At 33.3% G+C, this 72089-nt stretch overlaps 1 protein-coding gene across 6 annotated transcripts; it reads right to left on the bottom strand.

The window, feature by feature from the left end:
* Positions 1–27375: 27375 nt before the first annotated feature.
* LOC141453067 (uncharacterized) lies at positions 27376–33256 on the bottom strand. 6 transcript variants are annotated; one of them, XM_074125800.1, is made up of 7 exons: positions 33100–33256; positions 32864–32989; positions 32527–32675; positions 30620–30752; positions 30429–30543; positions 29029–29203; positions 27376–27657 (listed from the first exon to the last, which is right to left on the bottom strand). In XM_074125800.1, exons 5-7 carry the CDS (start codon positions 30515–30517, stop codon positions 27508–27510), a joined length of 414 nt encoding a protein of 137 aa, XP_073981901.1. In that variant the 5' UTR covers positions 30518–30543; positions 30620–30752; positions 32527–32675; positions 32864–32989; positions 33100–33256; the 3' UTR covers positions 27376–27507. The 6 variants fall into 6 exon arrangements, with proteins under 6 accessions (XP_073981901.1, XP_073981900.1, XP_073981905.1 ...); XM_074125799.1 differs by lacking the exon at positions 32527–32675; XM_074125804.1 differs by lacking the exon at positions 32527–32675 and having other exon boundaries at positions 29029–29182.
* Between the last annotated feature and the right edge of the window lie 38833 nt (positions 33257–72089).

The following is a 72089-nucleotide window of genomic DNA, read 5'->3' as shown; positions in this document are numbered from 1 at the left end:
AGTTTTATAAAAATGATGCGTGAAATTTATTCAAATTTTTTAAATTAATTCAACGCCAAAGTTCCACCGCTGGCGGCTTCAGCCCGGTCTCTTCATTACGTCTAATTCAATTACGAAATCTTTTGTGAAGTCCTGAAAGAGTTTATTTTATATTAAAATAAAATTTAAGCCAAGGTAAAAAAAAAAACTTAAATAAATGTGATATTTATTTTGAAAAATGATTTTTTTGGATTCCAAAATCTGATGTATCCACGAACATGAGCTCCTCTATTAACGCAGCTTACCCAATTAATTTCGCTGAAACTTGATCTTGTAAAGAAAAAAATAGCAGACTTTAATATTATACATGTTTAATGGAACGATTTTCAAAAAAAATGCAGAAAACTAATTTTTTTAAAAAATGCTACGCTCGGACAGCCAATTCTCTTCAAATCTTTGATTTTAACCGCCATAACTAACCAGTTCCTGAATTTTATCCTCATCATTAGTTTGGTGTAAAGATTTCGACTTCACTTACGTTACCGTCGCGCACACCGGGAGGCTTGGAGACGTGGACCCCTCCAGTTGTGGGAGACTCGATGTGGTAAACGGATGGCTCCAAGACGGAGGAGGGTGTGGGAGCGGGAGTGTACGGGGTGAAGCCGAAATGTAGCTTTTCGGTTAGCCTAGGAAAACTAGCTACAGTTTTTCAGGCTGAGCTAGCTGCAATTAGGTTCTGCGCTACAGAGATTAAAGGGCGAGGAATTATTGATTCTAAGGTAGTAATTTTCTCGGATAGTCAGGCTGCTCTACGGGCAATTAGTACCTACCAGGTCAACTCAAGGCTGGTTTGGGACCTTGAAGAAAATTAGTGACCAAAATAAGGTCTTTCTGGTTTTGGTACCTGGTAATTCAGGACATAAGGGAAACGAAGTGGGAGATTTATTGGCCCGGGAAGACTCTGCGGGACACTTCGTTGGCCCAGAACCCTGCTTTGGGGTTTTGAATTGTGTTAATGCTGCGGCCATTAACTTATGGGCGCAAAGTAGGGCTCAGGAGTGGTGGCTTGCCACCACTGGGCAGAGACAGGCGAAGAAGTTCATTAAAGGTTATTCGCCGAGGCTCACTGCAGAATTAATCCGTCAAGGCCGTGGGACTATAAAGGTAATTGTAGGCCTATTAACTGGCCACTGCAGGCTCAGAAAACACATGCATCGCATGGGCCTGGCAGATGATAGCCTTTGTAGGTTCTGTCAGGAAGAAGAGGAAACGGCACTGCACGTGTTGTGTCAGTGTGAGGGGCTTCTTTGGCTAAGGATAAGGAAAAACCAAGGCCTGAGAGCTTTACCTAGGAGCCACTCTCCAGAATTAAGAGTTCGATTAGGTGGACGGGTCTGGAGGGGGAGCTTTAAAGTCGGGGAGCCACAATAGAACCATAGGGGTCTCGGTGGCGTAGGCCTTGAGGCCGCCCTAATTTAATCTAATCTAATCTACCGTCGCGCACTGCCTTACTGTCTCCGAAACTCCTACACTACTATACTGATAGATAAACTTTATTTTAAATTATTTACAAATATTTACAAATTGAAGTACCAATGTAAATAAACATTTTAATCTTCATAACAGTTTAGCAGACGCTTAGGATGGGACAAGGATAAAAAAATGCAGGGAAAAAGGATAGAAACCCGCAGCTGGAGGAGAAATTTAGAGCAGGATATGTTTGATTCTTTTGTATCCTGTAGGGAATCAAACCACATTTTTCTCATACACGAAAACACTTTACTACTCTTAACTTCAAATAAAGACAAACCAATAACCGCCTCAGATCTGAGTGCTTCCAGAGCTTGACCTAGTAGACTTCTACCTTCTTCCTGAGCGCAGGAGCTCAGTTATCTGGCTCTTTCGTCTTAGTCATTCTTCTTCAACTTAAACTGCTTGATTTTAATCTTAAACTGGAGAGATCTCCATAAACAGCCGGTACCAGTTTTTGCACGCTTATCTTTACTTAAAGAAGTGCAAGTGCCTTGTAGTTTGGCCCATGATTTTGCGGTCTTCTCCTTTTTAATAATTTTCGTTAAATTAAATAGATAAAACTCAGGCTCCCTGGGAAAAGAAGTCCAGAACCAGGATGCTGACAGACAGAAATAACATATCCTTCCAATGGTTACCTCAACCCCCCTTAGGAGCGAGTCCTCTGTTAGCCTGCCAGTGGATTGCGTAGAGGTAGAGATAAGATAGTGATCTCCAGTACACTTTCTTCAAATTTGAACTGGGTGAATTATGTATAAATCATATGAGTTTTAAAATAAATGAAGCAAGCTGCCATTCTATAACCATAATTTCGTGCATAGAAATTGTGGCGTCTAATATTTTATTATTTTTAAAAAAGAGAAGTAGATGGTAAAAAGAAGAGGCAGTTTTACAAGTTACTAATGATAAATCAACTAACTCGGAATATTAATTTGAAATGACAAGACGAGCAACTTAAATGGCAATGGTTAGACTAAGCAATGAAAATGGAAGCAACCGAGAAAGGTTGGCCAGCGAACTCGTCTCCAAGCCATGGCCAGTCAATTCGAGTATAAAAAATAATTAAAACATGTTCAGACCATGTAGTTGTAAAGTTGAATTCATGTTAAAAACCAAACAACACTTTAATTAATATCTCACTGTAAGAAAAAATAATCTCTATAGAGTGCTCCAGGTTAAGCGCACAGTAGGGAGTGCATCTTTACATTGCTGCCAACCGTTCAACTCTCATCAGGCTGTTGTAGTAGCTTCGGTTTCGGCACAATGTCTACTGTTTGTAAAGCTATTGTAATATCGAATTCTGATTAATCGCTTATTTGTTTTTAAATATACAATCTTTCCCAGTAAGGGAGACAAAAATTTATTTATTTGTTTCCTGTGCTTGTGGTATCTTTAAAGCGGAGATCCCGGGTTCGAATCCACCTTTAGGTAGAACATTGCTGAATCCCTAATATTACTCGAGATATTGCAGATCAAAGTTACAATTTGATCTATTCGTGAACGGTTTTCAATATTAATTTTCCACCAGAAATACACGTTTTGGGAGGTCTTCTGACTGCAAAAAATGTTATTTGTGATGCAAAGAACAAAAATAATAATAATTGAAGATTTTAAAAAATTTAGTGCATTGTAATGGTGGTGGGTGAATCATGATAAACTTGTTTTATCATCAAATAAAAGCAATCATCACATCATTTTAATGCACCCCGTATGCAAGATTTCTTGACCTATGATTACGGTAAGAATATCTTGCCAGGGAGAGGTAAGTTAGGGATATCGAAACGGGGTCAACGTCATTTTTCTCAGCTTTTTATGTAGTGTTCATACTCATTGTCAAAACTTGTGGTCCTTATGAAACCTAGATCAGGTTTTTGGCCATAATTCCTCCAAAAACGAAGGTACAGCATCGGGGCTGGAAAATTTGAAAACTAGACCAAAAAAAAAAAACATATAGTTTACTTCGTGGGTTTTTTCGAAATTCCGCTTTCCTAAAAAGTTATTAGCGATTGGTGCGTTTTAAATGGATCACCCTGTATACAGGGTTTATTTTCAGTGATTGACCCATTTTTTTAAACCCCTGTATCTCGAGATACAGCATCCAACTTTGTTTTTTGAAATGAACGTTATATTTTTTGGGGGCAGATTTTTATAGTATATGACCTCCTAAAAAAACAAAAAAAAATTGTTTGAAATCGGTTAGGTTTTTCAAAAGTTATGGTAATTTAAAATATGAAATATAAATTTCAGATTATTGTCAAAATTACGTTATTTTTTTTAAAGAATCTGTTCAAACTGGCCACAATTAACGGATAGGCAAGCCAAAACTATGGACTCCTACGCTGTGTTTGTAGCAGCACTTATGGTGGCGAAGTCAAGATCTAGGCAGGCTAGAGTTATTCGACGTTTCAGATCATCAACTGAAGCCACTGGATTAAGATTACTGTACACTTTATTTTATAGATATCCCCACAAAAAATAGTCCATTGGGGTTAAGTCCAGAGATCGAGGTGGCCATTGGATGGGACAATGAGTCCCTAAGCACTTTTCATGGAAATTTCTGTCCAGGTAACCTCGAACAACTCTCGCATTATGTGCCGGGCAAGTAATAAATAACTCTAGCCTGCATAGATCCTGACTTCGCCACCATAAGTGCTGCTACAAGCAAAGCGTGGGAGTCCAGAGTTTTGGCTTGCCTATCCGTTATGGTGCCCAGAATTGAACAGATTCTTAAAAAAAAAAAAAAAAATAACGTAATTTTGACAATAAACTGAAATTTGTATTTCATATTTTAAATTACTATAACTTTTTAAAAACCTAACCGATTTAAAATTTTTTTTTTGTTTTTTTAGGAGCTCAAATACTATAAAAATATGCAAAAAAAATATCACGTTCCATTTGAAAAAACAAAGTTGGATGCTGTATCTCGAGATACAGGGGTTTAAAAAAAATGGGTCATCACTGAAAATAAACTAGACTAAAAATGATTAAATACGTGTTTTTTATTTTTTCGAAATTTCCCGCCGTTTAAAAAAAAAGGGGGTGGAGCATGTAACCATGGTCACCCTGTAAACAATTTTGTTCTTGAATTTCTAGCCAAATAGATACACATTCCCTGTAAAGTTGACTAAGAACTAGTTACGAACCTAGTCAGTAGCTACCTTAGGGCAGAATGGAAGCCCTAACTGACAAGTATGATCTAATGTTGTACCTTACTTTTTACACATTAATGAACTGTATTTACAGATATATTTCAAAATGTTTAAGTGAACCTTGTGTTTTAGAGATAGTCGTGTCAGATATTTTTATTTTCTACTTGAAAGCTTTCAGCTTAATAAATAAATGACACAATTTAAACATAAACTACACTTAACCTTAACTAAGCGGGAGAAATTTAATGGAAAATTGCAAACCCATGGGTTCGAATAATTAGTAAGGAATTTAGGTGTTACGGTACATGTTACAGGTACGTAGAAAAAGATACAGACTAGTGGAATGTAAATTTGAAATACTCCTGTACCGCCAGTAGTTCGTTCCTTAGTTAGTTAACATATCTTATATTTGTACAACCTCTAGTAGGAGGATGGTGATCAGTTATCTTCTTTAAACTGGATACTTATACTTTACACAGTAAACCAAGTTAAAGGAATGAAGCGAATCGCATGAAGTCTGTCCATAAATATTGTTGCAACCACTGAACAACCAAATAGACATTGCTTACAGCTAGATGTGAAGCATAATTGCCAACAACTACTCCCGTTTCTTTTAACTATTTTGTATTTTCATACACATTTATTTTCAAGATTATCCATTTCATTTAAGTGCAGTCAGTTAACGTAAATATAAAAATAAATAAATAAGTATACAGTACAGTAGAAATATTAACTTAAGAAGCAGTCTAGGAGCTTCATTAAAAAATACTTCATTATAAACAAATAAAAAAGGTAAAAATATAAATGGTATTATTTACTTTGACTGCCGACAACAAAATTTATGTATTCAACCATTTAATGATGTTATTTTCTTAAACTCAACTAAATAAATAATCATGAACTAAATAAATTTAAACATTTATCCTGTATTTTCCTCGTTTGTTTTTAATTTATGTGTTTTGTACTAATTAAATTTGTTCACTGGGTTCACATTTATTAATTTGTTAGTTGACAAAATCATAAATGTGTATTTTGAGATCATATTTTTAATTCTAGAAATACAGGTATAAGTAAAGTAAGTAAGTAAAGTAATCGCCTATTTTTCAGGCGGGGCTTAACGTCCAACTACCAATTAGGTGTCGTGGACGGAGGCGACTAGCAAACATTCTTTACTGTAAATTTCTTTTATTAACCATTAAATAAAATCCAAGGCCTGAGACCGGGAATCGAACCCAGTACCACAATACATATTAGCTTCGCAGGTCTCGCCTCTAACCGCTCGGCTACCGTGGCGCCTTACAGAAATACAGGTATATCGCTTGTGTATATTGTAAAAAGAATCGGGCCAAGAATACTTATGAACCTAAACACTTCATCTCCATCTTAGACTTCTTGATAAATGGTTTAAGAAGTGGAGAAGTAAAATAAACACAGAAAAATATTGTAACCACATCACCTTCACTCTTCGGAGAGCTACTCGTACTCCAGTGTTTTTAAATGGTAGTATTCTTCCTTCTGTGGATAAAGTTCGCTACTTGGGACTCCATTTTGGACAGAAGACTCACTTGGAATGTACATACTAAACTTAAGAGAGACAGGAACTAAACCGACGTTACAAAACTACTCTCACGATTACTCTACAAACGTTTCCATCTTAGCTCTAGACAACAGAGTGCTCATCTACAACACTATACTGAAACCTTTATGGACTTACGGAATAGAAGTGTGGGGCTCTACCAAGCGCTCTAATTATAACCGACTCTACAAATACTTCAATCCAAAATTCTTTGCAGTATCAATAATGCTCCATTTTACTTTTCTAACCTGACCCTCCACAAAGATCTCAGTGTTCCTTTTGTACGCGACCTCATCACATCTCGGTACAAAAAATTTCATAACTCTCTCTGACTCTCCACTACAATCCGTTAATCCAAGAACTTTCTTCCCATTCCATTCCTGGGAATCCCAACAGAAGACTGAGACGCCGCTAGCCAAGAGATCTATTGATGGAGTAAAATTGATTTATAATTTTTCTTTGTAAATTTGTCTCTTTTCACTCAGTCAAACTCTCAGCGCTATTACCTTGCTAATTACGCGCATCTCGCTCATCTCAAGTTGTTCACCATTCCTTGTCACATTCACAATCTATCGTCGGCATATTTCTCCTTTCTCACAGCTTGACAATACCTCGGAGGGTTGTCAGTGGACAACTGCTCCACTCTTGAACTCATCTTTTCCCTTCATCATATTTACTAGATGCTAATTTTACAGCTGTAAATTTTTCAATAAATAAATTTTCAAAAAAACAAAACTAAAAATAGAAATACAGAAGTATATAACAGTGGAGCCAGCGTGGACCCAGTAATTGTAGCGAGTAACTTTTTCTTACCGCATTCAAATTACCTCTAAACTTCCTAAGTTAGGCTAACACTTTGTCACCAAGCACCTATTTTAAGTTAATTTTTTGGAGTATTAAACGAATTTCTGGTCTCTTTTCTTGCATTTCTTAATTTTTCTTCTTTTATTTAGACATACTTTTGAAGAAAATACTTTTTCCGGTGTATAAAATTATTTGTAATTTCTAATTTTGGAAGAGGTGAATGCTGAAATTTAAAATAAATCTATTTTTAAAATCTAGATTAATTTATTATTATTACTCATTTTGCCCACTAAAGCTTCAGTATTTAATAGTTTCTACACTATTTTTTAATAGCTGAATGCCACATTTTATTTATAACTATAATTAATAAAGAAGCAGGCCTCTATAACAGTTAATTATATTCGTTTAGGACAACAACGGCACCAAACAACAATCAAACTTTAGAGTAGTTACAACTATTCTATTTGATTTAAGGGCTCTAAATCTATTATATGGTGACCACAGAGTCCAGTGTTACCAACTGGGTGGTCCAGAATTAACATTATATAGCTTTACGTCATCCCCCGTTCAGGTTCAAAACATTTTACTACGATATAAACGTACATATTTTCAATTGTTGTTCATTCAAAAGTCTAAATTATCTTTAATAAACATAAAAAACATACTTTATAATTAGATTTACGTCAAAGTGGTAGATTTATGGACTATTTTAAGAAAAATAGTCTAGGACTGGTCTAGGAAAGAGCCTAAATAGAGAAATCAATTCAGTTTTAGGTTATACTCCCTAAGAATTCAGTTCAATTTATTGATCGAAGTGATAAGGTAAAGTAGTAAATGCTAAGAAGTAATTATAGCCTTATTGCCTGACTTAAAAGGCTTAAAGTGAGATCATATTTCTCAGATTTTTCGCCAAATAGCCTGTTTTAAGACTAAGTAGTTTCTTCTGCAGACCAATCTAACCTTGCCGATCTACCTGTATCCAATTAGTCTTTACAACACCTTGAATAACTAGTGTTACCAAAGTATTTTAATTAAATTTAATATCAAGAGTTTTTGTATTAACAGTTTTAAACAATAACAATACAATATAAATGCAAATAAAAAATAAGTATTTAGGTATAGAAATTGTATTGTTTGACAAAAGGCCATGTTTTAAGTTAACTCGTGATTCCCCACTTCCAAAATGAGTAAATTTTAATTCTTGGGTCACGTTGTGGCGGCCATAGTTCACGCCTGAGACAAACATTTAACACAAGTCTCACGAATAGCCAAGGTGGCCGAAGATATATTACCCAGACGGTGTGAACACCATTGTAACCCTTCTGACCACACCCAACCCTAATATTCTTACTCAAATACATACTTTATCTAAACTATAAAAACATATCCTATACGAACAACTAAAACAATTTATTTAAAACGGATCGCTTTGTCACTTCATCTAGATTCTAGATTGTTCCAGTATTTTATAATATTTATATGTGAGTGTCATATTTGTTTTTACGATTCAATGTTAGATAATAAACAATTTTTAATATTTCCAGTTTGTTCTATATGAAATATAAACTCTATTGTGTACCACCAAATCAAACTTAATTTAAATTCAAGGTTAATACGGCTGTTTCGGTACAATTAAAATAGTTCTAATTCTACAATTAGCCTTTATTAAAGTTAATCTGCCTTTGTTAAATCGAGATGTTATAGGCTTTGGTAGAATTCATTAGGATACTTCCCAAGAACAGCGTTTGAATACATTATCGGGAGTTTATTTTTAAACTAGAATTAGATTATTCAATTGAATATAGATTTTCATTCAGTGTTTATAGTTTGTATACAAGACTACAAATATTTAAACTTAGGATTGAAGATTGGCGAGGAATCGGTCAAATAAAACAACTCGTCTCTTTGCCAACGTTTCGACAAATATATTATCCTCTTCAGGGCCTGGACATTACAAATACAAAACAATTTACAGAGTCAGTAACATAGATAATCAGTAAAAATCAGTAATACAAAAATAAACAGTAAAATACAATAAATTCTTTATAATTATTGAAACTTACGTGGCTATGCGGTTTGGTTGAGTTACAGAAACGTTTCAATAAACGAAGACAATATATTTGTCGAAACGTTGGCAAAAAGACGAGTTGTTTTTTATTTGACCGATTCCTCGCCAATCTTCAATTCTAAGTTTAACAATTTACGGTCACGAAACCTATATATTCATACTACAAATATTGTGTATAGAATTTTAAATTTAGATTTAGGAGAAAGACTAACGTGGAACCCGCTTAATAGACTATAATCACTTGTACTTACAAATTGCTACTAACGACTAATAAGGCGGACAATCAAAGCTACCTCTGGAACAAAAACAACTAATATACAAACAGCGTAATCAAACGGATCTGGATTTGAAACTGTGGGGTTCAACCAAACTGACTAATTCACCAAAAAAAATCCAATTCTTTCTATAAGAAAAAATATTCCGTCAGATTGCGGATTCTCCATTTTATGTCTCTATCCTCCATAACGACCACAAAATCTCACACGTAACTGACGAATCTAAATCTTAATATAGACAATTCTTGGGCTCTCTTCCTTCTTGAGTACAACCAATTCTCTCGTTCAAAAATCTTACCTCAACAACGATTCCAAATCGTCCTTCAAGTCGATTGAAACTCTGTTGGCCTCGTGATCATCACCGACAGTAATCCAAGAAACTCCAGCGAAAGTGTTGCTGCCACTGGGCAAATTCTCTTCTTCAGAGTTGATCCAGTCATGAAGACTTCTTACACCAGATTCACTGGTTACATTTTATTTTAGTAAATTATCCTCAGAATTATTCTTTCAAGCAGCTTTTATACATCCACCACCAATCAGAATCATAGACCAACACGCTTCACTTTAAAACTTCATTAATCCACAAAATAAAGTCTAAGACAAAGACCTAGAATTGATCCTAGCACTAATAGATTATAGCTTTGAGCCCGACGCTTCTAACTGCACGGCTAATGTGGTACCTCAATATTATACAAGAGAACTTTGAATAAACCTGCCTTTGTTACTAGTTTTTCTACCAAAAGAATGCATTACAAGCTTCCATTGTCCTAGAAGAAAGAATAAGAAAGATTGGTCTTATAATTTTGCCAGCGTGCACAAATAAAAACAAATTTTCTTGCAAGAAGTTAAATAAGGAATAGATAGGTTGATAATTTACAATTATTTGCATATTTAACATTTGAAGAGCAGGAGTAGAAATGATAAAAGCATTACTCTCTTCAATTCAAAAGATAGATTGCAACAATTTCAATTGATTTTAATTATTAAAAAAAAAAAAAACCGGCACAATAAAATAAATAAATAAATATTTTACAATAAGGAATTTTTTTTTTTTTTTTTGGCATTGGCTTCCGCCACACAGCCAGCATCGTCTAGGTGCTTATCACTAGAATATCACTCACTCTCCATTCTTACCTACAAATACATTCGCTTCACACATTCATCATTCTACTATATACTGCTAATGGATGGAGCAGCACTCTGTGCTCCTGCCATCCTTATAGCTTAAACAAAATTAAATAAATTTTAATCGTAATCCTTCTCTAAGCATTTTCTTCCATTCATTCTAATTCGGCTATAGCTTTGAAATACATTCATATTTCATTGCTAGCTCTGCTATCGACTTAAGCACATAAATGTTGGTGGAGAATATTATGTCTTCGTAGCGAAATGGTGCATCTAAATACTTGTATATGTCGTCAAACATTCGTTTCCTTTCTACCACATAACGTGGACATATCATTATTACATGTTTGAAATCCTCCTCCTCATTGCAATCTACGCAAAGAGGAGAGGACCTTTTGTTGTTCCTGTGTAGATACGATCCGCACACTGCGTGGTTTGCTCTCAGCCTGCTTATTGTCGTAACAACCCATTTATTAGTGATAGTTCCCTTAAACCATGGTTGTCTAGGCAACTGATCTGCCATAGTTTTATAGAATCTCCTTTTATTACCATTACTGTAATCTGTCTGCCATTTTTGTTGTGCTATTTTTGCAATAGTACACTTGATATCGGTGTGTGGTAATTTATAATTAGCCATTTCCCCACTATTGGTGACTTCCATTACAAGTTTATCTACAATTTCATTTTCTTTTATACCACAATGACCCCTTACCCACAAAAAGTTAATGCAGACTCCCTTCTCTTTAAAAATGGCAATAGTTTCTACAATCTCTGCGATAATGTGATTCATTCCTGTAGACTGGTTGTGTATATGTGATAATTTACACAACGCACTCTGGCTGTCACTAATAATGGTATATTTTTTCTCCGACAACGAATAAATATATTTTAAAGCCGTTAAAATAGCAGTTAGCTCCGCTGTATAAGGAAATATAATTGGTCATACGAGGTTTAAGAAGATTCAGTTTCTGTTGTGATGTATCTTAATTTGGCTATAGTCTGGTAACAGGATTCGGGTACCTATCAAAATTTGTCAGCATTTTTAATAGTCTGTTTTTCATGAGTAAATTAATAGAGTGAATAAAGAATAAATGTTATTCGCATTATGAAAAACTTATTTAGATTGTTATTATTTTTCTAGTTTAGTTTATTCCACTGCTTACTTTTGTATGCGTAACACATCAACATCTGACTTCTGCAAAATAACTTCAATCAATTCCTCACCACAGTACTGTTTCTCTAACGGAAAATCGTTTTAATAATCACCAGAGGAAACTTGCATAGCTTTAAACAGAATATATATATAAATATAAAGGGGGATATAAATATTTATTAGTTATTTATTATTCTACGTTAAGGAAGTGTCATGTACGTTTAAAAGGAAGGTAATTCTTCAATTGAAATTATACGTTAGTGCCGGTACTTGGGAACTAATTTTTGTAAAAATTAATTTGTAATTCACATGATGGCTGCATTGTGTTAAGTACAATAATGTAAGCAATATATTCAATACCACACACACACACACATGCACTTATATATTATATAGCGCTATTTGTCCTTCCATCATTCCACTGAGTATTATACATATCTAATGTGGACTGATACGGGTAATAAATAATTGTGCACGTATGTGGAATTGGAAATGAGCAATCACCTCTTTTCAACTTATAAAATCAAATAATTAAATTAATTATAAGATAATATATAATTTTGTTCTTTATTATTAAATATTTATTCCATATGGAGAAATATTTAGATGAATTTCATTTAAATATTTATTTGCAATCTGTAAATCAATGTAACTTCGACTTGAAAAAGGTACCAGAAAAGATGAGAACCTCGGCCTTCGAAGATTACATTTCTTGCAATTATCCTGGCTCATATCGTTTATTTACAGATGGGTCCAAAATCAATAATAAAGTCGGAAGTGCTGTGTATGATCCGGTTCGGAATTATTTTACTATTAATTAAATTAGAAGATAAGGTGTCCATCTATTCAGCGGAGCTAATTGCTATTTTAACGGCTTTAAAATATATTTATTCGTTGTCGGAGAAAAAATATACCATTATTAGTGACAGCCAGAGTGCGTTGTGTAAATTATCACATATACACACCCAGTCTGCAGGAATGAATCACATTATCGCAGAGATTGTAGAAATTATTGCCATTTTTAAAGAGAAGGGAGTCTGCATTAACTTTTTGTGGGTAAGGGGTCATTGTGGTATAAAAGAAAATGAAATTGTAGATAAACTTGTAATGGAAGTCACCAATAGTGGGGAAATGGCTAATTATAAATTACCACACACCGATATCAAGTGTACTATTGCAAAAATAGCACAACAAAAATGGCAGACAGATTACAGTAATGGTAATAAAAGGAGATTCTATAAAACTATGGCAGATCAGTTGCCTAGACAACCATGGTTTAAGGGAACTATCACTAATAAATGGGTTGTTACGACAATAAGCAGGCTGAGAGCAAACCACGCAGTGTGCGGATCGTATCTACACAGGAACAACAAAAGGTCCTCTCCTCTCTGCGTAGATTGCCATGAGGAGGAGGATTTCAAACATATAATAATGATATGTCCACGTTATGTAGTAGAAAGGAAACGAATGTTTGACGACATATACAGGTATTTAGATGCACCATTTCGCTACGAAGACATAATATTCTCCACCAACATCTATGTGCTTAAATCTATAGCAGATCTATCAAAGAAATATGAATGTATTTAAAAGTTATAGCCGACTAGAATGAATGCAAGAAAATGATTAGAGAAGGATTACGTGATTTTTCATCCATTAGTTGTAATTTATGTACGTAAATAGTTGTATATAGTAGAGGGATGAATGTGTGAAGCGAATGTATTTATAAGTAAGAATGGAGAGTGAGTGATATTCTAGTGATAAGCACCTAGACGATCCTGGCTGTATGGCGAAAGCCAATGCCAAAAAAAATCAATGCAATAAGAAAAATTTGTTGAGTTGAACAAATTGTCTTGAAAGGAAGAATCTTCCAATGCCAGCTTCCTGGACAGGTTATTCCTCTAGCAATGACAGGAGATCTCTCCTGTCTCGATGGTTTTTCTAATGTCTGAAAGGATTCTTAAAGATTGTCAGGAAGGCTATGATGGCGATGTATGTGCCGATTTTGCTGTGTAATATTTTGTAAAGTTGTTAGAGTTAGGTCTTTTACGGAAGTAATGTTATTACATCAGTTTGTGAAGCTATGATAGAGTAAAGGTAAAGTAATGCATGTTCTTTCAGGCAGGCTTTACGTCCAACAACCTAATTAGATGTAGCGAACGTAGGCGATTAGCAAACATACTTTACTATTAATTTCTCATATCAACAGAATCAACAGCCGAAGCCAATCATATTATCCTGGCATGCAGCAAGAACAAGAACAGTAGGGATCAGCTGTGGAAGGCCATATTACAGATGAACTGCCCACTTCCGGCAAACTTAAACACTATACTGACTTACCCAAACATTTACCCAGACTTGTATAACTACATAAGGACAAATAAAATTAAAATATAATACGCTTTTACGCAACTAAATGGAAAATGATTTTAAAAATATACATACTAACAGACAAACTACCAGCTGCTAAAAGGCAGACACCGACGAATAATGGTTAATTTGGAATCACCATAAGGCCAAAAAGAAAAGAAAATACCAAAAAAAAATCTTATATTAACCATTTAAATAAAATCCAAAACCTAGACCGGGAATCGAACTCAGTAACCACAACACATATCACCTTTTTCTGGTCTCGCCTCTAACCGCTCGGCTACCGTGGCCACTTCCGGCCTTTGTGATAAAGTAAATGCATGATGAAACTTAAACTTTTGTTCTGTTTTGCAACCATCCTTTGGTAAGGATCGTTTTGGTAGTTTTCCCCAAAGTTGCAGACAAGTAAGTCCAAATTGGACCATATTAAAGGTTTGTGAAGATACGATTTCTCCTTTTCTTGTCTAGTTTGGATCGTTTGTCGAGTAAACGTTAAAAATGGTAAGAACTCGTTTTCAAAGAGTTACAAGTTTCTGTTACATGAGTGGCCCATTATGGGCCATCTAAGTAGAGTCCAAAGGTAGCAAATATCATTGTGATGAGGTAACAAGCTGAGTTGTTGATGATACTTACCACAATTTGACTATTCTTCTTCTTGACTATTTATAATACATCTATGTATTATACAAAATGTATAAAGACTTAAAATAACCAGGCTTTATGTTTAATTTTAAGCGAAAAGTAGAAATAGTGACCAGCATTTTAGGCAATTTATTGATAAAGTAAATAGACATTAGATAAAATGGTGAGATTTTAAATTCTGTCGGTAAAATATGAGCACTGCACAATTTGATTAACTAAAAATGGAGAAATGCGATAAAATAATGAACATTGTCTTGTATAATTCTGTTTATAGTAAAAATTCAAATAAATTTACCATTATCATTCAGCGCCTGCTACTGAATTTGAGGTGAATTAATGCAACGATTTGCATTAGAGCTCTGGAGTTAATCAAAATGGCTTCTGAAATAATTAATAATTATTATTCAATGGCCAAAAAATTATTGCCGTTTAATGGTGTTAATCTTTATTATTTGGGAAATTTACTATAAATACAAAAATCTATAATAGAACCAAGTGCTTTGACTCTTAAATTTAAGATATTTCAAAAACTGGAGTTAATCGATTTGTGAAGCGAACGGCTCATTTATATGTTGAGCCAGACATATGAAACATTCTATCATACAACGGTAGATTTCTCGTCATGTGTATGCCATTTAATATTTGATTAAAACGTAGAAGTAGGTTTGGTACAGCTGTCTAATGAAGCTGTTGCTACCTATGTAAGTTTGTGAATGCATGCTAGTAATACAAGGCAGGTCATCACTCTTTATTGCACTTTAGCTCTAACTTATTGCAACCAGTTAATTTCCATTGACGTTGAATTTAGTTTTCAATCCTCTATAATATGTGGTTAGAAAACGCCCACACAAATCAACCAATCTAATCTACCACAATGGGGAGAAGGTTAATCAATGAAAACAGTTACTTGAACAAACAACAGTATCATTTGTGAATGAATCAAACATTGGTCGGTAATGACCACATCGTGACAAGAGATCTTTCTTTTGGTTTATGGGTTGGTTTTTGCAATATCCGTTGGAATTTGTTCACACAGATGTGGTTTATCGTCATACGTCTAAACAGTTACCAAAGGTTTGAAACAAGGGGATTTAACTGTTTTTATGCTCTTACTCTTGCTGTACTTATTCGATTGTGTCAAATTATTAAAATGGAATGTTTCACAGAAGTTATCCGCTTTAAGGTTTTTGATTTAATGTTGTAGATCCGCGCATATTTAATGAGCACACAAAGTTTAAAAAGATTTGTTTGAGAAAATCTCTAAATACTCAAAATATATTCAGTTAAATAACATTTACGGTTTTTCAAAATGTTTACAGCTAGCTTACTCGGTGGTAACTAGTGGATATGTTATATTTGTCCTTTCAAAGATAATTTGTTTTTTGATTTACGCTCTTTTTCTGGCTCAAGGTGCCTCTAAACTAAAATATTCTCCGCCAAAAACAATAAATATAAATTTAGCGTGATTGCAATAAGTGCACTTAATATAGTATTTTAATTGTTCGGTGCAGCATATTTGCTTTTTGCTAAGATTAAACATTTGCAAAACAGGGCTGAAATGACGCTTTAGAAAAAGTCTATGAACAAATACTTCTATAAGATTCATAATAGAATATTATTAGAAAATATTTCCAATATGTAACCACAAATGTAGTATTTACAAATTTATATATTTTTTTAAATCCTTTTATATTGCAGAAATAAATATGGGTTGTAAACGTTCGTAGCTAGGAAAATATGGATCATTATTACACTGGCAACAAACGTTTCAATACATTTTGTAAGCCTTCTTCAAGGTCTATAAAACAGAACATGCACTTTAACCACTCATTTTAGGGATAAGGTTGATTTTGGGAAGAAGGTTAAAGTTATTTAAAGGAATCACAACAAAAGGGTGGAAACACTTCTAAGTTTTCCTTTCATTGCATTTTCAAATATCGGTTGTCTGACATTAGTTCTGTAGTTCCATGTTTTATAAAAATAGAAGTTAAATAATTCATAACATGAAAATTGTAATCGGAGAACGTCATGTGAATGTTTATACAAAATTTGTTTTCCTTGATTAAAAGACGTACTATGATTATGTTAATCGAATAGTTTGATCGATATTCGAGGAAAATTTTAGATACAGAATGTGGGTTACTGAAGGACACAGTTCTAGAAACATTCAGAGGTTATTTTTTAACTCGAAAAAATTTTTAGACGACAGAATAAATTTTTAGAAGTATACAAAGCTCTTTAAGTCAAAGAAAATATAACAAAAGAAGATGAATGAAATCTTGATAGGTTGTTGATGGAATCTAAACCGAGAATCGAAGGTTTTATTTTTAAAAAACAGAATACTTAAAATAACCTTCCTGTAATATAGCCAGAAATAAAATGGACCATAGTTCATACTAAAGTAACAGTACAAAACTAAATTGCTTTAGCTATATCTCTAATAAGGATTAATAAATCCGGGCTAAGCTCTACAATCGAACTGATGAAGGCGAGGGAAGCTGTGAGAAAGCTATTGTGGCGCTCCTTCAGGCAGTCTAACCATAAAACAATAACTCAAATCCATAACACCAAACCTGTCAGGTAATTATACAGTGCTTTACGCCTAGCACCCAATAATTCTCAACTGTTTTTTCTCTCCTTGTAGTACCCACTTATCCTGTTGTAAAAATATCTCTCACTTTTTAGATGCTAGTTTTACCAAATTTAAAAAGTGTCTTGACACAAATATTTTGGCTGGAAAATAAATAAATAAGCGGCTAGAATAGAAAGCGAGATGCGGATTTAGTAACTAGGCTGGCAGGAACTGGCGGGTGTAAATAAGCTTTGAATTGGCGCCGTCACCTTAATCAGATAGATGCTCATATTTCCGGTATGTTCGTTCCATCCACAGCTTAGTACCGCTGATTCAATCTAAACAGGATGCCGATGTACAGTCGATTAAGTAGCTAAAGGCTGGAGCAAAGCGGCGATGATAGTTACTTCAAATCAGAGAGAGCAACAAGAAAGAGTCGCATGCACATAGTGACGAGTTTAGTCGCGTTTCTCCTTTCGACGAAACATGATGAAGGAATTATTTCTATACGAAAATTCTTCCTTGAAAATTTGGTATTTACAGCAGCTTAGTAGCAGTAGCTAAGATCATGATATAAACATGACTAGACATGAACATGGTGAATTCCATCACTTGCACCAACAACTTCGGGAGCACCCTGGCAAGTTTCATGAGTATTTTCGAATGTCTATTTCAACATACTAACCAGTGTTGAAGGCATGTTAATCAAGAAAAGGACGAATTTCAATGTTAACCCCATTAATCCTGCCCATTTCTTATCCAACACAAATCGGTTGTGATGAAGAGGATCCTTTTGGCCCCACAGAGGTTTCTTTAAAAAAACTACGCCAATAAATGCAGCAATAACACCATTTTAACCTTTAAAAATTGAGCGCGATGAGAGCGAAGAAATCGAACATGTCACAACATGTTGCTCTACTCTCTCTCTTGGTAGCGTTGCTCTATCTTCGCTTTGCTCGCCACTATGCGCGGTCCCATATGTTAACTTGTGTTTGATTTCGCCGCTCCACTATGTTTCCAGCCTAATGCGACAGAATTTTATTCTTCCTTTTTTTGATCACTCGTGGAGTCCTCTTCTCCTCTATCTAATCATCAATTGGCAACCGAGAAATCTAAACGAATATAACCAGAACTATCTATGAACATAAAGTAAGGGCTGTGAGATCGTGTATGAAGAAGTCGGTAGAAGATTGAAGTATCACAGCCAGGTTATAATGCAAAGAGTTGTTAAGCCCCGAAGGACCTTGCAATGTTATTGTGGGCAAGTAAGTATGAAACTGTCCATTATCTGTTTTCTTTCGACAGTTCTTTCTGGTTAACTTGATCAATGCTTGCAAAACAACCGACTGTCGACATTTTGAGGTTGGGACAAGTAACTACCACAACTTCTTTGGAAAACTCTGAATTCCCCACATATAACAAAATATTACAATAAAAAACTTAGTCAAAAATTAAACTATTTAAAAATCATTCTACATCTAATCCTGATATGTATAGAACTTTATCTGTCTTGATATTTCAATTTAAACTGTCTGTTATAGAATCGTTTTTGATCTGGAAATCGGATTATGTAAAAAGTGTGGTTTATGGTGTTAATAACAGAATTCTGGGTAATATTGCCTCAGCAATGCAGTGCCACAGGAATCGCTGAAAGACCATGACTACTCATGACTATACTGTGCACAAAAAAATTAAAATGCAATGAGGCATTTTCATTAGAACGATAAAAGAAATATTGTTAAGGACACCAACTGACTTCGATCTTTCTGCAGCATCAACACCTTGGAACTATTGATATCTCCAAATGTTTTTGAAGGACATTGTATACTCCTGCGAAAAATCTACCTCCCGGTGTACATTGACGGTGTGAATGGAGGCTCCGAAAGAACGAAGAACTCAAGAAACTATACAGAGAACCCGACTATAGTTTCTTGTATCAAAAAAGGCAGGCTAAGGTGGCTCAGCCATGTTGAACGGATGTCCCATCATCGAGTTCCTAGAAAAGTATTATACGGACACCCGGGGGGCGCAAGACGTAGAGGTCGTCCCAAGATAAGATGGTTGGATGACGCAGAAAGAGATCTGCAAAAGGTAGGTGTTAGTAGATGGCGTCTAAAAGCCAAAGACAGGGAAGAGTGGTACTCTCTCTTGAATGAGGTCCAGGTCCTACTATAGGACTGAAGCACCATGGGAAAAGGAAGAAGAAGAAGTATACTCCTGCAAATAAGGATTCCTCAGCAGAAAAGGCCCTGTCTTGGGTCAAAGTGCATGAGTCCCTGCAACACTTGAGAAGTTTCTGTTTCTGAAACAAAACTGTTTCCCCTAAATGTCGCTTTTTGACTTTAATTAAAATAATTTAAGATCTACTTATATAGCAGCGATATACGAGTAGTAGTAATAGTAGTAAAGTAATCGCCTATTTTTTTCAGGCGGGGCTTAACGTCCATCTACCAATTAGGTGTCGTGGACGGAGGTGACTAGCAAACATACTTTACTGTAAATTTCTTTTATTAACCATCAAATAAAATCCAAAGCCTAAGACCGGGAATCGAAGCCAGTACCACAATACATATTAGCTTTACTGGTCTCGCCTCTAACCGCTCGGATAACGTGGCGCCTATAGCAGCGATATATATGATGTATATTTAATAAAAAAGGAATTTAACAAAACTAATTTATAGCTACAATAAATAACTACTTACTAAAATTAGATCAAACGATGAGTGTACGTGACTGTGGGCCAGGTAATTATTTTTAATGCCAGTATGCAATAATTTAGCATTATTATTAATTAGTGGTACGTCTTATTCAAGTATTATACTCTTTTAATGATTTCCCTTGTTAAATTATTGATTAGAAATTAATAGATAGGCAGGTAGATCTTTATGGAGCACATCTTTATAACTTTCTGTTTTATAGCGCACAACTTTTCTGTTACGTGTATTATACTGTCCTATACTTTAACAACCTAATTTTTATTGATTGATATCAACTATAAAAAAAATAAAAACAGTATTAGTTAATAATAAAACAAATAAAAAAAACAAATAAATAAAACTTAAGTATACCAACATTAATTTTGATTTTTTTTACTTGAATGTTTCATTGGTACAATAATTTTTTGTGAAACACTACTTGTGATTGATTGTAAATCAATTTTCAGTTCCTAATATTCTACATTTTTTTATTTTTCGTAGATATTTTTCCAAACATTTTGGACCTACCCATAGGATTTACAGAAGACATTCCATTCTTCTCTATTCTTTAATTAGGGGCGAGTGTTGGTCTAGTGGTCAAGAGCTTGGCTTAGTGTGTAAGAGTTCGGCAGATCGAATCCAGCGTATGACTACTTTTTATTTGTTAAAAAAAATTGTTTACAGTAAAGAATATGATTCTGTACCCGTCCACGACACCTACTTGGTAGTTGGACGCTAAGCCCTACCTGAAAAAATTGGCGGTTACTTTACCATCTTTAATTACGTAATACGCGATGAGAAAAAAACCGTGTTAGTATGGGTAACAGATTTTTTAAATTTAGTATGAACAGAATCCACACAAGTTGTCACAAGTTATTATCAGTTAGGTATTTTTGTCTTGTTTTTTGTACGGACTAAACTACGTACCATTTTTTAAATAATGTTTTGCCAAAATTTTGCTATATGACCAAGTCTTTATAAGCAATAATTATAATACAAATAAATTATCAGCTAAATTACGCATTAAAATGTAAGTAAGTGGTAAAAATTCTGCACATTTTTCTTTAATCTTTTTGTTATTAACTTTGAGTCTGAGTCTGTTTGGTAAATGTGATAAGAAAGCTCATGATGGTTTGTAAACATGGTTAAGATAAGATTGTCGGCCAAAGTGTTCCTTGTGAAAAACAAACTGGTAGGTAATTGACGTGTAATAGCTGTGGCCATTGCTTTACAACCCGCTACAACAAGCATTATCTATTTCAATTAGGATGCCTTTGCGTCATTTCTGCCCCAGCATCAATCATTTCTTACAACGGCCTCCAGCTTACTAACTGGCCAGCCGGTCCGACACGATTTCACCTACCATAGCCACCACCTACAATACCAACACGATTTATAAGCCGCCGACAAGAAGGCTACTTGTATGTTAACTGTTGCTAACCTCAGTTCTTATTTCTACGAACACAATTTATAGATTCCAAAGATTCGTTTGACAACACATTACACACAAGTAAATTACAAAACTTCTTTTTTTCTTTTTTATTTGAACGAACTGAAAATACGTCATATAATCCAAATGACTGCAGGAAGTTTATAAACCATAACATTGCAACAAGAAGACAAGACATTGACATGATTCTGTTTTTTTATTTATTTTATTATTTCTAAAGTTCGAAGTTTTTTTAAAAAGTTATTTTTGCATTACCCTTAAACTTATTTACACTTATTTTTGGAAAGATATATACATGTTGTTATAAAAATTTTATTAAAGGCACTTATTGAAATCCCTTTCCACTAAAATACCCTTTCTTCTAAACGTATTTATGCATTAACTTTAATCGTATTTCCAATTACACGTATTTGTGGAGATATTTATCCAGATGTACATGTTTAAAAAAAAAATTATTAAAAGCACTTCTTAAAATACCTTTACTCTAAACTTAATTTGGACATTCTTACGATATAAATTTTTATTGCATTATTAGATAATTTATCAAATACCTATGGGGAGAAATTAGTAAAAAAATTTAGATCTATTTTTCCTAGAAATAGGTACAAAAAACGATTGGCTAATCTTATTGGCAAACGTGATGAGTGAAGTAGGCGTGCTGTTGCTGATGACGTATGACACCATAGCCACTCCCTCACCAATAAAAGCACAGTGATCCAGTACATAAAATGGAGCTCTTACACTTTCATTCAATGATCTAGATTTTACTTTCTTTTGCTTCAGGAAAATATTTTGTTAACATTTTTTAGTTTGCATTACATTAGAAGTATAAAATCGGAAATATAATGTTCAAAACATGTTTATTTTCAACATTTTTACGATATCAATTTTTATTGCATTATTAGATAATTTATCAAATACCTATGGGGGAAAAATTAGTAAAAAAATTTTAAATCATATTTTTCCTAGAAATAGGTACCAAAAACGATTGGCTGATCTTATTGGCGAACGGGATGAGTGAAGTAGGCGTCCTGTTGCAGATGACGTATGACACCGTAAGCCACTCCATCATCAATAAAAGCACAGTGATCCAGTAGATAAAATGGAGTTCTTACACTTTCATTCAATGATGTAGATTTAACTTTCCCTTACATCAGGAAAATATTTTGTTAACATTTTTGAGTTTGCAATACATTAGAAGTATAAAATCGGAAATATAATGTTCAAAACATGTTTATTTTCGACATTTTTACGATATCAATTTTTATTGCATTATTAGATAATTTATCAAATACCTATGAGGGAAAAATTAGTAAAAAAATTTTAAATCATATTTTTCCTAGAAATAGGTACCAAAAACGATTAGCTGATCTTATTGGCGAACGGGATGAGTGAAGTAGGCGTGCTGTTGCTGATGACGTATGACACCGCAAGCCACTCCCTCACCAATAAAAGCACAGTGATCCAGTACATAAAATGGAGCTCTTACACTTTCATTCAATGATCTAGATTTTACTTTCTTTTGCTTCAGGAAAATATTTTGTTGACATTTTTGAGTATGCATTAAATTAGAAGTATAAAATCGGAAATATAATGTTCAAAACATATTTATTTTCGACATTTTTACGATATCAATTTTTATTGCATTATTAGATAATTTATCAAATACCAATGGGGGAAAAATTAGTAAAAAAAATTTAAATCATATTTTTCCTAGAATTAGGTACCAAAAACGATTGGCTAATCTCATTGGCGAACGTGATGAGTGAAGTAGGCGTGCTGTTGCTGATGACGTATGACACCGTAGCCACTCCCTCACCAATAAAAGCACAGTGATCCAGTACATAAAATGGAGCTCTTACACTTTCATTCAATGATCTAGATTTTACTTTCTTTTGCTTCAGGAAAATATTTTGTTAACATTTTTTAGTTTGCATTACATTAGAAGTATAAAATCGGAAATATAATGTTCAAAACATGTTTATTTTCAACATTTTTACGATATCAATTTTTATTGCATTATTAGATAATTTATCAAATACCTATGGGGGAAAAATTAGTAAAAAAATTTTAAATCATATTTTTCCTAGAAATAGGTACCAAAAACGATTAGCTGATCTTATTGGCGAACGGGATGAGTGAAGTAGGCGTGCTGTTGCTGATGACGTACGACACCGCAAGCCACTCCCTCACCAATAAAAGCACAGTGATCCAGTACATAAAATGGAGCTCTTACACTTTCATTCAATGATCTAGATTTTACTTTCTTTTGCTTCAGGAAAATATTTTGTTGACATTTTTGAGTATGCATTAAATTAGAAGTATAAAATCGGAAATATAATGTTCAAAACATGTTTATTTTCAACATTTTTACGATATCAATTTTTATTGCATTATTAGATAATTTATCAAATACCTATTGGGGGAAAAATTAGTAAAAAAATTTTAAATCATATTTTTCCTAGAAATAGGTACCAAAAACGATTAGCTGATCTTATTGGCGAACGGGATGAGTGAAGTAGGCGTGGTGTTGCTGATGACGTATGACACCGCAAGCCACTCCCTCCCCAATAAAAGCACAGTGATCCAGTACATAAAATGGAGCTCTTACACTTTCATTCAATGATCTAGATTTTACTTTCTTTTGCTTCAGGAAAATATTTTGTTGACATTTTTGAGTATGCATTAAATTAGAAGTATAAAATCGGAAATATAATGTTCAAAACATGTTTATTTTCGACATTTTTACGATATCAATTTTTATTGCATTATTAGATAATTTATCAAATACCTATGGGGGAAAAATTAGTAAAAAAAATTTAAATCATATTTTTCCTAGAATTAGGTACCAAAAACGATTGGCTAATCTCATTGGCGAACGAGATGAGTGAAGTAGGCGTGCTGTTGCTGATGACGTATGACACCGTAAGCCACTCCCTCACCAATAAAAGCACAGTGATCCAGTACATAAATTGGAGCTCTTACACTTTCATTCAATGATCTAGATTTTACTTTCTTTTGCTTCAGGAAAATATTTTGTTAACATTTTTGAGTTTGCATTAAATTAGAAGTATAAAATCGGAAATATAATGTTCAAAACATGTTTATTTTCGACATTTTTACGATATCAATTTTTATTGCATTATTAGATAATTTATCAAATACCTATGGGGGAAAAATTAGTAAAAAAATTTTAAATCATATTTTTCCTAGAAATAGGTACCAAAAACGATTGGCTGATCTTATTGGCGAACGGGATGAGTGATGTAGGCGTCCTGTTGCACATGACGTATGACACCGTAAGCCACTCCCTCACCAATAAAAGCACAGTGATCCAGTAGATAAAATGGAGTTCTTACACTTTCATTCAATGATGTAGATTTAACTTTCCCTTACATCAGGAAAATATTTTGTTAACATTTTTGAGTATGCATTAAATTAGAAGTATAAAATCGGAAATATAATGTTCAAAACATGTTTATTTTCGACATTTTTACGATATCAATTTTTATTGCATTATTAGATAATTTATCAAATACCTATGGGGGAAAAATTAGTAAAAAAAATTTAAATCATATTTTTCCTAGAATTAGGTACCAAAAACGATTGGCTAATCTCATTGGCGAACGGGATGAGTGAAGTAGGCGTGCTGTTCCTGATGACGTATGACACCGTAAGCCACTCCCTCACCAATAAAAGCACAGTGATCCAGTACATAAAATGGAGCTCTTACACTTTCATTCAATGATCTAGATTTTACTTTCTTTTGCTTCAGGAAAATATTTTGTTGACATTTTTGAGTATGCATTAAATTAGAAGTATAAAATCGGAAATATAATGTTCAAAACATGTTTATTTTCGACATTTTTACGATATCAATTTTTATTGCATTATTAGATAATTTATCAAATACCTATAGGGAAAAAATTAGTAAAAAAATTTTAAATCATATTTTTCCTAGAAATAGGTACCAAAAACGATTAGCTGATCTTATTGGCGAACGGGATGAGTGAAGTAGGCGTGCTGTTGCTGATGACGTATGACACCGCAAGCCACTCCCTCACCAATAAAAGCACAGTGATCCAGTAGATAAAATGGAGTTCTTACACTTTCATTCAATGATGTAGATTTAACTTTCCCTTACATCAGGAAAATATTTTGTTAACATTTTTGAGTTTGCAATACATTAGAAGTATAAAATCGGAAATATAATGTTCAAAACATGTTTATTTTCGACATTTTTACGATATCAATTTTTATTGCATTATTAGATAATTTATCAAATACCTATAGGGAAAAAATTAGTAAAAAAATTTTAAATCATATTTTTCCTAGAAATAGGTACCAAAAACGATTGGCTGATCTTATTGGCGAACGGGATGAGTGAAGTAGGCGTGCTGTTGCTGATGACGTATGACACCGCAAGCCACTCCCTCACCAATAAAAGCACAGTGATCCAGTAGATAAAATGGAGTTCTTACACTTTCATTCAATGATGTAGATTTAACTTTCCCTTACATCAGGAAAATATTTTGTTAACATTTTTGAGTTTGCATTAAATTAGAAGTAAAAAATCGGAAATATAATGTTCAAAACATGTTTATTTTCGACATTTTTACGATATCAATTTTTATTGCATTATTAGATAATTTATCAAATACCTATAGGGAAAAAATTAGTAAAAAAATTTTAAATCATATTTTTCCTAGAAATAGGTACCAAAAACGATTGGCTGATCTTATTGGCGAACGGGATGAGTGAAGTAGGCGTGCTGTTGCTGATGACGTATGACACCGCAAGCCACTCCCTCACCAATAAAAGCACAGTGATCCAGTAGATAAAATGGAGTTCTTACACTTTCATTCAATGATGTAGATTTAACTTTCCCTTACATCAGGAAAATATTTTGTTAACATTTTTGAGTTTGCAATACATTAGAAGTATAAAATCGGAAATATAATGTTCAAAACATGTTTATTTTCGACATTTTTACGATATCAATTTTTATTGCATTATTAGATAATTTATCAAATACCTATGGGGGAAATATTCTTCTTCTATCTGGAAGGTGTGGTATTCAGCATTGTGACTTTTTAAATACCTTACGATACCTCTGCAGCTTTTAACAGTACTGGTGTTGACAATTTGGTCAGTAATTCTAGCTTTACAATTGAACGTTTCTCGACCTACTTCACGCGATAAAGTTTCGCAGAATGTGGCGTATCTTGACGTAAATTGGTGGCGGTTTGTGGGATTTCGGTACTTTGCTGACCAGGGTAGTGTCCGTAGTTTCCTCATGTAAGAAAGGGTTAGGTGTCAATACCCGTGGAGGAGCAGTTACGTTATGCAAACTGTCCTGAAGCTGTTTTCAGTGACGGTGGTGGTGATGAGGTAAAGTAACCTTCCTTTTTTTTTTTTTTTTTTAGCAGCTATTCGAGTAATCATGGCTTTTGTGGTGAGCTTCTTATTTCTTGGTGCACTGCTTTTCATGAGAGATTTCTTTGATGTCTTGGACGTGGTAGACTCGTCACCAGACGAGATATAAGTGTCGACCCATTGACTTAAATAAAATAAAGATAAGTAAATTAATAAATAAAAGTTCTTTTTTTTTTAATAATAATAACAATAATTAAAAGAACTACATATGTACAATAGAATTTACAATAAATAATTTGCTTACAAGTATCTTAAGAATTTACAGCTAACAATATAATATATACAAAAATTAATTTGAAAAAAAGAGAAATAAACAATAAAAAATAAAAATATAAGTTCAATATAAAATGCACAGAACCTAATAAATTGTTTACTTCTTTTCTAAGAGGACAAAAGAGAATACTAAAGTTTTAACAGTTTTTAAAATTAATTAATAAGCTAAAAGAATTCAGGACGTTGTCAAACTAATGTTCACTGTTCAGAATCTATGACTTGAAAAATTTATAAGTTAGAACTTTGAAAATATTAATAAATAAAATAAATAATCTGATAACAAAATAAAGACTTTATTTTTGTGTATATAGAAATTGCAATAAAGCAAAATTAAAAGAAAAAAAGCTAAATCATAATAAGAAAACAATAAATTTAAAAATAATGATAAAATTGTTAAGGAATAATTAAATTACAAATTATTTTGCATTGATAAAAGAAATTGTTTAAACTCTTTCCGAGCTTTTTCCATTTCATCTTCTGTTAAATAACAACATGTCGATTTCGCCTTGCTATTTCTTCTATTTTTCTGGCCTTTTAAACTTTTGTATCTAACCATTTCCTTAAAAAGTAAGTTTTATTGATTATAAAAATATAAACAAAAGGAATTTAGCCATTAATGGTAACAAGAAAACTGCAGTAACGTAAATAGAAATGCATTGGTCTAAACTAAACTAATATTACACTCTCTGTTTGTAAAGCAAGTTGAATCAAGAAGAAACGACTCACTAACACGATCCGGAATGGTATTATTATATCTATTTCGTATAGTTATTATTTTAGTTGTTATTCTTTAAATGAATCAAGTAAAAAGTTATTACTTGTTCAATCTCAGGAAAATTTGAATTTGAATTTGAAAACCTACAGTCACGAGGAATGATGAACAAAGAAGATAATTTATAAATTAATTTTGAATCTAAAATTTAGAGTAACATTATAATGAATAAAATCTAAGCATGAAAATTTATAAAATAGAATGAATAATTTAAGAAGCATTTTTTATTTTCTTAGAGCGAATTCTTAGCCCGGTTTTGGGAGCCATATTAAGTTTTTACGCAAAATCATTACATCTAATCACGATTGAAGTTAGTAAAAACAAACGCAAACATCGTTTTTATAACGGGATTGGGACGAAAACACAATTTAACGTTCAAGGGCACCGTATATGTTTTGGTCTGCTATAGGTTATTCGGTCGGCAATGTTTCTTAAAAGTGTGCCATTTTTCAATTTTTTTCTCAAAAAGTTTTACTGGTGGGTCACATCACTTCTATTTTAGATTACATATTATCTCAGAGTACAGAAAATAAGAAAATTATATAGTTGGGATAATCCAGTATTCTATAAATTGATAAAGACTAATTTATTATCAACAAATCCTAAATTATAACTTGATAGAAATCGTAAAATGAAAAGCAGAAAAGTAAAAAACATGTAAATAAAATTAACCCCAATCATTTAATCATTTTAATGACTTCCTGGATGATGTTTGATGATACCTGTAAACTGTGAGATGTTTAGGATGATGGTTGTTTTTAAAAGAATACATAATTCTAATTTTTGTTAGTTAACCTGTTTCGCAATGAATTGAAAATGAATTTCATTAAGAAAAATACTAGTTCACATGTGTAAGCTGGACCCAAAAGCTGATCGTAAAGCGAAATCAAACAGAAGAAAACTTAGAAGTAAGTGATTGCCCCAACATGTAGCAATCACGCATAAATGATTTTCATCTGTAGTTTACAAGTGGTCTTCTAATAAAATACCCACCTATCGTCATGATTAAGAATTGTTACCTGGGACATTAGGTGACCCGCGTGTCGTAGGTTGCCGACCACAGGCGTTATTCAATCATTTGAGATCAAAACGCGTATCATCTCTTCGACAACTCCCATTGGTACAGAAACAAATTATCATTATTATTATAGTATTTACCTCTTCATATCTCGCTCTATCTAAAGCTGCCATCTTTTTATAGCTATTTTGTTCTTCTTGACTTAATTCGTTCCATTTCTCTTTTATTAACATATTTAGCAATCTCATAGTAATTGTAGGATATTCTAATATTATTTTATCACGTTCGCAATTTCTAAAGAAAAAGAACGGTTTTCTAGAACAAAATGAAATAATAGTTTTAATTATTATTTATAATAAATAAGAGGTGGGTGTTGGTCTAGTGGTCAAGAACGTTGCTTTGTATGTGAGGGATCGCCAGTTCGAATCCCACGAATGTTTACTTTTTATTTGATAGAAAAAAATTGTTTATAGTAAAGTATGAGCTTCCGCCCCAGTCCACGACACCTAATTGGTAGTTAGACGTTAAGCCTCGCCTGAAAAAATAGGCGATTACTTTACTTATAATAAATTTACTTGCTCTCTGTATTACTTTTTTCAGAAATGTAATTCCAAATTTGGGACTAGAGATTAGAATAGAACATGATACCCTAGCGAAGAAAGGAGTCGCATCTTTGTAGTTTTGTTTTGAGACTGAAAAAAAAAAAAAAATGTAAAAGTGAAAGCTACAGTGCGTAGAAGAATTTCAAAATTGACTTCATTAAATAATGAAAAATTTTAGCTTATTTTAAAATATGTTTGAATGTATAATTCAATGAACTTAAAGAGTTGAGATAAACAGAGCACGAAGGTGATTGTAACAACGTTATTGTACTGCTGACTAAGTTAGCATTATGTATTTTGAATCAAAAATCGGTCAACAGTCAAAGTACCATTCTACTGAGACAACTGTTTTTTAAAGAATTTTCTCAAATATAGCTCAAATTGTAGGTGTTTTCCTATTTTAAGACAATAATTCAAATTTTAGAAATTGTGAATGCAAATGTTACACATAATTTTCGACTAAATCGAAGAATAATTCTCATTGTTCAATCGCAAACGTGTCGAGCATGAAAAAGTTAAAGAATTTTCTTAGTATCTTTAGCCCCCTCTCACAGACTCCCCCCCCCCCAAAAAAAAATACTTGAAATATCTGAGATATAATCTCTTTAATGGATTTCCATCCAACGAATTGGGTTTGTACCTGCAATTATGCAATATCAAAACTCAAACTTTTCTTGAAGAATCCTTTCTTATAAGTAACCGTCTCTTATCTGAGAGAAATTATTAGGTACAATGTAATTGGATCTCGCAGAAGATCAGAAGAAGAATCCTAGTGATAATAATGGCCTGAAAAATTAGCCTAGAAAGGCTACAAAAAACGAGATAAGACTAATTACTGCAGAAAATTGTCTATTTTCTTTTTTTAGGCACTAAAATGACTGGACTTATATTCACTTTTTGCTAAATTAAAAACATTATTATTAAAATTAATTCCAAACCTTGGACGTATAGGCAGTCTATTATAAGGTCTATACCCATTCGCATGGTTTCGCCTAGTTCTATAACAACTTCTCCCAGGTGTGTCCATTTCTTTAAACAAAATTTTGGAAATACCTGGATTAAATAAATATATTGATTTTTTTTTTGTTTTGTTTTTACAATTAGAAAATATGAGAAAATGTTTACTCACTTATTGATCTTACTTATATTATTACAAATTTCATTGTTTGTTTTTATCATTGAATATAGTTGAAGATAAATCCGAAGTTTTGCATAATTTTCTTTGGCAAATATCAGAGAAGGTTAGAAAATTTTCATTGGAACTGAAAAACCAAAAGGAAAATCAAATTCGTAAAATACGTTGGTTTCTTTTTTAAACTTAACATTTAAGATAAATAATCCGTGACCCAAATTTTTTTTTTCTCAAAGTTTTCTATTCAAAAAATAATAGGCGCCACGGTAGCCGAGCGGGTTAAGAGGCGAGACCTGCAAAGCTAATATGCATTGAGGTACTGGGTTCGATTCCCGGTCTTGGCCTTGGATTTTATTTAATGGTTAAATGAGAAATAGTAAAGTAAGTTTGCTAGTCGCCTCCGTCTACGACACCTAGTAAATGGTAGTTGGATGTTAAGCCCCGCCTGAAAAAATAGGCGATTACCTTACTTTACTTACTATTCAAAAAATAAAAAACTTCAACAAATAAAACAAATGAGTCTCAAGTTTAGTGTGAGAAGAAGTCAAATTGTGGAAAAAGTGAAGTCATATTGTCTCTGATAATGGATGTTATTCCGAAACCGCTAGGGATACGATAAACATGCTTACAATAACAGATGCGAGGACTAACTACATTATCCATTACAGCAGGTCCAAACCGAAATTTCGTCATTTCTCTCTTATCCTATGTGTACGCATATATTTACATTCTGGAGTACTTTTTTCGATGGCTAGGCATTCGGCCCTCTTTAAAATCTTCAAGCCTATTTCATTAGTATAATTCTTAATTGTTCAGACTTCGTTTATTCGTAGCAGCATGTAATTTAAAAGGATATATTTTTTGTTTATCAAAACTGCATTTTAATGCTGAAATTTAAATAGACCTAAAATAATAATAACTTTTTCTTTTAAATTTGGGCACGCTCAGCGTTGGATCCTAAAGGGTAGTTTCGCCACTTTTGAAATGCCAATCATTTACACCACATAATGGGTTCGATATGTGCAACTGTTTGCGTTTAATGCATTCATAGGCAATCTCTAGCTCAGAGGTGCCAAACTAGCGGCCCCCGAGGTAATTTTTTGTGGCTCACTTTGTTCTGTAATAAAATGAAAATAGAAAAACATTGTTATGAAGAAAATAGCGCTTAGGAGACATCAAGGCAATAACGTACACACCAATTCCTTGTCAACCCCTTTAGCTACTGAAGACGAGTATACACGGTGGTTCAGTGCCCTTACCTGGAGGCCTACGGGAGTATATAAACACGCTGACTCAGTTCCGGCGATGTTTGGAAGCGATATGACTGCCACTCTAAGTGGCATTCCAGAATGGTTCGTTATTAAAAGACAAAAAGGAGTAGAAATTCCAAAATACATTCTTACGTTCTCAGTCTTTGAATCCAGATATATCAAAACTTGTTCGAGGAAATCGCTGGCCAAGTTTCGGGTAAAATAAGAATAATTTTCGTTTTATAAATACAATTATATAGTGTTTTAATTATTCTATCCATATTCCTGAATCCTCACTTCACAATATAAATTTAACAAAATATTTAAGTGTGATGTGGCCCGCGTGAATCTAGTACGAATAACCCATGTTTAAATTGAGTTTGACAACCCTGCTCTAGCTCATATGCACCGCCATATTGGGGTAGTTATAAGGGATGCGGTGGGATGCGAAATGGTCGTACAGAGTGCATGACCAATACTGCAGTTTCTAAATCCTACAGTATGTTGAAATACTGCAAACCAAGAAGGTCCGAAAGCAGTCGGTATTACAAAATTTCTAATTAAATTAAGTGGTGGCAATTTGTTACTAAGTGTCTACAATAAGTCATGCCTTAATAAACAATTTTCCTTTTAAATATAAAATGGATTACTCACAGTAAATGCAGTTATAACCACTTCAAATTGGAGGTGAATACAATGCGTTTAAATGCAAACTCAATAGTCTTACGTAATAAAATACTTATTCTTTTGCACATAGGGCAGCATTCAATCTACTCCATATGATATAATATTTCTTAAAAACACTGTGTTTTGATTTAAAAATTTTTGTTATTCTTTATCGTTAAAGATGAAAATCTAATGGATGAAATATCGTAACAGCAGCATGGACCATTTATTTAGATAATAATTCTTGCTTATTCAATTTAATACTTCGCTCATGGTCTGCTATTAAATTTCATTTTACACAATCAAATTTAATGATACTACATACCTTCCATAAATAGGCCGATTTATTTACAAAATTCTACGACTACAAATTTACAGTTTCTGTGGATGGATTTTGTATGCCGTTCGTTGATTGTCTTTCGTAGTATGTGACAAATTTAGAATTGAATTTCTAAAAATTTTTTTAATTTCTATTATTGCAAATTTGTATAAAACAAAAGTTCAAACTATTTATTGTTTAATAAATTAAGAAAAATTAGCAAGAAATCATTGTGAACCTACAATTTTGGAAAGAATTTCTTACACTAAAGAATTTAATGTGTCCTCCAGCTGGTGTCCATTTTTATTGTAAGTCGATCATAGGATTTTTTTTTTTAATTTTGTCAAAAAAAAAAAAAATTGTTTCCATTTGCTGTAAATGTTAACACATGTTTTATGAAATTTGTAAATTTCAAATTTATGCATTAAATGTAATAAAAAGGCACTAAAAATGAAAAAAATACTGTAAGCTTATTTATCTGTCTGATTTACCGTTAAGTTTGTTTGAAAAGGTTTATTTGTTACAATTTTATTTTATTATTTGTAATTTAAGTCCCTACTATATCTGAGGTTATACGCGTCCGAAGTCTTTTTGTCTCCAGCCTCCAGACAGAAGTCTAGCTAAAGACAACAACCCCATCATCGGGCAGGAAGCTGTAAAAGACTCTAGGAAGAGCAGCTTTATTCGAACCTAGGATCTCTGCCTGAAAATCCGTAGTATTAAACAATGAGCTGAATTTGACGAAGTATTTTGGCCCATGTTTGGATAATCCTTTACTTAACTTGTGTTTCCTTATCAGCTTGTAATATATATTAAAATCTTGTTACCATATTGCTCCGGATGGCCATCGTTTTTAAGAGGCCAGTGTTAGTTACTATGTGGGCTCACCTATGGCCACCACTTTTGAGCTCCGGGCATGCCCATGAATCGCAAGGTTTTAATGCATATCTTCGGCAGTATTTCCTCAACAAAATAACAAATAATTTGAATGTTCCCAAAACCGTATGACTCGGATTCACTGAGGAAAACCAAAGTAGAAGTTGGATATGGGTTTTACTCTAATCAGAACATTGGGCTTTGCGAACTAAGTAAGTCAGCGGTTTATGTAGTTTAAGCAGAGCGGTTTTCTTTAGCAACCGATTCCAATGTTAACCCTCTTAGTTGAAATGGAAGATCAGAAGAGAATATTATGAACGGAATAGATCCAAAAATGCTTCCTTGAAATACCATAAGTTGTAATTACATTCTCTTTCCTTATTTTTATTTTTCTAATAACTAAGTGGTCAAAAATAATATTCATATACTAATTTTTTTTTACTTTATCTACTGAACTTTTGTTTCTAGGATGACTATTTCTTCAGCACTGAAATCGAAGATAGTAACAATGAATTTAATGCTCTCATTTTCTTTCATAAACGTAAAGAATTTGGGAAGAATTAAAAAGCGGCTTATTGGCAAACTTTCGAGTGAAATCCAGTCTCTTCATCCCATTGATTTCACTAATAAATGGTTTCTTCCTTGCAGTTCTACCTTTGTAACTCGCTGCATATAGGCGATTTCGGATGGTCAGTGACGAAACAAGGGTCCCTGAAGTTGATGCGAGACTTTCTGAGAGTTAGCGTGCTCATCGGAAGCGCATACTTCTTTCAACAGGATAACGATCCCAAACAAACAGCCCAAAATACTAAGGAATGGCTGCTTTATAATGCCCAGAAACAACTTCTCATCCCTCCACAGTCTCCGGGTATCCTATTGAAAATTTATGGTCTTGTTTGGAGCGGAAAATTCGAAAATTGAAATGTTCTTCCAGAAAAGAGCTCATAACCAATTTAAAGAAATCATGGGCAGGAATCACATCTCAAGAGACACTAAACCTGGTGGAATCTTTGCCAAGGAAGCTTAAGGCAATAACAAATGCAAAGGGATTGCTTACAAAATATTAGGTCTTTAGTTTTGCGTTAATTATAACATTCAGACTGAGTCTATGAATACTTATTTTGCAGACAATAAATTATTTTTCTGTTTTTTAATCAATTCTTCATGTTTATAAAAGAAAATGAGAGCATTAAATTCATTATTATCTTCGATTTCAGTGCTGAAGAAATAGTCATCCTAGAAACAAAAGTTCAGTAGATAAAGTAAAAAAACTTAGTGTATGAATACTTTTTTTGACCACTGTATATCATTCATTATCCGATAGAGGAACCAGTGCCTCTGCGAGATTCGGCTACAGCCGAGTAGCCAATCGAGAAGACTTTGTAAATTAAAAAAACAAAAAAACCTTTGAATTCAGTCTTAACATTTTGGAGTTATCACCGAATACGGAAACTCTGTCCACTTTCAATTTTGTAAGCGCATCAAGAGGCTAGAGCAACTTGGAGAACTGAGGAGATCAACAGTTCCTCAACTTATTCGTTTCCCTCATAACCCCAAAATTTGACTTTCCATTTAAAAGTAATCGTCCTCGCAAGACATGCCATCTAACACCCATTTCCGAGTAAAGTAATTTGTATTTGTTATTAATGTTCTCAAATTGGTTAAATAATAATTGTAAATTACTATTTTTTGTATTAATCTGACATTTGTAAGCTTCTATTTTTTATTCACATAACTTAACACTTGTCAACACTACCTTCTCAATTATTCAAGAAGTTTTTGGTATTTTGTAACATTTATTAAAATAGATATAAGCCAAAAAAATAAATTAAGAACCTCCTTGGTCGAGCTTTAAATAGGACTGCTTAAGTTATTAACCTGAACAATTTCGTTTCCACCTGATATATTTATTATATTTGACATTAAGACGAGTTTACATCGATCTTATCCTATAGTTTTTAAACTAACAGAATATACAGGAATTGTTTAAAATCCTTAAAAAAAATATATATATGGAAGAAGACCTGTATAATTGGCACCTTATCTATGTTTGTTTATCTTTGTAACTGTCAATAGAAAGTCCAGCCAATGGTAATATGGATTAAACAAATTAGATTTGATTATAATATTTCTTTTATTATTTAAATTAGGTTGTAATAAGTGTCACTCATAACTAAAGTATTGCATCAACAAAATGATTCTTCTTTATGATAATTGGCTTAATATTATCGATAGCTAAACATATTTTATTTTAATCGATAGACCGATTAATTAGAATTGAAGGTAATCAGTCGCCACAAGATTTATTATTAAACAAATCATTATCAAAACTAATTCATTATAATTTTTATCCATTCCCGCTTAAGTATAAACTCTACCTTATACATTCTATTTTGTCTTTAGTTTGCATAAAATTCAGGTAAAAATTGTAACGGGAAAAAATCTAAAGAAATACGAAGAAAAAATTGGGAAATATTGGCCAGAATGATCAGAAAATTAACATATTTTGGTTCTCATCAACGAATCTATAGCATAGCTGGAATATTCTATATTAAGTTGGATAAAGAACTTCAAAAAAAACTTATAAAAACGTTAAAAATATAAGATGTTAGAGTAAAATTTAATCGTAAAATTCCAGCAGCGCTTTCTTTTCCTTCGAACTGAAACAATTTTAAACTGATTTTAAGTTTCCGTACTAATAAAAGTTTTCTTCGTAAGCTCAACTTTCCTTTTATTTTTTACCATGAGTTTAAGACTCTAGAGCAGGGGTGGGCAACGTGCGGCCCGCGTCACAAAACGTCAAATAATAAAAATTTAAATCATAAAATATGTCAAATTTGATGTTATTAAATTTTGGTAATTTTCGCTAGTATAATTATTGTCCCAGCGTTACAATTAGTATCACGTGACTTTTAGTACCCCACTTTAACACCAGACAAAGCGTTTTCTCGACGTCGAAGCTATGGATTTTCGCTTCTTCTCTAGTTATTTATTTTATGGTGCAACAATTGAAGTATAAGTGTGAATGCAATCGCATTATTTTTATTTCGTCTGGCTTTTTAATTTTTAATAGAAAAAATGATGAAGGAAGACATGAAGCAATTTCATAAAAGTCACTAATGCCGTTTGTATGTTGATTTGTTAATAAATTTCATTATAATAAAGTAATAATCCGTATTATAAATAAATAAAAACAATTAATAAATAAGGACTCAAAATAAATACAAATTTATTCATTAAAAAAAGAAATATATATATGCCAAGTTTACTCTCCGGCGGGGCTCCTGTCCACCTGTCCTCTTCAACAGCAATCCTCTTCTTGGTACAGATTTGGTGCGCTACCTTGGGCTCTACATAGACAAACAGCTCACGTGGAACCCACCCACTAGACTTAAAAGACAAGCAATGACAAAAAGTGCAAAACCTCTTTACAGACAACTTGGACGACGCTCCAAATTGCCCATTGAACTCAAACGCTTAATATACAACACTATCCTCAAATCTATGTGGACCTACGGACTACGAGCTATGGGGTTCAGCCAAACCTACAAACATACTGACAGTACAAGCATTTCAGTCAAAACTCCTCCGGCAGATAACTGACCAACCTCACTCTTCACAACGACCTCAACATTCCCTTCATAGACCAACTCGCTAAGACTAAATACCAAAAATTTCACACTACTCTCTCGACCAGCTCTAATCCTCTTGTACTGTCTCTCACCTCCTCTGACATCCCTAAAAATACTCCTCGCCGACTGAATCGCCAGAGGCCCCGCGACTTCCTTACAGTCTGAAGAACTAAACGCAATTATCCTTCTATCTCTCCTCTATCCTCCTCCTTACATTCTCCTCCCCACATTCTCCTCTTTCCTGTAGAGAGTGCTACCACTGGGTAGCTTCTCTCCTCCTGCTCTCCTCCCGCACCAGTTCATCGCTCTCTCCACACATCCTCCTCTCTCCTCCCCACATTCTCCTCTCTCCTATAGAGAGTGCTACCGCTGGGTAGTTTCTCTCCTCCTGCTTCATAGTTCATCATAGTCTTCATATTTACTTATTGTATACTGTATACAGATTGTAAATAACAAAATAAATTTAAAAAAAAAATATATATATATATATACAGGGTGTCCCAAGCTATATGGATAACGACTTTTTCTCGGAAACTAAGATAGCTAGAAAAAAACTAAAAAATACGTGTTCCCTTAGTTTTTTGTTAGGAATCCAAATTTACTTTGTAAATTATTTTCGGTGCTTCCAAAAGCGAGATACAGGCACCAACTTCATTTTTTCAAATGAGAAGGTGCGATTTTTATTTCAGAAATAGATTCCTCTATTTTTTTAAAGAAAAATTTACTTGAACGGTTTTTTTCTGTGAGCGATATTTTAGAAGTTAGGAATGAAAACATGATTCTTATAAGAAATGATAAAAATGATAATATTATAACGTTTTTTTGATAGAATAAGAAGAAAAGTACTATTTTATTATAAATTTTACTCCTCATTAATATTACAAATCATGCTCGAAATGGCCTCCACCATTAGAGTTGCATAGACATGCTCTTTCCTGCCAATTGCCCCTTACTGCCAAAGAAATAGATTCGGCTTTAACCGACTTACAGGTATCTATTATTCTCTGCTTTAGTTCATCTACAGATGCCATCCCGACTTGATTCTGATGCACCTAGATTTAGAAATGCTTTTAGATAAGCAGTAATAAGGAAAGAAAGAAAAAAGTTATGAATAATCACCTTGTTTTTCAGGTATCCCCAAAGGAAATAGTCCATAGGTGTCAAATCCGGTGAGAGAGGTGGCCACTGAATCGCCATATAACACGCCCATCAAATTGCCTATCGAGATATCTCTTTACATGCCTGATGGTGTTATATCGACACGGGTGGCGATTCAGTAGCCACCTCTCTCACCGGGCTTGACACCTATGGACTATTTCCTTTGGGGATACCTGAAAAACAAGGTGATTATTCATAACTTTTTTCTTTCTTTCCTTATTACTGCTTATCTAAAAGCATTTCTAAATCTAGGTGTATCAGAATCAAGTCGGGATGGCATCTGTAGATGAACTAAAGCAGAGAATAATAGATACCTGTAAGTCGGTTAAAGCCGAATCTATTTCTTTGGCAGTAAGGGGCAATTGGCAGGAAAGAGCATGTCTATGCATCTCTAATGGTGGAGGCCATTTCGAGCATGATTTGTAATATTAATGAGGAGTAAAATTTATAATAAAATAGTACTTTTCTTCTTATTCTATCAAAAAACCGTTATAATATTATCATTTTATCATTTCTTATAAGAATCATGTTTTCATTCCTAACTTCTAAAATATCACTCACAGAAAAAAACCGTTCCAGTAAATTTTTCTTTAAAAAAATAGAGGAATCTATTTCTGAAATAAAAACCGCACCTTCCCATTTGAAAAAATGAAGTTGGTGCCTGTATCTCGCTTCTGGAAGCACCGAAAAAAATTTACAAAGCATATTTGGATTTCTATCAAAAAACTAAGGGAACACGTATTTTTTAGTTTTTTTCTAGCTATCTTAGTTTCCGAGAAAAAGTCGTTATCCATATAGCTTGGGACACCCTGTAAATGTATATGCATACCGCGGCCCTCGGTGATAAACCATAACCTTTTGCGGCCCTCGGTAATAAACCAATAACCTCATGTGGCCCTTTACAGAAAAAGGTTGCCCACCCCTGCTCTAGAGGTAGTGGGACAGCTTTTTTGAAGAGATGTTCATTCATTTTTTTCTACGAACTGCGAAATAATTACAATCGTAAATAAGATATTTTTCTTATTCGCCTTAAAATCTGAAATACCTCGTTACAGGAGTGAAAATAAAAGAAAGTATATTTCAGTAAGTTTCATTTCAAAAAATCTCCGCTGAAACAAATTAATTATTTTCTAAAAACACTTCTCGACTCTTGGGACAATAATTTTAAAAAGTTGCAATTATTATTATTATTTTTTTTTTTTTTTTTTTTTTTTTGTATATGTCAGAATGTTTGGGTGAGGGGATTCAAAATAATAGTAGCTTGAAGCGTAAGACCAATTGTAAGCGTGCAAAAGTTTGGAAATAGATTTTGATTTAGGATAACATTAGCACTGCCTTCTAGAAGTTAGCAGCAGGCCCGCGGGTGTTAACTTTCTTATCTAGAGATCGCTATCTCTATACCCATATATCTTGTCAATTGAAAACTTTAAATAAAGTTATTGTCACAAAATTATTACTGAATAATATATCGCGGCATTGTTATTCTGCCCGCTAGCTCTGAAATATTTTTCATTCTGATACTGATTTCAGACGTAATCTATTGCTTTTATAATGAGTAATACAGTACGTTCTACTTGTATCGTAAAGTTTTATAAATAGTAAGAGTACTTTTGTTTGCATGATGTTTGGCGAAGATACTTATTAAGAAGTTTTTCTGGCAGATATTGGCTGATATCAAATGCTTTTCTCTTGGCAGACGTTTAACACTAAACCTACCGACATTTATGCATAACTATTCCTACCGTAATCGGTAAAATGACCGGACTTTAAAATCACTTAAATTTCTCATTATAGAACGAAGATAATAATTATTTAACAATGAAAAAGCGTAGTTTCTTTTGTTTAAAAATAAATCTCGTAGATTTTACTCCTTGTTGCATCATTTTTTATAATTATAGGTGTTCCAGCTCATTCTAACTCCTTTCTGTCCCTCAATGTATGTTAATCGCATCGCACGCATCGACCTCGGCAGTTGTCGTACTTACGACAACTTCCGACGGCTCATTACTCTGTTTCAGTCCCCGCTTTGTCGTCCGAGTCGTACACCACAGCCTGTTCGTAACGTTTTTTCCTCTGGCACTCGTACTGATGTGCTTTCCGTTTTCCGCTATTCTCGCTACACCGCATGTTCACCGCTATAAAGTGTACGAGTGTTCAGTTTTCTACTCTTCCTGTTACACCGCAATTTCAAGTGTTAACCCGTGTTCACTTCTATTCGTTACACCGCATGTTCACGGGTACGCAGTTTTCCGCTATTCTCGCTACACCGCATGTTCACCGCTATAACAGAATATTTACGCCTAGTTGGCCTTCAATCAGCTCGCCTTTAGTCAAGAGGACACAATCTACGCTCATAAAGGTATCTGGGGCCAGGGAGGGGGGGAGTCGACTCTTTTTTTCCTTTGGGGTTTCCATTTCCTTAGAGTTTTGTCACGCCAGTGTCCACATCTTGGAAGGTAAGCTTTATTATTTCATTTTATTTGTATAATTTCATTTGATTGCCCGCATTAAGAACTACACCCTATTTTATACAGTCCACTTACCGCTTTTGTTTGCAAAAATCAAACAATAGGCTTCTCAATTGCACATTTCCCGCATACGTATTTTTTACATTTTAAACAGCATTTTTTAGTCTTATTGCCTTTGCAGTATCTTATTGGGCTATTTTCCGACCACTTGTTCGTGTACTAATATTTGTCATGCTTTTGCAAGGTAACACAAATTTTGCCTTGAAATTTCACTACCGGTAGTTTTTGATACAAAATCCATGCATTTATCCCGGGGCTAAGTCTAGGATATTGAAAACTATTGGTTGAGGCCATCAACGAAATTTTCCGCGGTTATATTTCTACCACGAGCTTATAACATTTATATATTATTTATTTATTTCATTTATTATTATTATATATTAATATTAACATTTCTGTTAATTTCAATGCGACAAATTCCCCAAGCGGAACTAAAGATTCTCTGCTTTCACGTTTTCCCAAAAGGGAAAGCCTTTTATTACTTCGAACGCTAGCCAAGATTTGATACCAAATTTGTCCGGTTTATTTGGCATGTACTGAGTAAATCTGCAACTTGACTTTGTTGGGAACAAATGTCCTTGGAAGAGATATATGCTCTTGGTTATAACAGTTTTGACTGTTCTCTACGAATTTGTTCCAAAATTTAGAAATCAAAGCAAATTTATCGGTTTGTAAGCGATGATTTCTTTGATCCACTCGAATAAACCTCAAAATTTCCGTCTATACATTTCTGCTCACAGTGTTTGAGAAGAATGCTCGTCACTATTTTAGTTCCAGTGAAAAGGGCAATATCGTATATTTTTTGCCTCATATGGACTACATGCAAACAATAATCCGATAAATGCATTATAAAATTGAGTTTTCGAGAGAATTCTGTTACAAAAAAAAAAAAATAATAATAATAATAAGGGAAGGAAGGGAAGGGATTAGCTATGCGGTTAGCATACTGGACTCCCACGCGGAGGTCCCGGGTTCAAATCCAGCTGCTGACCCTTAAATTTTCTCTTCCTAGGAGCTTCTTACAGCTCACTGTCCGGTGATGGACAGTGTTGCCTGTAAAAAGAGAACACTGTCCGGAGGCCGGCAGTGCACTGAAAAAAGCTCCGGGCGCCAATAACCTTAGATGTTGACGCTCCTTAAATCATTACAAAAAATAATAATAATAAAATAAAATAAAATATTAAAATAATTAAATAAATTGAAAATATTCAGCCGTTCAAAAGACCGGTCGCGGTAGATAAGACGGACTACATATTTTTCTCAAAAATTAAGTATTAGGAAAAGAAGTGAATATTAAAAAAACAATTGTATACATATTTTAGGAAAAGTCGTGAAGTTTAATGGCGATATTATAACGCTGTAATTAGAAAATTTAAACCAAATTTAAAAAACGGTCAATTGACCGGTCGTGTTAGGTTTAGTGTTAAGGACACTTATACCTCTAATTTGATGGCAAAAATTTATAAATTCTTTCTTCAGTAGGAGTTTTTTTGCATCGTTTCTTTTGGAAAACTGTCGGCCTTCTGTTGCTCTCAGATCCGCTAAAGAACCACTTTCTCCTTTCTTAGGACTCGCCTTATGAACGGGCGGCTACTTATAGCCGTTGAAGGTTTGCAGGTGGTCCTGCTACTTCTAGATTTACGAATAATGGCAAAAATCTTACATTTTCATATTTTCAAACCAGAAAATAAAATAAAAATTAAAACTATGTTCATACGATCAGTACAAAAAACATAACAGGTTTATGGGAGGATCCATATCTCTGAGTGAAGCAGCTCCCGTTTGAGAAGACCAGCCTCCAATTAAAGACATCGTAGCTCAGGAAAACTAAAGTTTTTTTTTTTTTAGAACTGTATCACAATAATAATTTAATTATTACGAGTAATAATAGCTAAATTTCCTTCATACTGTTCAGAACTAAATTCAGAACATTTATCTTTGCTCTTTCTTTCGCTGTAATTAAAAGACAAAACTGGAACAGTTGATGAAATAATATTACAGATTGATTAATGCGAGACAGATGTTCGTGGTCAGAAGAAAATTGATGTTGCAGATAGCCGCCAACTGTAAAGGGCCGTGGGAAGAATTAGACGGAAATATTACCGCACAAACTTTATCGATAGTAATTAAAATGGTGATCATTAAAATGTATTCAATCATTTTTAATTTTTCACTAATTAAATGTAGCTCATTACCATTATTAAGCTATCTCTAAGTTTTTTATTATTGCTATGAATGACGTACAAAAAATATGTGATTCTTTACTTTCTCTCTCTCCTTAATTGGTTAGAACGGACATTGCTCTTAAGTAATGGCTGAATATGGAAGTCCTATTTTTACTAATCTTGCTGTAGAGGGGCGTTTTAAAATACGAGGGTCGTTTGAAAAGTCCGTGCAAAAATAAAAACTACTTAATTTTTTGGGGTAAACCTTTTTTATTTTTCAACATAGTCTCCTTTTAGGCTTATACACTTCGTCCAACGCTGCTCTAGTTTGTTGATCCCTTCCGAATAATAAGATTTGTCCAAGTCTGAAAAATAGCCATTCGTTTCTGCAATCACCTCCTCGTTTGAATAAAATCTTTTTCCCGCCAGCCATTTCTTCATATTGGGGAACAAATAGTAGTCCGAGGGAGCCAAGTCTGGAGAATAGGGGGGGGGGATGTGAAACGAGTTGGAACCCTATTTCCATTAATTTTGCGACCACAACTGCTGAGGTGTGAGCTGGTGCGTTGTGATGGAAAAGGACTTTTTTGTGGGCCAATCGTGGGCGCTTTTTCTTGCAGCTCGGTTTTCAAACGGTCCAATAACGATGAATAATATGCACCTGTAATAGTTTTACCCTTTTCCAGATAGTCAATGAGGATTATTCCTTGCGAATCCCAAAAGACAGTCGCCATAATCTTTCCGGCCGAAGGAACGGTCTTCGCCTTTTTTGGCGCAGATTCCCCCTTGGTAACCCATTGTTTAGATTGTTCTTTGGTCTCAGGAGTGTAGTGATGTATCCATGTTTCATCCACAGTGACGAAACGACGCTTAAAGTCCTGTAATTATATCAGCACACAAACTCTTTTAGCGATGCGCTCATTTTAAACACCAGAAATGAAGCTCCAAAATTTAAAATTTAAACATTTTAATAGAGACGAGCCTGTCAGCTTTTCTCCATGTGCAGTTTGCGTAAAATTGAGAATATAATGCACTTCATCGCTGTTTGCCTACTTTGTCATCACACGTTATTCCGAAAATTAGCTAGCTTTTATCTGCAACCTTCTAGCAACGTCTTCCATTTATCAGCACAGCATCTTAATGAAATCCAAACTAATATTGTTATCTCTTTTATTATTCGTAATTTAATACTATAAAATAATTTTTGTCTATATAATAATTTACTTTCAAGCTGAGTGATGAATTTAAAGGTACCGCATCCATTAGGCATCTTAATGCTGCTAGACTCATTATATTAAGATGTGTGGAGTTTCCTCAATCTTAATTATCTTAAGAGTAAGGTACTCACAGAGTTAGTAGCACTTCGTGAATACCTAAATGGCAAAAATTGGAGTAAACTACGATCATTTTTAAGAGATGCATCCAGGTATAGAACTTGGCTATTTCGAGCATTTGATTATTAACTATTTTTTTTTTTATATATTAATGTTTTTAAAAAGAAAAATATTTTTCTTAAAAATTTATGTTTTAGAAGAAAATTTTATTTTATTTCTTGCAAATTTTGGTAAATTTTGTTGGAAATTTAATTTGGCGAAATTTTGTCCCTTCTTTACTAATATAAAAATAATATTTTGTTTTAAATTATAAAATATACTTTTTAGTTCCTTTCGTCACACAAGTCGCAATAACACATTACAGAAAATTCCATCTTAACATTCAAAAACATCACAATCCACTTGTACAGCATCTATCTTCAAGAACATTTCCAGACGTCTAAGGCTGGAAACATAGTGGAGCGGCGAGCAAAGCGGCGATGATAGCGAAGAGCAAAGCGGCGAAATCAAACACAAGTAAACATATGGGACCGCGCATAGTGGCGAGCAAAGCGAAGATAGAGCAACGCTATCTCTAGAGAGTGGAGCGAAGCGTTATGACATGTTTGATTTCTTCGCTCTCATCGCGCTCAATTTGTAAAGGTTATTTTTCAAAGGTTATGGATATTGATACATTTATTGGTTTAGTTTGTTTAAAGAAACCTCTGTGGGGTCATAGTATTTGTGAAGCTACAATAGTTCTTAATAATTAATAGTTTAAATTAATTAACAATTAGTAGTTAATGGAGAATTCAGGTAATTTTTGCTACATTTAATTTGGTTCTCAATCCCTTAATGCTAACTTTCATCTAAATACTAGGCAAAATTAAATTACATTTTCACGTCCTACTACTTCTGATCAGGACGAATTCTCCAATCCTTCTTCTGTAGCGTCGTACTACTCCAGTTTTTCAGATGAACAACAATAATTTACGACAAATCATGGTGTAGTGATTTAATAAAATTATTGTGTTTTTTTAATTGACTAATTTCTTTTTATCTGCATATATTTCTATTTTATTTTTATTTATTTTGATTTTCTTATCTTAAAGTAACTGCTAGGATTAATGGGGTTACACAGATTTGTATTTAGTTAATAACCTACATAGTTAATTTTTCTATATTGTGCCTAACTCATGTTATGAGCTGTATTACTCAAAAACAATAAAATTTGATTTTGATTAATGGGGTTACACTGGGCTAGTATGTAATCAAATGTTGATATAGACATTCGAAAATACGCATGAAACTTGCCAGGATGCTCCCGAAGTTGATGGTACAAGTGATGAAATTCACCAAGTTCATTTCTAGACTTATTTATGTCATGTACACTGCAGCTCCTACTACTAAGCTGCTGCAAATACCAAAGTTTCAACGAAGAATTTTCATATAAAAATAGTTCCTTCATCTTGTTTCGTCGAAAGGAGAAACGCGTCTAAACTCGTCACTATGTGCATGCGAATCTTTGCTCGCTGCTCGTCGCTCTCTTTGATTTGAAGCAGCTATCATCGCCGCTTTGCTCGCCGCGTCACTATGTTTCCAGCCTTAAAAGACAGTTGCCTCGCGATCTCCTCTCTGATGAAGAGAGTCAGTAGAATTTAGAATGTTTTTGGAGTGTTACCGCTGGGTAACTTCTCCACTCTGACATGTGTGATAGGTTGCTTATTGTTACCTTTCTTGCTTATAACGCAATTACAACGTTGATTGTAACTAAATAAGTGATTAAAAACAAAAAACAAAAAACTTTTTAGTTCAAACTGAATTTTTGATTCTTTTTTTCTCATTTTTGGTTTAAATATTAATAATGTTTTGGTTAAATTTAATTGCAACTCATGCAGACGGAGTAAAATCCATGCAGTATTTGAGTTTTGTTCTCATGTTTAACATCATTGTAATATTTTTCGAATAAGTAAACATTTTATTATTATAAATATTATAATATTCAAAAGACCTGCAATGACAAAACGTACGAAATATCTTTAACAGACCTTTTGGACGACTCTCTAAATTGCCTGTAGAACCCAAAAGATTAATTCACAATAATATCTTGTGGACTTTCAGGACTAGATCTGTGGGATTCAGCCTATCCTGCAAACCTAAGGACTGTACAGGACATTCTGATCAAAACTACTCCGACAGATAGTTGACGCTCCTTTCTACGTCACAAACCATACTCTTCATAAAGACCTCAACATCCTAATCGTGCAACAACCTATCTAAGGCGCAATCAGCAACCTCTCCTTTCTCATCAGTGTGGTGGCAGGTATGCCCACAGGCAAGAATACCTAGCCCCGTCCCCTACACAGCATGCACAACAGACATACCTGTGAACAACTCTCCACACTTCTCAACATATATGAAGAATCCATTTTTTTAGTTTTTAGAACAATATTTCGAGGAAGTTTTGGGCATTTTTAAAAATGTTAAAATGGTTCTTTAAGTCAGCATTTCGGAAATCGTAGAAAAAAGAATTCGCGTGTGTTCACATCAGACTTCTTTTCTTTTTCTTAAATCAGCGAAGAAGATTTAAAATAATAAATCTGTCGCCAATTAAATACCTAATTTAAATTTTGCATACCCACTGTGAATTGTGCTCTTCATTGAAGCTGTAATTGTTCAATAAATTGTTCACGAATCAAATCATTTAAACCTAATTAAATCTCAGGGGTAATAACTCAGGGGAGTATCTTTTTTTTTCCTAAGTTTGAAATATAAATACGTGATCCGTCTGGGTTATTTAGAACGTTCTACTTTCTCTGGTCCTCTTCATTGTCTTTCGATGTGCGGAATGAATAATGGATGACACAAAACCACCAGCAATATATTCGAGTCTCTTAACTCGACACATATCTTTCCCAATAATTCAAGCTTTTTGTTAAGGTGCTTTCAGGTAAAAAGAATTCATCAGTAGAATTTTACTTTAGTATTTAGCCGGCATTTGTGAAAGCGGAGATTTCACCTTTAGAATTAAGAAAATTAAATATATATTCTTCGTGTAATTATAACTCTCCATACTCATCATATAATCAGACCCCTTTTTGGATATTTTATAACAAAACAAAAAAAAAATCTTATATAATTCTATTCGTTTTTCTATCATTATAATTGTCGACAAAACGACTCACGTGGAACCCACACACTAGACTTAAAAGACAAGCAATGACAAAACGTGCAAAAACTGCTTTACAGACTACTTGGACGACGCTCCAAATTACCCTTTGAACTCAAACGCTTAATATGCAGCACTATTCTCAGACCTATGTGGACTTACGGCTAGAGCTGTGGGGTTCAGCCAAACCTACAAACATACGGACTGTACAAACATTTCAGTCAAAACTCCTCCGATAGATAGTTGACGCTCCTTTCTATGTGACTAACCTCACTCTTCACAACGATCTCAACATTCCCTTCGTACACCAACTCGCCAAGACGAAATACCAAAAGTTACCAAAAATACCAAACTACTCTCTCGACTAGCTCTAATCCTCTTGTACAGTCCTCTCGCTTCCTCTGACATTCCTAACAATCCTCCTCACCGACTGAATCGCCAGTGGCCCCGCAACTTCCTCGCAATCTGAAGACCTAAGCGTCATTCTTCTCCTATAGAGAGTGCTACCGCTGGGTAGTTTCTCTCCTCCTGCACCAGTTCATCATACTTTTCTCATTTACTTATTGCATACATGAATACAGATTGTAAATTACAAAATAAATTAATAAATAATTGTCGACAAATAATAATACATTTTTTAAACGAATTTTGAAACTTGCCTAGTTTTTACTAATATTACATAAGTTATAAACCGCTCACTGACCTAAAATGACACTTTAGAGCAGTGGAGGCCAACCCAAATGATCTTATGAGCCTCTTTGGAAATCTATTTTAAAAAACCTGCTGGCCGCTTATGAAATTATATGTGAGTAAAGCAAAGTAAAGCAGTGCCTATTTTTTGACGTGAATACGTCTTTAAATTTGAATCATTTGGTGGCAATCCAAAAAATCTAATGATAACAAAATCGGGGGATACAGTTTGGCATTATAGTTTCGAATCAAAGAATTCATTACGATAAGCGAGGACTGTGAGAGGGGGAAGCGCTGCCATTTTGAGATAATTTTGCTGCGTATCGAGATTTGCAATTAGTATAACTTTTGACTCTGAGAAAGCTACGATGTTCGTTTAAGTTTTAATCGTCAGCTGTCGTCAAAATCTATCGATTGTATATAAAACATTAGTGTAAAATAGTGACAGTGAATAAAATAAAGGTGTTAGAATAAAAAAAAATATTATCAATATATAATGTCGGCCTTTACGCGTCGAAAAGCCATCAATAGCCTCACTGATTGTAATAGAGTTAACATTGACATTTCGGAAATTTATTTGGAAATGAAAGGCGCAAAAGCTGGTGATGTCTGTCTAGTAAACGTAAAGGCCAATGGCATATTCAAATTCGTACTCGGGTGAGTGTATATCCATCCGGGCACAGCGTTAGCAGAAATCAAACTCTTTATGTTACGTTCGTTGTTTAAATATTCCAAAATCATTTCTAAAATTACACCCGATTACGAGCCCGATCTTACTACACCAATTATGTTAGTTGGAGCCTTTAATATTGATGTCTCACAAAACCGCTCATTGCCCGACTTAATGTTCAGCGAGTTCAATTTGTCTAATATTGAAACTTCTCCAACAACGTTAGGTAATACCTATATTGATTTAACGTTTACCAGAAATCTCGATGTATCTTGTATGCCATTTGTGTCGTACTTTTCGTATAACAGACTATAATTAATAAAGTTATATTATATTGTAACACAGTAATTATTTGTTTCCTTGATTTCATCCTAAATACATAAATAAAAATATTTTATATAAAAAATATAACCCGTTACGTAAACGTATTCACCTACAACACACGGCCGTGTCCATGACATAGCCACAGTAGAGTTTTTTTTAGGCAGGTTTTACGTCCAACTTCGTCCATATTTGGTGTCGTGGACGGAGGCGATTAGAAAAACATACAGAACTACAAAGTTCTCATATTAAACATTAAATAAAATACAAGGCCTAGACCGAGGGATCGAACCCAGTACTTTAACCGCTCAACTCCCGTGGTGCCTCTAAAATTGTATGTACATCTACTAGATTAGACTCACTACAAGAAAAATTTAAATATGTACCCAAACAGAAGCAACCTAAAGAAACGAAAACTGTATTTTAAATTCAGCTTTACTTTTTTTGCCTGTTTTTAATAATTCATTTTTTCTTGTATTATATTTCCATTATGCACAATAAATTAATATTATTATTACTATTATTTTACTTCTCCATTCTTCAGGCGAATGTGAAGTGGAAAAATATTTATAGATAAAAAGATTTATAGACTTTTAAAATTAAGTTGGCTAGTTATAATATGTGCAACCGTTATTATAGTAATTATGAGCGAAGCAATTTATCAAAATACTAATGGAGAGTGGTCATCGTTTGGGAGGTTATTAACTTTTTTCTTACGAATTCAGCCACCGTTTTAATATTTCTACCTAAAGGAGAGGAGATTTTTTTGTTTCTGTTTAATATTTAAGTAAAAAGGAAACGGATGAAATATTTACTTTCTCGCTTTAAAGTTGAGTAAGTTGAATTTCATTTTGATTTATATCTGTGTTAAAACTAAATCCGTGTTTACTTTTAGTTAGTGCATAATTGATAGCTAGCCAAAAGATATTATTAAATTAATGGCGCATTTAGGTAGCATAGATATTTTTTTTTAATTTTTATTTCTGGATATTTTTTTTTTTTCTACAGGAAGTGAAAACAATAAAACTAAAGACCATATATTTACTGACGGTAAATTTAAAGTATAAACAATTATTTTACTATAAACTTCCTTTTCTATCTTGGAACTATAAAATTAAAATAAAAATAATCCAAAAATGAAAAATAACTCCATTGAAATTAAGAAAAATAACGTACATATACTGTATTTTACAAATAATAATTAAAAATTACCTTAAATAGTTTTCTACGCACAATAGTAGTAATTGTTTTCCATTTAGGAAATAGACACATTACCCTCATAAACAATTTTCACGCTGATAATACCTAAACTTATGAAAGCGGAAAAATAATAATATTTAATTAAAAACTCACACTCTGTACTTGCTTGAATTAATAAAAGGGTTAATTAATTCAAACAAATAAATTTGATGCGAAATCAAACGATTTTCACTGAGGACAAACGCTGCACATTTTAGTGAAATCTTTTAAGGTACTTCTTCGTATTTATTGTAATTTATCCAAGAAAAATTGTTGAAATTAAATTGAAATTCATTTCACAAAAAGTTGAAACACTCATTGGTCTTGCGACCGTCTTAGGTAAAATTTAAATTATTTTTAGAATTACGTGAATTTAGTTCATGCAAAGTTTCGTGCAAATCTTAAAAAAGAAATATTAGCGAATATATAAAAAAAGTAACTTTAATAAGAAAACCTACTGAACACTATTACTATGAAGTGTTCTTAATCGCATTTTTTTGTGGGCAATATAAACGTTTTAGAGCAAAGGTTTTCGAAGTTATTTCGTCTACCGCCCCATTTTGAGAGTAAATTATTTTCTAGCGCCTCCTAAAATTTTTTATCTTTACCAAATCTTAAAAAAGAAATATTAGCGAATATATAAAAAAAGTAACTTTAATAAGAAAACCTACTGAACACTATTACTATGAAGTGTTCTTAATCGCATTTTTTTGTGGGCAATATAAACGTTTTAGAGCAAAGGTTTTCGAAGTTATTTCGTCTACCGCCCCATTTTGAGAGTAAATTATTTTCTAGCGCCTCCTAAAATTTTTTATCTTTACCAAATCTTAAAAAAGAAATATTAGCGAATATATAAAAAAAGTAACTTTAATAAGAAAACCTACTGAACACTATTACTATGAAGTGTTCTTAATCGCATTTTTTTGTGGGCAATATAAACGTTTTAGAGCAAAGGTTTTCGAAGTTATTTCGTCTACCGCCCCATTTTGAGAGTAAATTATTTTCTAGCGCCTCCTAAAATTTTTTATCTTTACCAAATCTTAAAAAAGAAATATTAGCGAATATATAAAAAAAGTAACTTTAATAAGAAAACCTACTGAACACTATTACTATGAAGTGTTCTTAATCGCATTTTTTTGTGGGCAATATAAACGTTTTAGAGCAAAGGTTTTCGAAGTTATTTCGTCTACCGCCCCATTTTGAGAGTAAATTATTTTCTAGCGCCTCCTAAAATTTTTTATCTTTACCAAATCTTAAAAAAGAAATATTAGCGAATATATAAAAAAAGTAACTTTAATAAGAAAACCTACTGAACACTATTACTATGAAGTGTTCTTAATCGCATTTTTTTGTGGGCAATATAAACGTTTTAGAGCAAAGGTTTTCGAAGTTATTTCGTCTACCGCCCCATTTTGAGAGTAAATTATTTTCTAGCGCCTCCTAAAATTTTTTATCTTTACCAAATCTTAAAAAAGAAATATTAGCGAATATATAAAAAAAGTAACTTTAATAAGAAAACCTACTGAACACTATTACTATGAAGTGTTCTTAATCGCATTTTTTTGTGGGCAATATAAACGTTTTAGAGCAAAGGTTTTCGAAGTTATTTCGTCTACCGCCCCATTTTGAGAGTAAATTATTTTCTAGCGCCTCCTAAAATTTTTTATCTTTACCAAATCTTAAAAAAGAAATATTAGCGAATATATAAAAAAAGTAACTTTAATAAGAAAACCTACTGAACACTATTACTATGAAGTGTTCTTAATCGCATTTTTTTGTGGGCAATATAAACGTTTTAGAGCAAAGGTTTTCGAAGTTATTTCGTCTACCGCCCCATTTTGAGAGTAAATTATTTTCTAGCGCCTCCTAAAATTTTTTATCTTTACCAAATCTTAAAAAAGAAATATTAGCGAATATATAAAAAAAGTAACTTTAATAAGAAAACCTACTGAACACTATTACTATGAAGTGTTCTTAATCGCATTTTTTTGTGGGCAATATAAACGTTTTAGAGCAAAGGTTTTCGAAGTTATTTCGTCTACCGCCCCATTTTGAGAGTAAATTATTTTCTAGCGCCTCCTAAAATTTTTTATCTTTACCAAATCTTAAAAAAGAAATATTAGCGAATATATAAAAAAAGTAACTTTAATAAGAAAACCTACTGAACACTATTACTATGAAGTGTTCTTAATCGCATTTTTTTGTGGGCAATATAAACGTTTTAGAGCAAAGGTTTTCGAAGTTATTTCGTCTACCGCCCCATTTTGAGAGTAAATTATTTTCTAGCGCCTCCTAAAATTTTTTATCTTTACCAAATCTTAAAAAAGAAATATTAGCGAATATATAAAAAAAGTAACTTTAATAAGAAAACCTACTGAACACTATTACTATGAAGTGTTCTTAATCGCATTTTTTTGTGGGCAATATAAACGTTTTAGAGCAAAGGTTTTCGAAGTTATTTCGTCTACCGCCCCATTTTGAGAGTAAATTATTTTCTAGCGCCTCCTAAAATTTTTTATCTTTACCAAATCTTAAAAAAGAAATATTAGCGAATATATAAAAAAAGTAACTTTAATAAGAAAACCTACTGAACACTATTACTATGAAGTGTTCTTAATCGCATTTTTTTGTGGGCAATATAAACGTTTTAGAGCAAAGGTTTTCGAAGTTATTTCGTCTACCGCCCCATTTTGAGAGTAAATTATTTTCTAGCGCCTCCTAAAATTTTTTATCTTTACCAAATCTTAAAAAAGAAATATTAGCGAATATATAAAAAAAGTAACTTTAATAAGAAAACCTACTGAACACTATTACTATGAAGTGTTCTTAATCGCATTTTTTTGTGGGCAATATAAACGTTTTAGAGCAAAGGTTTTCGAAGTTATTTCGTCTACCGCCCCATTTTGAGAGTAAATTATTTTCTAGCGCCTCCTAAAATTTTTTATCTTTACCAAATCTTAAAAAAGAAATATTAGCGAATATATAAAAAAAGTAACTTTAATAAGAAAACCTACTGAACACTATTACTATGAAGTGTTCTTAATCGCATTTTTTTGTGGGCAATATAAACGTTTTAGAGCAAAGGTTTTCGAAGTTATTTCGTCTACCGCCCCATTTTGAGAGTAAATTATTTTCTAGCGCCTCCTAAAATTTTTTATCTTTACCAAATCTTAAAAAAGAAATATTAGCGAATATATAAAAAAAGTAACTTTAATAAGAAAACCTACTGAACACTATTACTATGAAGTGTTCTTAATCGCATTTTTTTGTGGGCAATATAAACGTTTTAGAGCAAAGGTTTTCGAAGTTATTTCGTCTACCGCCCCATTTTGAGAGTAAATTATTTTCTAGCGCCTCCTAAAATTTTTTATCTTTACCAAATCTTAAAAAAGAAATATTAGCGAATATATAAAAAAAGTAACTTTAATAAGAAAACCTACTGAACACTATTACTATGAAGTGTTCTTAATCGCATTTTTTTGTGGGCAATATAAACGTTTTAGAGCAAAGGTTTTCGAAGTTATTTCGTCTACCGCCCCATTTTGAGAGTAAATTATTTTCTAGCGCCTCCTAAAATTTTTTATCTTTACCAAATCTTAAAAAAGAAATATTAGCGAATATATAAAAAAAGTAACTTTAATAAGAAAACCTACTGAACACTATTACTATGAAGTGTTCTTAATCGCATTTTTTTGTGGGCAATATAAACGTTTTAGAGCAAAGGTTTTCGAAGTTATTTCGTCTACCGCCCCATTTTGAGAGTAAATTATTTTCTAGCGCCTCCTAAAATTTTTTATCTTTACCAAATCTTAAAAAAGAAATATTAGCGAATATATAAAAAAAGTAACTTTAATAAGAAAACCTACTGAACACTATTACTATGAAGTGTTCTTAATCGCATTTTTTTGTGGGCAATATAAACGTTTTAGAGCAAAGGTTTTCGAAGTTATTTCGTCTACCGCCCCATTTTGAGAGTAAATTATTTTCTAGCGCCTCCTAAAATTTTTTATCTTTACCAAATCTTAAAAAAGAAATATTAGCGAATATATAAAAAAAGTAACTTTAATAAGAAAACCTACTGAACACTATTACTATGAAGTGTTCTTAATCGCATTTTTTTGTGGGCAATATAAACGTTTTAGAGCAAAGGTTTTCGAAGTTATTTCGTCTACCGCCCCATTTTGAGAGTAAATTATTTTCTAGCGCCTCCTAAAATTTTTTATCTTTACCAAATCTTAAAAAAGAAATATTAGCGAATATATAAAAAAAGTAACTTTAATAAGAAAACCTACTGAACACTATTACTATGAAGTGTTCTTAATCGCATTTTTTTGTGGGCAATATAAACGTTTTAGAGCAAAGGTTTTCGAAGTTATTTCGTCTACCGCCCCATTTTGAGAGTAAATTATTTTCTAGCGCCTCCTAAAATTTTTTATCTTTACCAAATCTTAAAAAAGAAATATTAGCGAATATATAAAAAAAGTAACTTTAATAAGAAAACCTACTGAACACTATTACTATGAAGTGTTCTTAATCGCATTTTTTTGTGGGCAATATAAACGTTTTAGAGCAAAGGTTTTCGAAGTTATTTCGTCTACCGCCCCATTTTGAGAGTAAATTATTTTCTAGCGCCTCCTAAAATTTTTTATCTTTACCAAATCTTAAAAAAGAAATATTAGCGAATATATAAAAAAAGTAACTTTAATAAGAAAACCTACTGAACACTATTACTATGAAGTGTTCTTAATCGCATTTTTTTGTGGGCAATATAAACGTTTTAGAGCAAAGGTTTTCGAAGTTATTTCGTCTACCGCCCCATTTTGAGAGTAAATTATTTTCTAGCGCCTCCTAAAATTTTTTATCTTTACCAAATCTTAAAAAAGAAATATTAGCGAATATATAAAAAAAGTAACTTTAATAAGAAAACCTACTGAACACTATTACTATGAAGTGTTCTTAATCGCATTTTTTTGTGGGCAATATAAACGTTTTAGAGCAAAGGTTTTCGAAGTTATTTCGTCTACCGCCCCATTTTGAGAGTAAATTATTTTCTAGCGCCTCCTAAAATTTTTTATCTTTACCAAATCTTAAAAAAGAAATATTAGCGAATATATAAAAAAAGTAACTTTAATAAGAAAACCTACTGAACACTATTACTATGAAGTGTTCTTAATCGCATTTTTTTGTGGGCAATATAAACGTTTTAGAGCAAAGGTTTTCGAAGTTATTTCGTCTACCGCCCCATTTTGAGAGTAAATTATTTTCTAGCGCCTCCTAAAATTTTTTATCTTTACCAAATCTTAAAAAAGAAATATTAGCGAATATATAAAAAAAGTAACTTTAATAAGAAAACCTACTGAACACTATTACTATGAAGTGTTCTTAATCGCATTTTTTTGTGGGCAATATAAACGTTTTAGAGCAAAGGTTTTCGAAGTTATTTCGTCTACCGCCCCATTTTGAGAGTAAATTATTTTCTAGCGCCTCCTAAAATTTTTTATCTTTACCAAATCTTAAAAATCACAATCGCAATCATTGCTTTAATTTAATTATAGCGAGCCTTATGAGTAAGGAACGGATTTTTTTGTATTTAAAAATGCCAAATATTTAATTAAAATATGCATTTATTTTCGTCAATTATGTGGAAAATATGTGATTTTCTTAAAATATTTTCTGGAATATTTAAGTAAAATGGACATTTTTTTTTATGAAAATGGAATTTTTTTATAATTATTTATAGAAGAAAAGAACATTTTTACAATTTATAAAAAGATGTGTTAAATTTTCAATTTTGAAAACTTCACTCTTCGAAATTGTTGGCAACCACATGAAATCTTTATAGATATCTTGCAGGTAGTTTTTCCGCAGAGTGCTCTCGTCAGGCATTTTTTTCCCAATATAGGTCTCTAAGAATCCTTTGAAATGAGGATTTTTAAGTTTGTGGAAAGGGATATCTGCTCTAACCAATGCCCGACACAGACCTGTACTCAGAGTAGACTTACTTGATGATGGAGATGTAAGGAAGACTTGATAGGACGTCCTCTCTTTCTTTCTGTTTTTATTCTCTATGTGCGATCCGGTGGCAATATGTTGGGTGACTTGGGAACGTTGAGAGCAAGAAACGCGCTTGTCACAAGCTGTGCAGTACAAAATGTCTCCATCACTTCGAAAAAGTTCTGCTGGAAACTCGCGAAGATATTTAGCAACCAGTTGTTTGTTTGAGGCCGATGTTCGTGGCATTTCACCCAAAAAAGAATACACTAAGTGACCGAACGAAATGAATTGGACACTTCAACGAACGAGCTGAAAGAACAGACAACGTCACACAACTTCAAAGAACTAACAAGTGCCCGTCACTGTTTAGCAGCATTCTGTGTAAATTACAATAACCATTGTACCCACTGTGATTCACAGCCCTACAGTCTGTGGTTCACAGTTCCTGTCAACCACCTCCCAATTATGAAAATATGCCCAAAATGAAAAATATGTACATATTTTGATTAAATATGTAGAAATATTTATTTATTTTAATCAAATATGTATAAATATGCGATAACATCCAAATATGTGGAAATATGTGAAATAAAAGTAGACTCAAACGGCTTAAAAAGTGTCAGTATGAATACTTCTAGTTGAAAAACGTCTGTAAATTGCCTAGAAAAAAATATGTAAATACATACGAATCCGTTCCCTACTTATGAGTCTTATCCTGTTTCTGAGTTCAAACTTACATTTTAAATGAGACTGTTCCAATGAGGGCAATAAATCGCTACTTTATAAATAATATTTAGAAAAACTTTTATTCAAATTAAAACATTTCAATTTGAATTTTAAAACTAATCTAATGTGAAGGATGAATCTGATGATTTTTACCAAGTTCGTTAATATCAGGCTCGAATTTACTCCCAAAATCACAGCCGTAAGTTACCGCGTTCGGTACTATGCAAACAATTTCTCTTTATTAGTTAGCAGCGTTACCACAGCACTAAATCCCACGTTCACACAAATACGACGATGGAAATGCTATCAAAAACACGGTTGAACAATCGACGGCAGTCCAAGGTACAATTGCGGGATTGGTTTTTGAAGTCAGAATTAACGGAAAAACGAAATAATCGATGTGTAGTGTACTAGGCAGGTTTTTGAGTTTAGTTTAAAATATTATAAAAACCTAAATCAGCCATCTCGCCCCTAAGCCGCTTCAACAACCCCCTCAATATTCTCTGGTCCTTTTACCGCCTCTCTGTAGGCCTCCAGCGCCTACTTTAAGGAAAGACTGTTTTAGAACCACATCAGTAAAAGGTGTTTAAGAAAATATTGAAGACAGAGTACAAATAAAATCTCCAAAAAAGTTAAAAATCGATACAGTAAAGCAATATATGTAAGTGAGTGTATTTTCACCACCAATTGTGAGTCCCAATCGAGTCCTCTGGAATTATTTAATCTATAAAGATTGAATGCAAACTTTATATGCAATATAAAGATTGAGCTTTTAGCAATATATTCAGTTTTTGAGATCAACATACATATCGTACACAATCGAAACACTTTATCGCATTCAACGAACCTCGAAGCAAAAATTCTCTTTTGAAAATTTGAAGGAAAAAATTTGATATGGTCTCAATATTTTCCTTATCAAGTAGAATTCACAAATTACTAGAAAATTTTCCAATATGAAATTTACTCAATCTCAATTAATATAATATCTTTTTTCATTCAATAGGTGGATAAGTTCTTACTTATTACTGAAATGGAACTTTAAACCAGACGGGTAAATTCCCATTGAAAACAATTCGTCCAATGACACATACACACTTAAACGGAAAGTGGATATTTTATCGCCGCCAATATTTTTTGGCTTCTTTCCTTTTTCAAGTTATTCAGTCTCAAAGGCCTTCCTATATTTTTCAACTCCTTAAGTTTAAATCTTCGATCCATTCCCGTAATACCAGATCTCGCTCATCTGATCTCTATATTCCCTCTCACCGTACCTCATCCTTTGACAAATCCTTCCTAATACGTGCTACCTCTCTCTGGAACTTCTTACCATCATCTGTCCGCCAAGCTCCTACCCTATCTATCTTTAAAATCCCGTCTGAATTCAGTTATCTCCTTTCTATTCAGCATCCTCCGAAATTGTTTTAATTTATTTCCTTAATTTCTGCTGTTATTTTTATTTTCACTTTTTGTAAATACTTATTTCTTTATTTATTTTCTGTTTAATCACAGGCCAAACTGTTAAGGCCTCTACGAGGGTCGCTTGAAAAGTTCGTGCAAAAATAAAAACTACTTAATTTTTTGGGGTAAACCTTTTTTATTTTTCAACATAGTCTCCTTTTAGGCATATACACTTCGTCCAACGCTGCTCTAGTTTGTTGATCCCTTCCGAATAATAGGATTTGTCCAAGTCTGAAAAATAGCCATTCGTTTCTGCAATCACCTCCTCGTTTGAATAAAATCTTTTTCCCGCCAGCCATTTCTTCATATTGGGGAAAAAATAGTAGTCCGAGGGAGCCAAGTCTGGAGAATAGGGGGGATGTGAAACGAGTTGGAACCCTATTTCCATTAATTTTGCGACCACAACTGCTGAGGTGTGAGATGGTGCGTTGTCGTGATGGAAAAGGACTTTTTTGTGGGCCAATCGTGGGCGTTTTTCTTGCAGCTCGGTTTTCAAACGGTCCAATAACGATGAATAATATGCACCTGTAATAGTTTTATCCTTTTCCAGATAGTCGATGAGGATTATTCCTTGCGAATCCCAAAAGACAGTCGCCATAATCTTTCCGGCCGAAGGAACGGTCTTCGCCTTTTTTGGCGCAGATTCCCCCTTGGTAACCCATTGTTTAGATTGTTCTTTGGCCTCAGGAGTGTAGTGATGTATCCATGTTTCATCCACAGTGACGAAACGACGCTTAAAGTCCTGCGGATTCTTCTGGAACAGCTGCAAACCGTCCTTGCAACACTTCACACGATTTCGTTTTTGGTCAAGCGTGAGCAATCGCGGCACCCATATTGCGGATAGCTTTGTCATGTCCAAATGTTGATGCAAAATATTATGTACCCGTTCATTCGAGATGCCCACAGCACTAGCAATCTCACACACCTTCACTCTTCTGTCATCCATCACCATATCATGGATTTTATCAATGATTTCTGGAGTAGTAACCTCAACAGGGCGTCCAGAACGTTCAGCGTCACTTGTGCCCATATGGCCACTCCGAAAATTTTGAAACCACTTATAAACTGTTCTAATCGAAGGTGCAGAGTCACCATAATGTTTATCAAGCTTCTCTTTAGTCTCCTGAGGCGTTTTGCCTTTCATAAAGTAGTGTTTAATCAACACACGAAATTCTTTTTCGTCCATTTTTTGAAAATCACTCGACTTCCTCGATTCAAACGAATGCCAAACACAAAGAAATAGACCGATCTGGCTGAAACTTGGTGTGTGTTCTTCCAAGAGATGCTACTAACTAAACATAACCTCGATACGCGCCAGTGGTGCTATCTCTCTGACTTTGCACGGACTTTTCAAACGACCCTCGTATTTGTTCCTGTATTTATTCTTAGGGGACAATTGTCCCAGAATAATAAATTTCTTTTCTATTTCTATTATTTTGGCGCATTGATTGCAAAGGCCATTAGCGCCCTAAATCTATTTTATTTCTAGAGGCCACTCAAGCTGGATGACACTGGCTATTATCCCCATATAGCTTCTATCCACAGTAAGTTAGGGTGAAGCCTAGTTGATAGGGATATTTCTAAACATCTCCTCACACCTGATCGCACTAGTCGACTCTCAGGGGGCGAGGAATCTTAAGTGGATAATGATTATATTTATTTGCACGTAAACGGTTATTTTTTTTTTTAAATTTACTTCTTTTATTATCTCTAAAGACGTCTATTATTTCTATAAAATATCTTTTAATGAATTCAAAATATTCCCATTAGTACAATTTTCACCGATTATAGCAGAATGTTCGCAAATAAAAAGGCCTAATAAGTGCCTAGAGTTATTACATTTGGAAACCTAGTAACTTTATACGTGACTAAATGGTTACCATTGGAATTCTTTAGGGGAGATAAACCACAAGTTAACACTGCTAGAAAACGATTGTTTGTAATTGTCGTAACATTTTTTAAAAAAAATTAATTCTCGTTCTAAAACACTACTAGAATCTCATAGTTTAGCAATCATTTAACATTAAAATATTATTTATTGCTATATAATTGAAGAATAATTACTTTAATGAATGGTATAATTAAATAATTGTGCTAATTATTGGCGTAATATCAGAGAAAATATTTGCAACATTAAGATTTATTATTTCACTTTCTTATACTCATTTAGTAATATTTTAGTTACCGTAGTACGCAGTAATGAAAGTAACAGTTCCGTTAGGACATAAATATAAATCCGATTACGTTCATTTTATTTATTTATTTTTTTAAACAAACTATCTACTTCAGTAGTCAGATAAGTTATGCAACTTCTTATCAAAGTCTTATGATTTAATTCCCGCGTTATTAGCGAGGAGGTTTTCTCACGTAAGCGTTTTATTTGAAATAAGTTTCTAATTTTATATTTTCATATAATTTATTATATTATTTTCTATAGCCTATTTTTTAAACCTTCTTGACAAAATTACAGTTCAAAAAGTTAAATATACTTGGCTGATTTAACGTCTACAGGTACACAAATCAGCAAATACCATCATTTCATAAATACTTCAGCTCGTAATTTCAGCCATTTAGAAACGTACTTTTGTATTTTATACAATAATAACCATTTAAGTAATTTTACTACATTAAATTTTCATTAATATCCTTTAGAATTTATTAGATGCTTCAGACCCTTATGCAAGGCCATTTTCAAATACAAAACATTTGTTTAGTAAAGTGTAACACCTATTTAACTTAGATTGATTTGTGATAAGAGGTATCAAACTTGATTAGAATTTTCGACTTGTTACTTATGGACTTAAATCCATCAAAAAAAAAGGTTTAGAAATCAATTAAAAAGACAATTTGAGGAAACAAAGAATGGTAATTTTGAACTTACAGTAGATTAAAACAAAAATATTAAAGAAACACTAGACGTGGTCAAGACGTAGCATTAATAGATATTAATTTTAAGTAGTAATAAAATGATAACATGCTATCTCCATACAAGAATAATAAATGAATAATTGAAATGTAAAATAAGTAATTGATAATGAAGTCTTACCTTGTTTAAGGAATATCCATCAGCATCTCAGTAGATCGCCAGTCCAATAGCACTTGACACTTGACACTTTTTAAAATAATTCACAACACTATTTACACTGAAACCGTATATCGCGCACTAAGAATAACTTAAACACAATTTATAAAATCGAACTTCACTTTAACACTCACTAATATTCACTTAAAAAATAACGTTAACAAAAAGTCACGAGTAATGAGTTAAAGATGGCTGACTATCCTTGCAGAAAAGTTAATGCAGTAAAATTACTTAAATGATATCAATGAAGTATTCATGAAATGTTGGGTACATGCTGATTGTGTACCTTTTGGCGTTTAATCAGCTCTTTACTTAAATTTAAAGTTTTTGTTAAGGAGTTAATAATAATTTTGGAGAAGGCCTTACATATAGGGAGCAAACTTCTCTCTTTCGGAATGTAGAACATCGAGACCCCCAAAAGGCAATCCCGAATCGAAGGACACGCGTTTAGGCGGATAGTACTATGGTAATAGATTATTTACATTCTTGTTTCAATTTAAATCGTTTTACTTCCGGTCTTTTGAAATGATTTTAGCGAACGACTTCAAAGATGCAAAATTTTCGTTGAAGGCTTACCGGGATAAGCCTGAGCATATGGAATGCATCTTCTTTTAGATGGATCTGAAGAAAGCTCAGAAAGTGCATATCCACTGCGAACATTGATAAATAAAGTATTGTATTATCCCTTTAAATGTTTGGGCTTTGTTCACTTCTTGTAGAGATCTCAAGCAGATACTACGATTATGATTATGCTTGCGTGAAATGTACTAAAGTCCTTGAATGGAATTTTGTATTGGAAGAAACACGAAGTCCGTGGGATGTATTGCTTTGGCCAAAATCGTAATAATGTACGAATGTGAATATTGAATGTTAAATGATTAGCTGGAACGCAGCAGAAATAAATAACCTCCGAAGAAGCTCCGCAGGTTATCGCATTAAAAAGTGAATAAATAATCAAAGATGTAGATGCCCGCTGAGAAATGAGCGTCTAGATAACTGCAGCAGAAAAACAGGACGAAGAATATTGTCCTGGAGAATCTACGTGCAAAGGATGGTTGAAAAAAAAGGTGGCCAAAGAGAATTCTAAATTGCTTTGCGCCGGGCCGGAAAAGGGGTAACATCCAAGGAGAGTTTGGAGGTTCACGGCGCATACCGTGGTGTTTAAAATGGACCACCAAGATGGAGAATGGGAAATTAAACTGGCCATCTCCAACAAGGTGAAGATTTCTTTTAAAAAATGTTGAACTTAAAATATTGAAAATTATTTAATTGTACAACTTAATCAATGAAAAACAAATTAATTTTATTAATTTAAAATTAATTAATTTTTTGATTTTTGTAAACAAAGAAAAAAGAACAAAACACAAATTGAAAAAGTAAATACAGGACCTAGGCCCCAGTTAGGAACGCAAGATATTTCTAAATCTCTTTTGAAGCCGCTGCAATAACCAACCAATTACCAGAGACGTCTGAGCAATGCGCATTCACTGCCTACTTGTCTCGCTGTTTCTTCTTTAAATAATTTGACCATCATTTCTTAGGGCGTTAACCTCTTGAAAATGTTGAAATAAATTTGAAGGAGTAATGTGACTTTTGTTATAAGGGTTTGTCTTGTCTACTACTTTGATGTGTCTGTCGAATTATCTACATGATCCATTGAAGAAGCTACTATACAATGTAGCTATGTGGATGGCAGATCGCACGAAGCTACTTTCATAGTGGGCTAACCCTTTCAAATTTCTTTTAACTTATAAACCGGAAAAGACGGATGAACGAGGTGGACAACACAGGATACTTTAAAAAAATAAAAAAACAAAAAATGAGATGTTGCACTTCAGATTGCTGTGGCAGTGGCAACTTGTAGATATCGAGAACCTTCATTAGACGACAAGCCAACTGAAGCAGTTTCAGTTATAGAATGAATATCAATTACGCAGCTGATGAAGAAAAGTTATATCGTAACGTCCTTAACATTATTAATTGGTTAAATCCACTTTAACTAGAATGTACGCTGCTATATGTTGTGCAATTTTTTAAGGAGCGTTGAAAGTGTTGTTAAAACGAGATGTTGCACTTCAGATTGCAGTGGCAGTGGCAACTTGTAGATATCGAGTACCTTCATTAGACGACAAGCCAACTGAAGCAGTTTCAGTTATAGAATGAATATCAATTACGCAGCTGATGAAGAAAAGTTATATCGTAACGTCCTTAACATTATTAATTGGTTAAATCCACTTTAACTAGAATGTACGCTGCTATATGTTGTGCAATTTTTTAAGGAGCGTTGAAAGTGTTGTTAAAATCAAGTTAAGGTGAACACCCCTTCAACCGAAATAAAATATGAAATACAGGAACTTAAAAGGTACTAAGGACTGTTAAGGGAGACTTCTTAGATCTACTTTGAAAGAACATAAACTCATGCCATTGTGGACATGCGGAGCAAAGTTGTGGGGCTCCAAATTCTAAACTCTATCCAAGGTCCAAAAATACTTGATGCACCCAATGGTGGATCCAAACGCTCTTTTTTGTCGTAACCTCCATTTGTAATCAAATTAATTCCATGGACAAAACTGTAGTACCATCCTAACTATCTTCCAGCAAACGCTTCTTCATCTTCACGATTTGCCGAGTTTAAAACGTCGTTGTTCACAAGATCTCCATATTTATGGCTCATCCAGGGTATTTCCTATCACTTATTTCACCTGTAGCGCTAGATTTACGTGGCTAACAACTTGTAATACATTTTTACTCCCTTAGGCTGGAAACATAGTAGAGCGGCGAGCAAAGAGGCGATGATAGCGAAGAGCAAAGCGGCGAAAACAAACACAAGTTAACATATGGGACCGCGCATAGTGGAGAGCAAAGCGAAGATAGAGCAACGCTATCTATAGAGAGTAGAGCAAAGCGTTATGACATTTTTGATTTCTTCGCTCTCATCGCTCATAGGTTATGGATATTGATACATTTATTGGTTTAGTTTGTTTAAAGAAACCTCTGTAGATTAATTAGAAGATCCTAATCTTTAATAGTTCAATTACAATAGTTACAATAGTTTTTAACAATTAATAATTAATCGTTAAAATTAATTAACAATTAGTAGTTAATGGAGAATTCAGGTAATTTTTGCTACATTTAATTTGGTTCTCAATCCCTTAATGCTAACTTTCACGTCCTACTGCTAGGATTAATGGGCTAGTATGTAATCAAATGTTGAAATAGATATTCTAAAATACGAATGAATCTTGCCTGGATGCTCTCGAAGTTGTTGGTACAAGTGATGGAATTCACCAAGTTCATGTCTAAACATGTTTATACACTGCAGCCCCTGTTTCTAAGCTGCTGTAAATACCAAATTTTCGAGGAAGAATTTTCATATAGAAATAGTTCCTCCATCTTGTTTCGTCGAAAGGAGAAACGCGTTTAAACTCGTCACTATCTGCATGCGACTCTTTGCTCGCCGCTCCACTATGTTTCCAGCCTTACATATCCATAATCTTCCCTACTAAAATAAATAATAGGCTAAATCTTAAAAAAAAATATTGAAATTAGGTTAGTAGTGATACCTGAATGCAAATGAATTCATTAAATGGTGTTACTTGCTCCTCATTCAAAAATATAAGTAATAAATGTTAGCCCGTAAAAGAAGTAAGCCGAATTTAAAACTAAATAACTGTTAAAATATAGCAATTCTCTGAAGCGCCACGGTAGCCGAGCGGTTAAAGGCGAGGCTCGCAAAGCTTAAAAAAGTGTTGCAGTACTGGGTTCGAATCCCGGTCTAGGCCTTAGATTTTTATTTAATTGTTATTTTAAGGACTATACAGTAAAGTACGTTTGCTATACGCCTCCGTCACAACCAATCTAATTTGGTAGTTGGACGCAAATCCCGCTTAAAATTAATAGGCATTACTTTAAATTACTACTTTACTGTAGCAGTATTATTAATGTAAGTTAAGTTATATGCGTGTGGAAAATGGCTAGAACTAGTTTTCGCGAGCATAATGATAGCGCGAAAAGCAAGTTTATGACGTCAAATTTAGCATGAACTTAGGAAAAGTTTATTTATTGATTAATCTATTTAAAACTACATTTTTAAATAGATTTAAATAGCTTGGGTCATGATTATTAAAACTATTATTGTCCAAGTTCATAATAATGGTCCTGTTTTCCCTTCTAATCACCATAAAAAGTGTATTCTGGCGAGACGGTTGAATAGCTCCGGTCATATTGGCGGCATTCAGTCTTATTATTACATAGAGTGTCATCATTTTAGTTTTATTTATAATAACACTATTAACTAAAGAGACTTGTTTAACTTCTTAACTCTCCTTGTTATTAGGATCATAAAAGACTAAATTATACACCTTTATATTATATACAATTTTTTTTTATTTTTATTTTCATGGATTATATTTTTATTTTAAATGCTGTCTAGAGACAACAACACCTGCTAATTCAACCTGTCTTAAATTCTTTAATAAAACCATTTCAAAAACAGAACTCCAGACCATTTCAAAAAAAAAAATATGGGGACATTTTGTTTATAAAAATTTGCTAACTTCATCTTCGTCAACTATAAATTATTTTAGCGAAAAAACTGAACCAACTAAAAGCCTATGAACATAATCTAACTTATGCTTTCATATACGTTATTTTTTATTTCATTTGATATTTACCACGGGAAAGATATCACATATTTTTGTACCTAATTTGGTGTCCCATAAGTATTTCGCTCACGTAGTGATTTCCCATCATTTTTTATTTTTTTTATCTTTTTTATTTTCTCTGTTAACTGTATTCTAGTCTTTCGATTTTATTTTTTCAAAACTAAATTAACTAAATTTATTTTTAATTCAAGTTAGATTTGTCACATTTAAAAATTTCACAAAATATTATTTTATTTTTTAGTAAAACAAACATTGATATCTACTCCTCGCTTATTTAACCCTCCATCGGGCGCATTTAATCTGTGAGATGAAGAGGGCATTTTCTTATTGATAGCAACTCAGGTATTTCTTAGAATGAGCCATGGCCCTCAGTAGCTTCCTCTATTACCTTCTTCTAACCGAACGACCTGTCGGTGTTTTACTCCTGAGTTATGTGGGTTACTTAGCGTCCGCGTAATCTGTCAGATTAGTTGCGCCCGACGGTCTTATTCTTTAGGTATTGAAATTTTTCAAGTTTTCTTATCAAAAACTTGTTACAAAGTACATATTATCATTTAAAAGACAGTTTTCTACTTGTTGAATATTTTTCCTACGAGTGTCTTTTGTTGAATAATACTGAATAGAAGAAAGAGAAGGGGATTCGGACGCTAAAGATCAAGATGCGGATGATTTTGAGTGCGTATGTACAGATAAAGTAACCAAATTGTCGGATAAAAAACCTACTTCTAGTGATAGACGAGGGAGCCATAATATTTTATGGCGTTTCCCTAGAATAGTTGGTGACAACGTGTCGACAGAAACGTTCGGAGATGGTTCATGGTCATCATTTCGCTCTTCTGAACATAGAGGGCATCAATGCGTGACAAATTTCTTGGATAATGCAAATAAACCATCTCACACATTCATTCATAAATGTGCACCTCAAAATTAGGCTTGATGACTGATTTTTCTATTCACATTAATGTTCTGTTCCACTTTACCAGTTTTTTTTTTTGTTTTAAATCCAAAACATTTTTGATGAAATTAACAGCTATTGGGTCATTAATCTCACAGATTAGTTGCGCCCTATAGTGTTACAAACATATTGCGCCCGATGGAGGGTGTTAAATTGCAAAACTATTCCATTTTCGGCATTCTATTTCTCTCGTCAAATCATATTATGCAAGTTAATAGTATGAATAGGTATTTGTTCTCCTTGGGTTTGTAAGAAAAGAGGTATTTTTTGAAAAACAAAACATGTAACTACTTGTTCGTACTTTAACATTCAAAGAAGATACTAGTACCGCTTTTTTTTTCATTTTTCCTGAGAGTATCAGCTATAGTTGTTCTCTTTTGAAGCAGATCAAAACACACCGCTAAAAATAAAGATGTTAGAGCATGCGCACTGTGTAGTAACTTACTGATTGATTACTAACCTACTCTGGGAAGATTATTTGTTGATTCGAGCATAATAAAACATGTCTCAATCTATATTTCCGCTTCCTAAGGTCTCAACTTCAATTAGGACAAAAAACCTCGAAGAAAAATGTTAAGTTGTAATAGAATTAGAAGTAAATCTGATTGCAAGGAAATGCTAACGAGTTAAAGACAATAAAAAGGTTGTGATATATAAGTAAATGCTCAATTATTGCTGGCTTAACTGTATTGAGGAGAGAAACTACCCCATAGTTCTACAAATACTTCTGCAGAGTATTTGTGGGACAATTGGTCCTCTTGTTCGTGGGAGGAGAATCTTGATGTGGAATGGTTAGATTTGCTAAGCATTTTGGCTCAAACTACTCAGCTAAAGTTGCGCTAGCAGTCAGAGATCACCATTCCCAGAGACAACATACCATTTCCAGCCAATGACCTCTAAGATACGATTATGGAAATTCAAAGAAACTGGATAAATGCTTATTCAAATCCAGAAAAGCCAGAGGAAAGGCGAGGCTATCAGTTCGGCACTAGATTTCAGACGCCAAACATTAGGAATTTGTTTGCGAGTATAATGTTCTCGTTCTCTGGAGATTTGAACCACTCGTCCATGCAGCTGTTCCCAGCCATGTAACTAAGATCTTCCTCAGTTCGACTATCTCTTCTGCCCAAGATAGATTGAGGCAGGTTGAGCCTTTATGGTCAGACTATCCCAGAATTATTTCCCCATCAGTTTAACTAACTTCTCATATTAAATATTGTATTAATCAGTGGCAAAAATGAATGCTTTAGATAGATAATAATTGATTAACTCCATAGTTAATATGGCTTAGTGAAAGCCATATTAGAGTTAGGCTCACAGTGAAATTGCAGCCGCTATGCTTTCGCAGATATAATGATTAATGATATATATTTAGTAGAAGTTTCATCAGCGTCTACAGACCTATTTCTATTTCAATGCGTTGAAATCTCCTAGAATTGTTCTGTCATTTCATCAGTTTTGATCTTACATAACAGAAGGATAAAAAATGGTAATTCCTACCTAATAAGAGAAGGCTCGCATTTCTAGTGAAAGATTTTAGTTCTACATTTATAGAGATTATAGTTATATTTAAAGGGAGAATAAATTCTGAAAGAGGTAATGAATATTCTTTCTCTATCTTCAAAAAGAAAGAAAATAAATAAATAGATTTGCGGTATACGATCTGTAACAGCATCTCGCAATTAACTTTTATCTCGTAATTCTTTTTTAGTGTGAGAAAGATAAGATGTTATTCCTTATTACAAACATCTATCTGCTCGGGAGAAATTAAAAAAAAAAAAAAAAAAACAGAAGCTGGCAAAGTTGTACAACATTCCCATCAAGGTTATTTGTCAATACTGTACATGTTCAAACCTGTTTGAACTAAAACGGCCGCACATAAAAGCCACCTTATTAATACTCGTAATAAGGTCTCTAGAGAGTTTGTTTATGCAACATCGTTTAAAACTTGCCAACAGAGATATCCTAAATATTCAACTCCATTTTGGATATACAATCTATACGTCTATATTTGATTTAAAATTAAAATATTAGTAGAAATAAAAAGATATATATTATGAAGATAAGTACACAGCTTAACTGAGTAGTAGGAGATAATGTATGCTTTAATTTCAAAAATAAAAACATTGCCTAATTTATTTACTTATTATTTCATTTGTAACCTGCTACGTAATAACCTGTTACCCTTTTAAAAATGGAGTCAGAGCAAACTTTCTAATGAAGGGTTGGCCCCCCAGTCTTCTAATATGAATGTGCATGTATTATTTCTGAAAATCTGTTTGTTGTCCTAAATCACTAATTATTGTAATTCTGCAATCTTCGACATTTATCCCTAGTTAATATCTAGTTTTTCTTCAATAATTTATAGAAAGAGGTAATTCCAAGATGTAGATATCCTAAAGGCACATGGATTACAAGATAATCTCTGCATTAACTAAGACTGATTACAGTTCTAGATGTAATTAATTAAAATATAATAAGCACTTCCTAACTGAGCTTAAGGCGGCGTAAAGCTTCCGCCATTAGAGGATGAAACATTCAACCTTGTCATACAACGCCTTACTCAGTTCTGTTCAAGAACTCCTATAATATAGTGTGTTATATTATCCTTAATTGTAGCTGATCAATTCATTAATTTAACTAGAAGATCCTAATCTTTAATAGTTCAATTAGAAGATCCTTCTAACTTAGGAAGAACACATCCTGCCATGAAATAGAATAAATAAAGGCGATGCGAGCTAAATAATCCATATTCACTGCGACCCAAATGGATCTATTACCTCGAACATTACCTCGCAAGCCCAACGATTTCAAGCAATCCCCAATTCTCGCTAGAGAGGCATCTCTAAAAAGCTCAACTCTTACCACAGCCCCGCCAGAGCAGTGAACGTCTTCCTCAGTCAAGCAAAACCTGCAATGGTTACCATCGACCACCAGACCCAGCAGATTAAAAGTTTTCTGAGCCTTAATGTTCTATCAGCAGACCTACAATCACACATAGAGACACCTCGCCCTGATTAAGGAGGTCTGCTACAAATTTTGACCAGTTTCAGTAAATCAACTCCTTTGTGTGTATTCCTTAAGTAAATGTACCACCTGACTTTTACAGAGGCTTTCAGAGTAGATCAAATAATCCCAAACGCCTGTAAGTTGGGAAAGTACGTGCCCACAATGTACGAGGGTCGTTTGAAAAGTCCGTGCAAAGTCAGAGAGATAGCTCCACTGGCGCGTATCGAGGTTATGTTTAGTTAGTAGCATCTCGTGGAAGAACACACACCAAGTTTCAGCCAGATCGGTCTATTCCTTTGTGTTTGGCATTCGTTTGAATCGAGGAAGTCGAGTGATTTTCAAAAAATGGACGAAAAAGAATTTCGTGTGTTAATTAAACACTACTTTATGAAAGGCAAAACGCCTCAGGAGACTAAAGAGAAGCTTGATAAACATTATGGTGACTCTGCACCTTCGATTAGAACAGTTTATAAGTGGTTTCAAAATTTTCGGAGTGGCCATATGGGCACAAGTGACGCTGAACGTTCTGGACGCCCTGTTGAGGTTACTACTCCAGAAATCATTGATAAAATCCATGATATGGTGATGGATGACAGAAGAGTGAAGGTGCGTGAGATTGCTAGTGCTGTGGGCATCTCGAATGAACGGGTACATACTCGTAATATTTTGCATCAACATTTGGACATGACAAAGCTATCCGCAAGATGGGTGCCGCGATTGCTCACGCTTGACCAAAAACGAAATCGTGTGAAGTGTTGCAAGGACGGTTTGCAGCTGTTCCAGAAGAATTCGCAGGACTTTAAGCGTCGTTTCGTCACTGTGGATGAAACATGGATACATCACTACACTCCTGAGACCAAAGAACAATCTAAACAATGGGTTACCAAGGGGGAATCTGATCAAGAATTATATCTGATTAACTAAAGAAAAAAAAATAAATGAAAAATGTAAACAATAAATAATACACTCTAGGAATGTTAATTATTTGTAGTTTAAACTAATGTAACTATTCTACTGCATATTTGTTCATTGTAATTACTTTAAATTGTATACTGTGATGAATTATGTAACATTTTCAGAAAATAATCAAATCAATCATTATTTATTAAATTAAATCTAGAAGATAGAAAAAAGTAGAATTTTAAATGCATTTCATTAAAACGATCTGTACAGTTAACATAATTTATTAGCTAGCCTAATCACGATAAAAACTTCTTTAATAAGGAATCATCGTCTACTTAACTAAATGAGCTTTATATTTTTTCTACCTTAGTATATATTTCCTAAAAACAATATTAATAATTTACCAAACAGTTATAAGCGCTTAGCTCTGAAGTTGTAATGTTAGATTGCCAATGTTAGAATTCTGTATTCAGAATGAGTAGATTACCTAGGGAACTAGTCAAACCAAATACTCTTCCACCGCCTGTTCAAGTTCAGTCTTAAGATAATGATTATTCCGGTTTACCACTGAAGGAGGAATAATTGTTCATTTCGAATCAGTGAGGAGACATTCAAACGTAAAAAGTAAACTAACATTAATTGCAGATCCACTGATTCAGGAATTTATCGCTGAAAAATTA

This window comes from Rhodnius prolixus, unplaced genomic scaffold, assembly GCF_049639745.1.
Source record: "Rhodnius prolixus isolate KJV_2025 unplaced genomic scaffold, Rpr scaffold_3, whole genome shotgun sequence".
Taxonomy (NCBI): Eukaryota; Metazoa; Arthropoda; class Insecta; order Hemiptera; family Reduviidae; genus Rhodnius; species Rhodnius prolixus.
This window is presented reverse-complemented; position numbering and strand designations above follow the sequence as displayed.

Bases quoted from the DNA above. Each gene is read 5' to 3' on its own strand.
- LOC141453067 (XM_074125800.1), bottom strand. From the start codon at position 30,517: ATGGACACACCTGGGAGAAGTTGTTATAGAACTAGGCGAAACCATGCG. The intron at 29,204-30,428 runs GTTTGGAATTAA...ATTTTGTTCTAG, and splicing joins AGACTGCCTATACGTCCAAG to AAAACCGTTCTTTTTCTTTA. The intron at 27,658-29,028 runs GTAAATACTATA...TTACTTTTTAAG, and splicing joins ATAGAGCGAGATATGAAGAG to GAAATGGTTAGATACAAAAG.